General features: G+C 33.2%; 1 long non-coding RNA gene across 2 annotated transcripts; it reads right to left on the bottom strand.

Moving 5' to 3' along the window:
* Positions 1-32,785: 32,785 nt before the first annotated feature.
* On the bottom strand, positions 32,786-70,051 carry LOC125753662 (uncharacterized). Of its 2 annotated transcripts, none has more exons than XR_007405987.1 (3): positions 69,865-70,051; positions 59,439-59,635; positions 32,786-32,994 (listed from the first exon to the last, which is right to left on the bottom strand). It is a non-coding gene; the product is annotated as an uncharacterized LOC125753662 (long non-coding RNA). The 2 variants fall into 2 exon arrangements; XR_007405986.1 differs by lacking the exon at positions 32,786-32,994 and adding an exon at positions 36,009-36,186.
* Positions 70,052-72,089: the final 2,038 nt, after the last annotated feature.

Genomic DNA, 72,089 nt, shown 5'->3' with positions numbered 1-72,089 from the left:
AGAAGCTCACTTTTCATTAGTTTCTTTTTTACAGTTCTTATGGAAACAAACAAGAGCTAGTTAAATGAGAATAAGCAAAGACTATTTATTTAGAGTTGGCTATAGCACCGGAGTCAGTCACTATCACTGACATTTTGACAGAGACACAAAGGCAGTCAGGGTAGTGGGAAAATTTTATAGTGGAAAAAGAGTAAGGTTTCAAATATGACCTGATGAAGGTTGTTAGTCAGTTTCCTGGGCTGGTTATGTTTTTGTATATGGTCTATTTTTGTATATGGTCTGGCCATTGTCCACGGTCATGTTTAGTCTCTCATTCCTTTGTAACATTATGAAACACTTCATAGTTCTCACATTTGCTAGATATGTTAAAGGAAAAAAATAATATCTAGTACCTGTTCGATCTCCAAATGCTCTAGAGTAAAGATACGTAAAGTAGACTGAGACTACTACTACCTGGATATGGCAATGCTGGACTTCTTTGGGTTTACAGCATTTGCTCAAGTTCACTCTTACATGCATTAATCATATGTTCTACATACAGGTCTTTGATGTCTGTATGACAGCAATGGGCAATCTGCAATATTTTTTCCCACTTTTCTATTTTCACATAATATGCAAAGCAACAATATCAGAGGAAGAACTACTCCTACCTTGGGGCATTTTGCAAATTCTTGGTGGTGTTTTGATTTTACAAAGACTGTAGGTGGGAGGGAGGGCTAGTGAAAGGAGACACAGTTCTAATGTTGCACAATTTCCCTGGCTGCAACGAGCCAATAGAGGTATGTTCCTGGTGGTCTCTGTGCCTGGATTCATCTAAGACCCTTGCTGCCTTGGACTAGGACTCTCATGCTAGGAATAGCACATCTGAAGCCACAAAAGCCCCCATATGTATTCAGTGCATCAACCTGCCTGTGTCTGGGAATTTAGTTCATGTTGAATTGTGCACCAATATTTCATTCAAGTCTTTTAGCTTGGGGTTAATTTTGTTTGATGTTATAGGTGACAGCTAGCCTTTGGCTAAGTTCTAGAGACAGAAGAATGTGTATCTTTATAGACTCTGATGGTTTTTCTGGATTCTCTCAATATGAAATTGTGCCTGCCCTAGGCAAAACATTTGCTCCCTTTAGGATTTTTCATTAATACATTAAGCTCTATGCATATTTCCCGAACTGGCAAAATTTCAACAGTATCAATTTAGAACTATAGTCGCTACTTTGGTAAAATTTTTATTTGCAAAACAATTTTCATTTGGGACATACCTTCCAGCAAAAAGGGTAAGATCCATCTACAGATGAATGTCTTAACTGTTGCAAGAAAAGAGATCATTAGTTAAACATGAGACACCCCATCTTTGTTTCCATACTTTGGAATTAAAAAGTGATTTTTAAAAATCATACAACTTGATCATTATCAAAACACTAAGTTATTATTTAAAACATCTGTAACAGGGACACCTGGATGGCTCAGCTGCTAATTGTCTGCCTTTGGCTCAGGGTGTGATCCTGGAGTCCCAGGATCAAGTCCCACATCAGGCTCCCTGAAAGGAGCCTGCTTCTCTCTCTGCCTATGTCCCTGCCTCTCTCTCTCTCTCTCTCTCTCTGTCACTCATGAATAAATAAATAAAATCTTAAAAAAAAAATCTGTAACTCCTCTCATTTATGGGAATGTGTGTCCAAATTCATTTTCTTGACTCTAAAGATTCTCCTCTCAACTATGAGAGGAAAGATAATTGGTCTTTTATAATAATTTCATATTCATTTGAAGCTGATATTCTCTCACCTTGCTCCCTTTTTTATTCCTCTATTTCTTTTTTACCCTCTCAATAGACGATAAAGATTAATCAGAAAAAAACTAAACAAAAACTTCTGTCATTATGTGAGTATCTAGAGATATTTAGTCCAGATAAACATTCATAATGTCAAATTAAAAAAACATTATATTCAGGGGCTTACATTGTTTGTAGATAGGAAAAATACTACATATTTAATAGCTTTTTTTTTTTTTTTTGGTTATGAGGTAAAAAGGAAAAACCTTGGTAACAGGATAACAAAACAAAGAAGAATACAGTGTTCTTTTTAATTTTGGCATAGATTAAGGCCTTTATTTAATATTAGCTTACCATATAAAAGTAAAGTCATCACAATATTTTCGTGTGTGCAAGACCATTCACTGTAGATTATGAATTCTTACAATGCTACTAATAACAGGAATATAATGTGTTCACTAAAATTATATTTTCCCAGATCTTTAACTAACTTCAATCACTTAGACACATTATCTAGTTAATACAAATTTTTGTATACCTGGATGACTTCTTAGTAAGATATTGATATAAAACACTAGTCACTAAACATAATTTTAATTTACTACTTCAGTTTTATTTTATAATAGAATTAAACATAAAAAATATTTTTCAAATTATACATGTACGTATACATATATAATTTACATTTATTTATTTTATTACTTCAATTTGTTAAAATAATACATGAATAAATGAATACCATCGTAAAGAAAAAAACTTAAACTGTACTCTCTTTTCCTCTTATGTCTGGAGAGCAAATGAATTGGTTATTTGGTTAAAGATGATAATTAATATAAATGTTTGATTATATCAGGTACAATACTTAAGAGAAATGCCAAGATATTCACACATATGGACAACGGGTACAATTTTCTAGTCTGTTTCTTACAAAAGTTATTGCAGGTTTTCAAGATGGAAATTTTATTTTATTTTTTATGTTTTTAAAGATTTTTATTTATTTATTTGAGAGAGAGACAGAGGGAGAGAACGTGGGCTGGCGGAAGGGGCAGAGGGAGAGGGAGAAGTAGACTTCCCTGCTGAGTGAGGAGCCCTACATGGGGCTCGACCACAGGATCCTAAGATCATGACCTAACCTGAAGGCAGATGCTTAACCAACTAAGCAACCCAGGTACCTCAAGATGAGAATTTTATATCATTTTTCTAGAAACAGTGGTAAAGGAGAGCAAAGAACAAAATTACTAGAAATTAGCCTAGGATTCTCATATGTCTATCCATCTTCCAGAAGCATAGCAAGAAATAGTTGTCTAAAATGAAATTGGCTAATAAGCTCAAATTCATATTCCCTTCATGTTGTGAATGAAAAGATCTCTACTGATTTCAATGTGATTTAAAAAAAAAGAAGTGATTTTCTTCTTTGTGGAATACAAATTTTGTATAGTGAAAACCATCATCTTGAAGATTCAGACACAAGACATGTAGGGGAAAATTATTCATTATAGGAACCATAAGAACATTTTAGGAAACTAAAGGACATTTTAGGAAACTAAACACATATTAAATACTGTGTGACAAGATCTGGATTCTATAGATGGGTAAAGTAAAAAGAAATAACATAAAGAGAAAATAAACTTAGATAAAATTATCAAATGATAAAATGAAACATGACCAAAATATGGAGGAACTAGCAAAAAAAAAAAAAACCTAAATAAAAATAACAATAGGGATCCCTGGTGGCTAGCAGTTTAGCGCCTGTCTTTGGCCCAGGGCGCGAGCCTGGAGTCCGGGGATCAAATCCCACGTCGGGCTCCTGGCATGGAGCCTACTTCTCCCTCCTCCTGTGTCTCTGCCTCTCTCTCTCTATGTCTATCATGAATAAATAAATAAATAAATCTTAAAAAAAATAAAAAAATAAAAATAAATAAAATCAATTGGAAAGAAATTTTATTTTTTGTTTTTGACTTTGTAAACAATCTTTAAACTGGTAAGACCGTGGTGAATCAAACACTTGCACTTACTGGTAGTAGGTGAGTGAGTCTATTGATACTATCTTCCTGGAAAGGAATTTGGCGACATTACCAAAATATGCACATTTTAAGCATAGGAATTAATCGGGAGAGAGTAGTAAATACAGACATGCTTACTCAGTACTCTGGACGAATGTGATGGGTTTGTGAATGTTTAATTTTAAAAAATGCTGAGGTAAAAAAATGATAAAATAAAAAATACGGTAAAAGGCAAAACATATTTAACAATAAGATATTTATATGTTTTAGGTCTGAGAATTAAAAAAGGATGAAGCTGAAGTCTTTAAATATATTGATGATATGATAACATACCTACCCTAATATGTTATGTGTACATTTAAAAATATAATACTCTATGAATAGAAACAGGCCAATTTTGCAGTTAAAATCATATAATGATATGCACTCATGTAAATATTTAATTTTAAAAGCTATAAAAGATGTCAATGGATGATGTTATTATGGAGTATTTTAATTTGAGAGATTTCAATATTTTTCAATTATATTGCATTTACTCTTTAGTACTTTCCAAGTTTTCTGTGATGTTTATTTTATCTTCATTAAACATATCCTATTTTTATTGAAAATGCAATTTTTTTTCTTATCATACTTTTTCTTATTTGCAAGACATTTAGGAAATATGCCATATTATGTTGTTTTATATAAAACAAATAAGTAAAATAAAATTCAGAGGACAGTCTAATATCACTGGAATTTTGGCACACTGGTTTTAGTTTGAAGGGCTATTTTTCAAAAAAGGTAAAGGAGTATAAGGAACAAATAATAAAGCTCTACTACATTATAAGCAAAATGCCAAACTATGACTCAGCAAATCAGGATTCTAACTCTACTAGCTTTGCATTAGGGGTTAAAAATATTTTTGCTTTAACTTCATTCTGAAAAATATAATACTCATATTAGATATAATCTCATGCCCCGAACTTTATGAGATTTGTTAAAGTTTATAAAGCTCAATACTGAAATTTATGACCATGAAGATTAAATATTGGCTGTTTTAGAAGGATGGTTTATATTGCATGCACGTTTTCTTCTGGTTTTATTATCTTTCCCACTATGTAAACAGTCCAAAGTATTGTTTTCATTACATTTATATATTTATATTCTTATATATGCTTAATATTTAACCACGGAGTACATAATTATACCTGAAACATAAACAGTTATAAATTGGTCTAATTCTAAAATATTTAAAAAGAGTACAGGCTATTTCGTGTATCACGTATATTTCCCAAGAAATATAAAGCTGAAGTATATATTCCTATGTTATTCCTTGTATGTGTGAAGAATTTATAATTCTAAACTAAAAACTATTCCTTTCATTTTTAGGAACTATCAGAGAAAAATCATCCACAAACTTTAGTATAAAGGGGAAATCAATTACCAATGCCTGTTTAAATAGCTTACACATCTTCTTTAAAAAACTGGAATTGGGTGTCTTGATATTTGCATATGTAAGATTTCATTTAAATACTGATATGAAATTTTGAAGAAGAATGAGAACACTGAGCCAAAACAGGATCATATATATATATATATTTTTTATGATAGTCACAGAGAGAGAGAGAGAGAGGCAGAGACATAGGCAGAGGGAGAAGCAGGCTCCATGCACCGAGAGCCCGACGTGGGATTCGATCCTGGGTCTCCAAGACCACGCCCTGGGCCAAAGGCAGGCACTAAACCGCTGCGCCACCCAGGGATCCCAGGATCGTATTTCCTACAAGGTGAGCAATGAGTTGTCACCATACTTTAGAAATCACATACTCTGAAGAAAGAAAGAAAAAGAAAGGAAAGAAGAAAGAAAGAAAGAAAGAAAGAAAGAAAGAAAGAAAGAAAGAAAGAAAGAAGAAAGAAAGAAAGAAAGAAAGAAAGAAAGAAAGAAAGAAAGAAAGAAGAAAGAAAGAAAGAAAGAAAGAAAGAAAGAAAGAAAGAAAGAAGAAAGAAAAGAAAGAAAGAAAGAAGAAAGAAAGAAAGAAAGAAAGAAGAAGAAAGAAAGAAAGAAAGAAAGAAAGAAAGAAAGAAAGAAGAAAGAAAGAAAGAAAGAAAGAAAGAAAGAAAGAAAGAAAGAAAGAAAGAAAAAAAAATTATGTGGTCTCCTTTGACCACATTTCTAGCTGGTTTGCCTCATGGTTAATGGTTCCAAGCTGGCCTTTTCAGATAGGTAAATTTTGGACACCTTTTCTAAACTATTACTTAAACCATTTAAACTCCAGATACGTCAGGTCAAATTCCATGCTTACATAAAGTGTCATTTCACTTTTTTTTTTTTAAGGTTTTATTTATTTGAGAGAGAGAGCAGGAGCAGGGGTTGGGGAGGGGCAGAGGGACAAGCTGACTCCCCACTGAGCAAGGATCCAGAGCCATGGGCAGGGCATATCAGAGAACCCTGGGATCATGACCTAAGCCAAAGGGAAGATGCATAACCAACTGAGCCACCCAGGTGCTCCTGTCACTTCACCTTAAAAGATTATTGTGTCAATGTGATTTTTAGTGATTTAGATTATGCACACATTCATTTTAATTAACAGAAAGCATATATTTGTATTATAAATGTATATAATACCATATAGACAAGTTATTTTCTATTGCAAAATCTAACTCATTGAAACAAGTATTTTGAACTGAATTATGCTAAATGTCTGAAAAGCCATATTTCAAAAAAAGGACATATATATTACTAAATTATTGCAATTGAGTTCCTTTTAAGTAATTTTAACATTACTTAAGTTACAACATTACTTATTGTTGTGATTATAAATTGTTTCATATTCAATGAATTTTAATGTGCTAGTACAAATGCTTATTTCTTTTTTAAAGCAACTTAAAAGAATTAAGGTTTTTTTGTCATGTTACTCATTTTTACATGCTAATTTTTCTCTCAATTTTATGTCCACCATTATCAGTTTCTATTATATTCATACTTTGATGGAAATAAGTTTTATTTTTTCGCCTGCCTTATTATGTTTTTACTTAAAATCCGACTTAGTTTTTTATTTTATTTAACTCATTTAACTCATTTTCTCATTTATATTTTTCTGAATTACAATGACAAAATAACTCCTTACTTTACCCTAAATTATATGTCTTGTAACAAAATCTTTAGCAAATTTTTCTTTACATTTGATATCTTTTTAAATTAATACGCAGTTTAAGTTTTTAGCTTGAGGCTAAAACTAATGAATAGTAGCCACTAGTGAGAGCATTTCTCTTTGTAAAAGAAATTAATTATAAATAAATGTATCATTTAAATATGAGGATTGAAAAAACAACCATTAATTTTAAGTACCCCGTTCTAATTTTCCTATTTAGATCTAGAAGATGAAATACTATGTTTCAAAGAATATATATATGCATATATATACGCATATGTATAGTATATCAACATATGTAGTATGAATTTGTATGTATATTATACATTTATTTTATACATTTATTTTAAACATTTCTTTCCACTATGTTTCTGTTAATAATATTAATCCTATAGTTAATATGGTGATTGCATTATAACTAAGTTTCCAGGCTTTATTTCCTTAAACCTGTTACTTCCAGATCACGACTAAAGATTTCTGCTGCAACTTTATCCAGTCACATTGTACCCATTTAGCCAGTAAGAATAGGAATAAGAAGGGAAAAGCACACATCCTCATGGAGATCATTTCATGAGTTGAACACATCACATGACTTATGCCCAAAGGTCAGAAACTAGTGTCATGTCCACCCGAGCTGCAAACTAAATGAGTAACTCTGTTGTTGGTACTTCACTATGTAATATGTTCTTAAATTTTTCACTGCTATTTCAAGAATCCAGATTATTTTGTAACATCATATATCTTTTCCATTGTTTTGATTACTGCATGTATATATTAGAATAGCAAGACATCTCTAGACTAGTTCCCTGCATATTACATCCATTGTATTTTATAATGCTTTCTTGAACAAAACCTCAATAATGTAGCACCATTCCCAAGAGGAAAAGTTTTTCATATTGTATGGGGTATTATATGCCTTTTAGTATCATCTACAATCTTCATTGGCTTTTTCTATTACCTTAGAAGAAATTTTCACTTAATTATGTGTTAAAGATAATAGCCATGATGCCCAAAACATTTTAAGAAAGCAAGCTACTAGAAAAGTCTTTTTGAAATACAGTGAGAGCTAAAATATGACTCTGCAGTCTCTCATCCACAATAGTGTGCAATGTAAATGTTTTTCCTAATACCCAGAGGCAAATTAATCATAACAAGTTGTCAGGATATTAAATTTGGGATAAAATATTTGTAAGTCATTATAGCAAATATGCAAATAGTGACTGTGCACACAACAAATGATAGTATGAACAGTATTTTAGCTGGCTGAAGTAGTCAAAAGGATATAAAAGTAGAGTTAAGTGAATTTTTCCTTAAGAAAATATATACATTTTAAAAATATGTAGACAATCAATTAGAGCAAATGAATTTGAAAATCATAAAAGTGTTCTAAGCTAAGAGCAACTGTAAGAAAAATGACATAAATTTATGAGGAAGGAGCTATGATCAATACAGAAGAAGGTAGGAAAGGAAAAGAAGAAAATATATACAAGTAAATGGAAAAATACAAAACATATGTGAAATAATACCCAGTTTATATACTTTATTATTCATTAATTAAAATAATTGAAGGGATAAAAATTAAAGTAAGAGCATAGACAGATTTAGGATATTAGACTCTAGCTCTCCTACAAATTACAACTAAAAAACCTGAGTCCTAATAAAGTACAAAAAAACAAAACAAATGGCTAGGTACCTAGGTACTCAGGTAAGACCCAATGTTGTGTACTCTGGGATTTATATTTCCATTCTATAAATCCCATTTTGATGCAAATGCAATATGCAACCCAAATAATCAACCTACATAGAGGAAAAAAAAAAAAAAAAAAACAGAAGAAAACAAAGTAAATGCTCCAGAGAAGCCTGTTGCCTTTTAATCTTAGAACCAGGAAGAGGGCTTTTGCTGGACAGATATCTAACCCTTTGGTTGAACAATTTTATTAAAGTGTAATTTATATATTGTAAACTTCATCATCTTCAAGTCTACAAATCAATTATTTTTAGTTAAGTTCCCAAGTGGTGTAATGATAAATACAAATCAATTTCAGGACATTTCATTATTCCCATAAGATCCTGCATGCCCCTTTATATTTAATTCCTTGCTCCTGCCCTCAGCCCCAGATAACCAAGCTTTACTTTCTGCTTTTTACAAATTTACCTTTTCTGGTCATCTTATATATATAGAATCATAAAAAATGTAGTGTCTTGTGTCAGACCTCATTCTTTTAGGATGAGCTCTGAAATTTACCCATGTTATAGTGTATCAGTAGTTCACTCCTTTTTTATTGCTGAAGAGTACTCTATTACATGCCTGTACTACATATTATTTCTTTATTATTTTTTAACTCTCCATTCATCAGCTGATATAAACATAGAAGCTTTGACAATTTTGCAAATGTATAGAATGCAAATGTCCGAATAGTCTTAGATTAGTGCATAAGCCCAGTAGACCAGAATAGCACTGCAAAGATTTTTAAAATTAAATGGATATTCAAACCACAACCCACAAAGTGGGCCAATGGGCACTCTCTAAATATGTGTAGATTGATTTCCTTCTAAAATGCAAGATTTAAATAGGAACGTGAATCTCAAAACATAATATTAAAAATGTCTGGGATAAAATGCAATATTTCTTGACATCTCAAGAAGTAGGAAAATTTCAACTTAAATGAGAAAAGATATTCAATAAATATCAATACCCAGATGACACCACACTGAAATTGAAAGTATAGGAAAAAATTTTAAGTCACTTTTCACAATAACACTGCAACAAGTGATCATGAGCACTCTTGAAAAAAATACAGGAATATAAAGACTTATCAAAGAAATAGAAAATGTTGGGATGCCTGAGTGGCTCAGTGGTTGAGCATCTGCCTTCTGCTCAGGGCATGATCCTGAAGTTCCAGGATCAAGTCCCACATCAGGCTCCTTGCATGGAGCCTGCTTCTCCCTCTGCTTGTCTCTGTCTCTCATGAATAAATAAATAAAATATTAAAAAAAAAGAAATAGAAAATGTAAAGAAGTACGAAATGGAACAAATGGAAATTTTAAAACTCTAAAATACAATAAATACTTACAAGCTCAATAGCAGAATGGTGATGACAGAGAAGAGGCAGTTAACTGAAAATAACTGATGAAAGCTATCCAGTAACTACAGAAAGAAAACAAACTGGAAAAAATATAAATGGTCTCTTAGAGATCTGAGAATCAATAATAAAAGCTCCAATGTTCATTTCTTTGAAGTCCCTGAAGGTGAGGAGAGAGAATATGGATCTGGAAAAATATCTGAAGAAATACTGGCTGAAAACATCTGAAGTCACATAAAAGATATAAACTTCTATCTTAAAAAAATTTCTCAGCAAAACTCAAACAGAAAAATATTGAAGAAATCCAGTCCCATACACATCATAATCAAAATTTTAAAAAACAAAGTCAAAGACCTTGACAGGGCCAGAGATAAACAGCACTTTACACTTAAGGCTACAAGTCAAAAAACTGCAGGTTTCTCATTAAAAATTGTAGAGATCAAAAAAAGTGAAAAAAAAAAAGTGTTTAAGTGCTGAAATTAAAGTGTTGTCAACACAGAATTCTGTTTCCAGTAAAAATGAAGTTGAAATAATGGCAATCTCAGATGAAGGAACATGAAAAAAAAAATGTTACCAGCAGAACCACTCTGTAGAGAATTGCTAAAGGAAGTGCTTCAGAGATAACGCGAATGTTAACAGAAGGGAACAGGGAGTATCAGGAAAGAAAAAACAGCAGGAGAAAGAATTACAATCAGTGAAAAGGTAATGAACTATTTCTTTCTTGAGTTTTTAAATTATCTAAATTATTTAAATTATTATTTTTGAAAGCAAAAGTATGGCATTGTCTGATGGGCTTCCTAAAGTATGTAGAGGAAATATTTTTTTAAAGTATAATGTAAAAAAAGAAAGAAAAGCAAAATATATATATATATAAAATAAACCAACTTTGAGTGATATTTACACCAATGTTCATTTTATATAATTTATTTACTTGGAATTCATTAGATTGGATTTTTCTCTATTATATACAATATTAAAATGCTAAAAATAGAAATATGGGGAAAAAACTTATGTGATGGACCAAAATCTCAGAATAACTTATTCTGGCAAAGAAGAATGACATAAAAATAATCTAGGAGAAAATACTCTAAAAGATATATTGCATCCTATACAACTTTAGTAAACATCGGAGTGATATTTTAAAAAATAAGACAAATGTTAAGAAAACAAAACAAATAGAGATTCAGAGAAAAATAGGTATATTTGGAACAGAATATATCAGATTGCAACCTGGATTGGTTAATATTACATTAGGAAAGCCGATAACTATTTGGATGGAAATAAAACTTGATTTCTACCAAATAATTCTATTTACAATGTTACTCTTGGAGGATAAAAAGCTAAAGGTCATGCATAAAATTATAAAGTAAATATTACCAATACATATTTGTAATATATAGTACCAAAATATTTGTAAAAAAAATTTCATGAGAACAATATAGAAGGTGAAAAGAAAAAAAAAGTAAGTTTTATTTAATCAAAGATAAGACTTACTATTTAACAGGTGCCATCTTGATCGACTAAATAGATCGACCCTCATAAATCTATGAGGGTACTCTAATGGCCTGGACCTCTAAGTCATCAGTCTCTGATATACAGAGAGATTTCCAACAAATCATTTCAACTGACAAGTTATAGACAATTTAGTAATGGAGGTGTTAGTGTAGATGTGGTAATAAAGCAAGCTTTATATACTGTGGTGAGAAAAACAGCCTTTTAAGGCACAATATTGTTTTGTCTAATTAGCAGCAACCAGTGTCTTATCACTGTGATATGGAAGGGGAAAAGTTGCTGATGCTATCAGCCACTCCTAATATTTTACAACCTCCTATCATTGGCCTACTTCTGGGATTGAACAAGCCCTGCTCTTGTAGTAGGAAATTGGAGAGAAAATTCTAATTTTTAGAAGAAATTTTTTATGCAAAATAACCCTGCTGTATGCCTCTTGCTTTGCTGCTGTGGTAGATATCCGAAAACATGGATGGTATACGAAGTGAATTACATTGTGAGAATGTGGTATTTAAATTTTTTTTTCTCATTTTTGTTTCTCTCTCTCATAGTTTATCAGGACTTGTGATTTTAATGTGACTGACAATACATTGTGAGTACCTTTAAGAAGAGCTGTCAAATAGGATTCTAGACATAGGAGTATGGGTAATCCTGATAAATGCAGAGGGTTTTATGCTATGTGAAATAAGTCAGACAGAGAAAGATAAATGCCATATGCTTTCACTTATATGTAGAATTTTTTAAGGATTTTATTTATTTATTCATGAGAGAAGAGGGGGAGGCAAAGACAGTAAGAAAGATTTCTTAGTAAGCTGTTTGATCTTAAAGGTGAATTGCAGGAGTACTTAAAAAATAACAGGTTATATTTTACTTTTTGAGTGCTCTGAAAATGAAGATTCTTTTTAGAAACCACTTAACAGACATTTTTTAATTAGTTGAACACATCTCTGCAGTGGAACAGTGAAAATGTTTTGATTTCAAGTGACAAAATTCTTTGAATTAAAAGAAAACTGAATCTTTGGGAAATGTTGCAAAATAAAATCTGAAATGCTTCCACTGATGCTTTGGTTTGAAAGTGATGAAGGGTATTAGAAAGTCTTAAGTTTCATTAAAAATCATCTAGAAGAAAGGAGAACAGAGCAGCATTTTCCCAGACTTTTAACACTTGCTTATGAATGGGTTAGGACCTATCTCAGAATCTTCTACTAAACCTGAGAACTTGACATCAGAGAAGAGGAAGAATTTCACAAAATGAAGACTGACTGTGTGATGAAAATGAAGGTAACTGATCTGTCCTAATCAAGCTCCAGATTATATAAAAAAGCAGTGAGCATTTTGATGCAATTTCAAGCTTCTTCACTGTGTGAGGAAATGTCCTTACTTAAAAAGAATCAAGAGCAAAAACCGAAATAGTCTCAACTTAGTTAATATGAAATCACTGTTACTTATTTTCATAGTTAACCAGTTAGGTATTTGTGCAGCAAAAATATTAATAATAATAACTAAAATAAAATAAAATAAAATAAAATAAAGGGGTAAATTCATTTCTTATTTTTTAGAGTTTACTTTTATGTGTATAAAGCTATAAAAAGATCAAGAAACTAACAGCCGTGTAAACTAAAATTGTAACTCATAGCCCTTTATTTGGACTTAATCATGTCACTTAGCAGAAATATTTTATATCAGAGTTGTATAAAATTATTTCTTAAACTATATTTTATTCATATTTTAAATTTTTATTCATACTTGAAAGGATGATTGTATTAGTATATTCCCTTTTCCACACTGTCATAAATTTTCATGTTATAAATAATTAAAATCGATTTACATTCACTAAAATAATCCTACTAAGTTTATCTTTAGAAAATTAAATCCTATTTGGATTATAGCAGCTTTTATCAGAAAATGTTTGCCTGGTCTTTGAAAATATGAAAACGAGGGGCACCTGAGTGGATCAGTGGTTGAGCGTCCACCTTCAGCTCAGGGCGTCATCTCGGAGTCCTGGGATCAAGTCCCGCATCGGGATCCCTGTGGGGACCCTGTTTCTACCTCTGCCTATGTCTCTGCCTCTCTCCCTCTCTGTATCTCTCATCAATAAATAAAATCTTTTAAAAATTATGAAAAGGAAGAGATGAGATTAATTTCATGAACAATTAGCTCTGCCACCTGGTTTTTGTTGTTGTTTTGTTTGCTTTAGTTAATAACTTCTGGTTAAAAGTCATTTTTATTTAAATAAGAAAAACCAAAACTCTTTCATACATGATATTTCACATACCATACAGCTAATTGAACTCTTAGAATTTTGTACAGTAGAAATTTGTAATGAGGAATTTAGGTCATTGAAGTAAATTAAGAAAATCAAATGAGGGCTTTTAAAAAGCAGAAATTACCTATGCCTAAAATATTGATTTGATTAGAATTACTATCCTTCATGGGAAGAACTCACACAAAGAGGAAGTAAGCTGGCCCAAAATAAGCAAATATACAGAAAAATGTCTTTTTCCACAAAAGATAATTAACAATTTATTTCAATTTATTTTAGATTGTGGTAGAGAATTTATTGAACAAGTAAATATACCTTAACATGCAGTTATTAAAATTTTATTTAGGAATTCTCTGAAACCTGAACATGAATTCAAATCAAGTATGAAATGTTTGAGGAATGACTCTAAGTCCCTCAGAGTTATGTGAGGAGGACTTTCCCCTCACAAACTATATAGGTAACAAAAATAATATTGAGCTTAAGATGACAAAAATTGTACATAGTGCGTGACCTCATATATAGAAAGCTCAACAACGAGACGCTATTAGTCTTTTAGGGTGAGAGTTGTGATTTATTTTTTTATTATTTATTTACTTACTTACTTGACTTACTTATTTACTCTTGAAAGGAGAAGTGACTGAAAAGGGTATGTGAGTCATCTCCTAAGATTTAGAGTGTTCTATGTCTTCATCTTGTATACATGAATCAAAAACAAACACACCAAAACCAAACATACCTTTTGCAAGAACACATTCCAATAAAAGTATATTTGTTCAACATATAAAAATGGTTATCTTTCTGATGAAGTCATAGAAGTTGTATGAAGATAAAAGGGAATAAACTTAGTGAGAACTCTTATCATTGATTTTACTATATATATCTCTGATTACTTGGTCTAAAATTCCTGGGGCACTTGGGCGGCTCAGTTGGTTAAGCCTGACTCTAGATTCTGGCTCAGGTCATAATCTCATAGTCATGAGATTGAGCCCCGCACAGGGCTCTGAGCTCAGTGGGGAGTCTGCTTCTTTCTCTCCTTCTTCCATTCCCCCTGCTCACACTTGTGTGCCTGCTCTCTTTCTAAAAATGAATAAATAAGTCTTTAAAAATCAAATCAAATCAAATCAAATCCTGCAGGAAGTTAGAACCATTACTTTATTCTGCAATGTGCAGAATGGCTATTGATTTACCTATTGTTAATTAATTCTAAAGTATCTATACTGTGTGTATATGGCTATATATAAAAATGGAGAAGCCACATAGAAACATGAATTCTACTATGTATGAAGGAATTATTGTCTGCAAAAATATCCTCCTTAAAGCTGTCAGCTATCAACCCCAGCTTTGGCAGTCAACGTGCAGTATATTACGCAGAGGCAGCTCCCAAACTGAGTTCAAAAAATCCCTAGGAATAATTTATAAGCAAACACTCTTTTATGACTCCTTCAGATATCAGATCCTCACACAACAGAAAATAGATATAAACAAATAATTTATTTTGTCCCATGCTCCTGCACAGAAATATAAAATTACAGATGCCAGTGTTAGAAGAAACTTGTAAAGGTCAGCTCATCATTTGACACAGATTTTAGGAAGTGGTCATTCATATAATCAAGCAAAAGTTTCATGAAACCGGAAAAAATAGATCTAGATAGTTTATCTGACTTCCAAGGATAGTTTTAAGGGTAAATCTAGGACCCAGATACCCTTATCCTGACCATATTCTTTATACTATCTATAGCTGCCTCTATTACCATGATTTTAGGAAAATCTACTTTCAAACTAGGAAAATTGATAGCTTAGATTCAGTTTGAGACAATAATGAAAAACATTATCTATAGTTTATACTCTAAAGATTTTAATATTTAAAGATGTGGTCTTGTATCTAAATGAATTTCCCAAGGTACATTTTAAAAACCATGTCTAATTATTTAATTGTTTATTGCCATGAAAATAGCTTTCAGAATCTCCTTCTTTTTGGAGCTTTAAGCATTCTTTAATGATTTTTATTTCCTCTCCCTTTACTGCATCTCAGAGGTCTGAGTACTTAAATACTTTCTCTAAGTTCAACAGCATCTGTTTGAACTTAGAGAAACAAAAACATCTGTTTTTGCTATTCAAAATTTTTGGTGGTTCCTTCTTCAAACCTTCAAATTATGACTTTCCACTGACTACTAACTTCCTGTCTATTGATATACAGAATATTTTCAATGTCTGTCTCTAACCAAATCTGTATCTACATAACTATATAAAGTTTTCTATAGCTATCTCCACCAAATCTGTAGCTCCATAACTATATAAGCTTTCTATAGCTACCTCAACCTTAATTAACTTTCTACTCTCTCTCTCAACTTTCATTCACAATTAAAAAAAAATCTCAAAAGGAAACTTTGGCTCGCTTGTCCAATATTTCAGTAAACTTTACATCCCCACATGTAGAAAAATGCAACATCCGTCCTGGGATTCATAGAGTTCAAAATCGTATAAGAAAAAGTAATTGAGAAATAAATGGAGTGTGTTACATGGAATAAAATGTTTGCACCTAATGCTATTCATCAAGGATGTTAAATAATGGCATACACACCTAAACAAAACAAGGATTCCAAATGATGGCCTCAAATATTGTACCTTGAATCTCTACAGTCTGGAAAACACTTTACACAATTTGCATCTAGCATTCATCACTGTTTTCTCTCAATTCTCTTGACCACGAGCTTTTTGCTTTATTTTTAAATAGCACTTGACTCTCTACTCTTGGAATATGATAAAATAATTCTCATTTTTATTGCAGTCCTCCTCTATCACAATGATGACATTGCCCTCCATTCATAGACCAATTTAGGTAATTTCCTAATTGATTTCATTAACCTCACCTTCTTGCCCTCCCTGCACTCTCTGCATATTAAAATGTATGATGTTCTCCATAGTCTGGCCACTCTCAATGTTCAAACTAGCACTATAGCATATACATCAAAATGTGGGTCTGGTAATCCATCCAGGGAACCAAAAAAAAAAAAAAAAGGCATGGAATAAGTGCCCAAAATAAATTATACTTGACCAGATTCATTAATAAAACATTTGATGGGGATCCCTGGGTGGCACAGCGGTTTGGCGCCTGCCTTTGGCCCAGGGCGCGATCCTGGAGACCCGGAATCGAATCCCACGTCGGGCTCCCGGTGCATGGAGCCTGCTTCTGCCTCTGCCTGTGTCTCTGCCTCTCTCTCTCTCTCTCTGTGTGACTATCATAAATAAATAAAAATTAAAAAAAATAAAATAAAACATTTGATAATGTAGTTTAAGTATGAGAGAATATTCCAAAGAGAGAGCAACATATGTTCTATAACTTTCTATTAATTTTTAAATTTATAAATCTAATAATATGATACAAAAAGTGGAGAAGATTATGTTTCTCGTTCTCATACTAGACTCTTAGGACATATTTTCCATTTCAGAGGTAGGATAACATGAATTCTTCCCGAGACATATGACATGTTTCATCTACCTATTATTTTATATACAATTTTATATACAGGCATTAAAATATACTTTAAATATATTTTATAAATTTTATATATGTCTTGACATTGTAGCTAAACTATGGTAGCACAATATTGCTATCTCAGCTACCGTTTTATGTGGCCTTGCGGCCTGCGAGGGCCTTGAACTGACTGTAGCCTCTCCTATGAATTCATGCCCTAGACAATTCATGCCCACAGAGTCACAAACAAATACAAGTTCCTGATATGACTTCCCCGGAAGCTCTTGTGAACAGCAGTATCCTCTACATCCCAGGTCTTCTCTTTGTGTTCCCACTGCCGAGATTTGATCAATCTGGACTTAGCCTCCTAAAGCTCTCCTCCTATAGGCCCTAATAAAGGCACGTGCCCCAGGTCCTGACTCTCTTAACATTCCACAGTGATCCCCCAAGGCGTGCTGTGTACCCTCAGGAATTGTGAATAATAAACCTCTCTAGTTTGCAGTCTTTAGTTCACTGTCCAGCACCCCAGGGCTCTACCTTGTAAGTGTTCATTTAACAAAGTTGCAACATACATAAATGCGTATATATAATCAAGAATGTCTTTTAGTTAAAATGTCTTCTTAGATAAGGTTTGGTTTTACCAGATCAAACACACACACACACACACAAACACGTAAATGTATATACACACACATAAATATAAGTCTGCATATATAAATACACAAATATATGTGTATATATACAAAAATATATATGTATCTACACACATATATACACAAACATATATGTGTATATATACACACACATATATATATAATATGTATTTTTATAAATTTGTGTGGACATTACACAACTGGCCACAATAGAGAAGTATTAGCTTCAAATGTACCATATTGTATGAGAACTTGTACCATCAATGTATGAGGATGGGATTTTCCTCATAAATTCTTACCAAATTTTTTTTGTGTTTTTTTTTTTTTTTTTTTTTAAGATTTTATTTATTTATTCATGACAGTCACACAGAGAGAGAGAGGCAGAGACATAGGCAGAGGGAGAAGCAGGCTCCATGCAGGGAGCCCGACGTGGGATTCGATCCCGGGTCTCCAGGATCACGCCCTGGGCCAAAGGCAGGCGCCAAACCGCTGCGCCACCCAGGGATCCCTTTTTTGTGGTTTTTAAAAATGGTATTTCCAAGTAGTTTTGCTTTGCATTTCTCTTACCAGGACTGCCATTGAGTCTTTTTCAATGCATATTTCAGAGTAATTCTCATTTGCTTTTCTCAGTTTATACTGTCCACTCATTACTGCATTTTTTTAAAGTGATTTTTATGAACTCCTTTGAAATTAAGAAAATTAATCTTGTATGTGATATCAGTGAGTTTCAACTTCCTGAACCAACTGGTCATCTGTCTTTTGATATTTTTAAAAATATAATAAAATGGGTGACTTCTGTGTCATTATAGAATTCTCCCAGTATTTCTCTTCTTTTTTTTTTATTTTTATTTTTTTTTAATGATAGTCACACACACACACAGAGAGAGAGAGAGAGAGAGAGAGAGGCAGAGACATAGGCAGAGGGAGAAGCAGGCTCCATGCACCTGGGAGCCTGACGTGGGATTCGATCCCGGGTCTCCAGGATCGCGCCCTGGGCCAAAGGCAGGCACTAAACCACTGCGCCACCCAGGGATCCCCAGTATTTCTCTTCTAAACATGAATAACTTTATTCCTATGTATTCAATGTGTAATTAAAGTAATTTACTATTATATGAGACATAAAGATCCAACTGCTTTTTTTTCAGTAGCCATTCAGTATTTATAATTCCATTTATTACATTTTCTTTCATGGTCTTTGAAATATTCTCTCTGAAATACAATGACACATTTCCACTTTCTGGAAAGACATTTTTTACCCTACTTCTAACAACTAAATTTCTTCATTTCTTACCCTTTTTGGGGCTTTGTGTCAATATTTTTCTTTTTTGAAAATGAGTTATTGCTATCGGTAGGGTAAACAAATATTTCAAATTATAGTTAAAACATTTAATAAGCTATATGCCTGACATGTATGTATTTTTTTTTTTATTTTAAGACAAATTCCTCTGTTATCACACTGGACAAGGATGATCTATTCACCCAGGCCGATTGTCATGACTTCCATATGTCCCTATAAAGGGAACATACTTTGCTAGCAAAGAAAGTAACAATCCTTCCCCTATATCTGATTGTTTTAGCTTAGATATTTCATATATTCTGTAAAATAGACTTATAATCTACTGAATTTAACTTTCTTCTTTTATTTTCATTTTATTTATTTATTTATTTATTTATTTATTTATTTATTCCCATAATGTGCTCATCCCATCAAGTGCCCTCCCTCGGTACCCATCACCCAGTCATCCCAACCCCCTGCCCACCTCCCTTTCCACTACCCCTTGTTTGTTTCCCAGAGTTAGGAGTCTCTCATGTTCTGTCACCCTCACTGATATTTTCCACTCATTTTCTCTACTTTCCTCTTTATTCCCTATCACTATTTTTTTATATTCCCCAAATGAATGAGACATATAATGTTTGTCCTTCTCTGATTTACTTACTTCACTCAGCATAATACCCTCCAGTTCCATTCACACTGAAGCAAATCGTGGGTATTTGTTGTTTCTAATGGTTGAGTAATATTCCATTGTATACATAGACCATATCTTCTTTATCCGTTCATCTTTCGATGGACACCGAGACTCCTTCCACAGTTTGGCTATTGTGGACATTGCTGCTATAAACATTGGGGTGCAGGCGTCCTGCCATTTTGCTGCATTTGTATCTTTGGGGTAAATCCCCAGCAGTGCAATTGCTGAATCATAGGGCAGTTCTATTTTTAACTCTTTGAGGAACCTCCACACAGTTTTCCAGAATGGCTGTACCAGTTCACATTCCCACCAACAGTGCAAGAGGGTTCCCCTTTCTCCACATCCTCTCCAACATTTGTTGTTTCCTGTCTGATTGTCACCATTCTCACTGGTGTGAGGTGGTATCTCACTGTGGTTTTGATTTGTATTTCCCTGATGGCAAGTGTGTGGAGCATTTTCTCATGTGCTTGTTGGCCATGTCTATGTCTTCCTCTGAAATTTCTGTTCATGTCTTCTGCCCATTTCATGATTGGATTGTTTGTTTCTTTGCTGTTGAGTTTAATAAGTTCTTTATAGATCTTGGATACTAGGCCTTTATCTGATAGGTCGTTTGCCAATATCTTCTCCCATTCTGTAGGTTGTCTTTTAGTTTTGTTGATTGTTTCTTTTGCTGTGCAGAAGCTTTTTATCTTGATGAAGTCCCAATAATTCATTTTTGCTTTTGTTTCCCTTGCCTTCATAGATATATCTTGCAAGAAGTTGCTGTGGCCAACTTAAAAAAGGGTGTTGCCTATATTCTCCTCTAGGATTTTGATGGATTCTTGTCTCACATTTAGATCTTTATGATTATCCATTTTGAGTTTATCTTCGTGTAGTAAGAGAATGGTCTAGTTTCATTCTTCTGCATGTGGATGTCCAATTTTCCCAGCACCATTTATTGAAGAGACTGTCTTTTTTTCCAGTGTATTCTTTTCTGCTTTGTTGAATATTAGTTGACGATAGAGTTGAGGGCCATTTCTGGATTCTCTAACTGTTCCATTGATCTATGTGTCTGTTTTTGTGCCAGTACCACACTGTCTTGATGATCACAGCTTTGTAGTACAACCTGAAATCTGGCATTGTGATGCCCCCAGATATGGTTTTCTTTTTCAATATTCCCCTGGCTATTTGGGGTCTTTTCTGATTCCACCCAAATCTTAAGATGATTTGTTCCAACTCTCTGAAGAAAGTCCATGGTATTTTGATAGGGATTGCATTGAATGTGTAAATTCCCCTGGGTAACACTGACATTTTCACAATATTAATTCTTCCAAGCCATGAGCATGGAATATATTTCCATCTCTTTGTGTCTTCCTCAATTTCTTTCAGAAGTGTTCTGTAGTTTTTAGGGTATAGATCCTTTACCTCTTTGGTTAGGTTTATTCCTAGGTATCTTACGCTTTTGGGTGCAATTGTAAATGGGATTGACTCCTTAATTTCTCTTTGTTCAGTCTCAGTGTTAGTGTATAGAAATGTTACTGATTTCTGGGCATTGATTTTGTATCCTTCCACACTGCCAAATTGCTGTAAGAGTTCTAGCAGTCTTGGGGTGGAGGCTTTTGGGTTTTCTACGTACAGCATCATGTCATCTGCAAAGAGGGAGACTTTGACTTCTTATTTGCCAATTGAAAACTTTTTATTTCTTTTTGTTGTCTGACTGCTGAGGCTAGGACTTCTAGTACTATGTTGAAGAGCAGTGGTGAGAATGGACATCCCTGTCTTGTTCCTGATCTTAGGGGAAAGGCTCCCAGTGTTCCTCATTGAGAATGATATTTGCTGTGGGCTTTTCATAGATGGCTTTTAAGATGCTGAGGAATGTTCCCTCTATCCCTACACTCTGAAAAGTTTTGCTCAGGAATGGATGCTGTATTTTGTCAAATGCTTTCTCTGCATCTATTGAGAGGATAATGTTTCTTGTTTTTTCTCTTGTTGATATGATCTATCACATTGATTGCTTTACAAGTGATGAACCAGGCTTGTATCCTGGGGATAAATCCCACTTGCTCATGATGAATAATTTTCTTAATGTACTGTTGGGTCCTATTGGCTAGTATCTTGTTGAGAATTTTTGCATCTGTGTTCATCAGGGAATTGGCCTATGATTCCCCGTTTTGGTGGAGTCTTTGTCTGGTTTTGGAATTAAGGTGATGCTGGCCTCATAGAACAAGTTTGGAAGTATTCCATCCCTTTCTATCTTTCAGAACAGCTTTAGTAGATTAGGTATTGTTTCTTCTTTAAACGTTTGATAGAATTCCCCAGGGAAGCCATCTGTGCCTGGACTTTTGTGTCTTGGGAGGTTTTTGATGACTGCTTCAATTTCCTTCCTGGTTATCAGCCTGCTCAGGTTTTCTATTTCTTCCTGTTCCAGTTTTGGTAGTTTTTGGTTTTCCAGAAATGCATCCATTTCTTCCAGATTGCCTAATTTATTGGCATATAGCTGCTCATAATATGTTTTTTAAATCGTTTGTATTTCCTTGGTATTGGTGGTGATCTCTCCTTTTCCATTCGTGATTTTATTAATTAGAGTCTTTTCTCTTTTGTTTTTAATAAGGGTGGCTAGGTTTATCTATCTTATTAATTCTTTCAAAGAAGAATGTTGATCTGTTCTACAGTTCTTTTGGTCTCGATTTCATTGAGTTTTGCTCAGATCTTTATTAACTCTCTTCTACTGGGTGTAGGTTTTATTTGCTGTTCTTTCTCCAGTTCCTTTAGGTGCAAGGTTAGCTTGTGTATTTGAGTTTTTTCCTAGTTTTTTGAGGGATGCCTATATTGTGATGTGTTTCCCTCTCAGGACTGCTTTTGCTGTATCCTAAATATTTTGAACTGTTGTATCTTCATTCTCATTAGTTTCTATGAATCTTTTTAAGTCTTCTCTAATTTCCTGGTTGACCCTTTCATCCTTTAGCAGGATGGTATTCAACCTCCATGTGTTTGAATTTCTTCCAAATTTCTTCTTGTGATTTAGTTCTAGTTTCAAAGCATTATGGTCTAAAAATATGCAGGGGATGATCTCAATCTTTTGGTATCAGTTAAGACCTGATTTGTGACCCAGTATGTGGTCTATTCTGGAGAAAGTTCCATGTGTACTTGAGGATAATATGTATTCAGTTGCATTTGGATGTAAAGTTCTGTAAACATCTCTGAAATCCATCTGTTCCAGTGTATCATTTAAAGCTCTTGTTTCTTTGGAGATGTTGTGTTAGAATATCTGTCATTTGAAGAAAGTGCTGTGTTGAAATCTCCCAGTATTAGTGTATTATTACCTAAATATGTCTTAACTTTGGTTATTAATTGATTGATATACTTGGCAGCTCCCACATTAGGGACATAAATATTCATGATCGTTAGGTCCTCTTGTTGGATAGATTCTTTAAGTATGATATAGTGTTCCTTTTCATCTCTTACTACAGTCTTTGAAATAAACTTTAATTTATCTGATATGAGGATTGCTACCTCTGCTTTCTTTTGAGGACCATTTGAATGGTAAATGGTTCTCCAATCTTTTATTTTCATACTGCAGATGTCCTTAGGTATAAAATGAGTCTCTTGTAGACAGCAAATAGATGGGTTTTGCTTTTTTATCCAGTCTGAAACCCTGCGTCTTTTGATGGGATCATTAAGCCCATTCACGTTCAGAGGTACTATTGAAAGACGTGGATTTAGTGTCATCATAATATCTATTCAGTCCCTGATTTCATGGATTACTTCTTTGGGCTTCCTCTTTGTTTTACAGAGTTCCCCGTAATATATCTTGCAGACCTGGTTTGGAGGTCACATATTCTTTCAGTTTCTGCCTATCTTGCTTTTTTTATTTTATTTTTTTAATTTTTAATTTTTTAATTTTTAATTTTTTTTTTTTTAGTTTCTGCCTATCTTGGAAGCTCTTTATGTCTCCTTCTATTCTGAATGAGAGCCTTGTTGGATAAAGTATTCTTGGCTACAGGTTCTTCTCATTTAGGACCTTGAATATATCCTGCCAGCCCTTTCTGGCCTGCCAGGTCTCTGTGGACAGGTCTGCTATTAATCTAATATTTTCCCCCATATAAGTTAGGGCTCTCTTGTCTCTGCTGCTTTAAGGATTTTCTCTTTATCTTTGGAATTTGCAAGTTTCACTATTAAATGTTGAGGTGTTGAACGGTTTTTATTGATTTTAGGGGGGACCTCTCTATTTTCTGGATTTGAAGGCCTATCTCCCTCCCCCAGTTAGGGAAGTTCTCAGCTATGATTTGTTCAAATACACTTTTTGGTCCTCTGTACCTTCGACACCCTCTGGAACCCCAATTAAACATAGATTTTTCTTTCTTGAGGCTGTCACTTATTTCCCTTAACCTTTCCTCATGACCTTTTAATTGTTTTTTCTCTTTTTTCCTCGGCTTCCTTCCTTGCCATCAACTTGTCTTCTATGTCACTCACTTGTTCTTCTACCTCATTAACCCTCATCGTTAGGACCTCCAGTTTGGAGAGCATCTCATTTAATTGATTTTTAATTTCTGCCAGATTACATCTAAATTCTGCAAACATGAAGTCTCTTGAATCTTTTTTTTTTTTTTTTTCCCAGAGCCACCAGTAAATTGTGCTTCTGAATTGGCTTTCTGACACTGAATTGAAATCCATATTCTGTAACTCTGTGGCAGAGAATACTGTTTCTGATTTTTTTGTGGTGAGTTCTTCTTTCTAGTCATTTTGTCAACGCAGAGTGGCTAAAAACGAGTTGTACTGGAAAATGGAAGAAAAAAAAGAGAAAAAAGAAACAAACAAACAACAACAACAACAAGGAGGGGTATCCTCTGGTTCTTTGTAATGTAAATCCCTTGACTTCCCCTGGCGCTTTCCAGCAGCACTCTGTTAAGAACGTGCTCTTTCCCTGTCCTTCCAGCTGTTCTGGGGGAGGGGCCTGCTGTGCTGATTCTGCCCCGCCCCCTGCCAGGTGCAGGGAGCTATTTATCTTGTGAGGTCCCTGTTCCCTGGCGCCTAGCTCCATCCCAGGCACAAGGTGACACAGGGAGGAACAATCACACTGGCAACGGCCAGCTCTCCAGCCCTGGCATCAGCTCCCCCAGTAACTACCGCAGCTCCCAGTCTGCACTGGCCTGGATGCTCTGGGGCGGGGGGCGCTGATCTGCATGGTTTGGAGGTGCCTGGCGGCAGGAGTGTTCTTGCTCTCCTGTGCCCTCCCTGTCTCCGCCTGTCCGGGGGGTGGGGAGGCACACGATCCTGGGCTGTGTCCCTTGGCGTCCTGAAATCTGGGGCCTGAGCTGCTGGAATCGTGCTCCCGGGCCACCAACTTTTTTTCTTTTAAAAGGAGTGAAGAAAGTAAATAAATTACATCTATTGATCATTTATTTTGTGAAAATAGTTCTCGAGTCATCCCACATAATTTCCTTTAATACTTGTCTTATGATTTATATATATCCTATGATTTCAGTAAATTGCTAAACATTTGGAGGCTGGAGAGCATATGTCCACTTTTTTGTTGCCAAGCACTCTTTTCTGAGGAATTCATGTTCCATGTAACTGAGACAGGACTAATAATTTCAATTTCTCCCCTCTAGGACACAGGCGGTGCTAATGGCCATAACCTGGCCAATTATGTTGTCTCAGCCTCTGAAAAAATAAATATTCTCAGAAGTTGCATATAACCATGTAATTTTTCCAGCCTTTTAGATCACAACTCTTAAGGAAGATGCTCTATTTTCTTTTTAAAAATTAATTAATTTATTATTGATGTATAGTTGCCATACAATGTTATAGAACTTTCAGGTGTACAACATAGTAATTTGATAATTCTGTGCATTACTTAATGCTCACCATGATAAATTAAATAAAATCTTACTGCACTGTCATTGACTATATTCTCTATGCCATACTGTTTATCTCTGTGATTTAGTTTATAATTGCAAGTTTGTACCTCTTAATCCCCTTCACCTATTTCACCCATCTCCCTGTACCTACCTCCCCTCTTGCAACCATTTGTTCTCTGTATTAAGAAAACTGGGATTTGTTGTTTGTTTTGTTTTTTAGATTCCACATATAAATGAAATCATATGGCATTTATCTTTCTCTGTCCCGTTCAGTAGGTTGCAAACTCTATTTTCAAAGTGTTTTCTCAGTTGACAAGATATAAATATTGAGTTGTCAGACTCAGCAATACTTAATCTATTAACAGAAGGCTTCCAATGTAGTAGAGAGAGTGAAAAATGCCTTACTGATCTCAGTATTTGAATCCATAGATTGAGCGATGCCGATAGCTAACATTTTTCTGAACAGTTCAATTATGTAAGCAAATATACTCCTTCCCTTTATACCTTAATTTAATTTAGAGAAACTTTTGTACCTTATATCTCTAAATGTTTTAACTAAAACAGATTTATAGCTAGAAGTAGGACATTATATATATAATAATTAAAACAAATTGGATTATGGCCATGTAGTATGAAAGTAATTTATAAATATATACATTTTAATTTATCTTGTATATTTTCACCATGTTGTAACTAAAGTTCAAGCATTCATGAACCTGATAATGCCAGGATATTAGATTTTGCTGTTACTTCTTATGACTCTCTGTAAGATTCTACAAACTACAAAAACAAATTTAAAAAATTCTTACAGCATCACTACTAACAATATTAACTTTAGTGTAAACTGGAAAATAGAAAGCACATAGGCAAGAAGTTACAACCTACAAAGAAGACACTCTTTCACTTTTTTACCTATAAAATCATGGGCCATGAATTTATACAATTGTCTTCTCTGTGAGATTACACAATTTATAATTGTATACGCAAAACTAATATGAAAGAGAATTGGTCCTCGTGAAATTGCAGAATCAGCAGTGTAGGAACCATGAACTGTGAAAGCCAAATACCCCTGAAATTTGGGGATAATTCTTCTGTGAAATCCATGCCTAAAGTGAGTTACTCACACACTGGGGCAAGTGAGAAATTGGCTCTGTCTCATTCACTAACCCTTTATTTTAGAAGCAGTGAAAAAATGGGATTATTAATTAAATAATTAAGTAACTGCATAGCTGAGAGTCAGATTTGTTTTAAGGAATTTATAAATATCAGGGCATAGTACATACTTGGAGAGCATGTATACATTGGTAACTAATGCAGAAGATTTTAGAAATCAAATATTGGCAGCTTACTGAAATTTTCAGGTAATTTATTACTAAAGATAACCCAAGTTTACAAACCTACCATATGCAACTTTTTTCAAAATATTTTTATACTGTGGTAAAATATATATAGCATAGAATTTGCCATTTTAACTATTTTAAGAGTATTCATCAGTTGCGTTACCTTATTACATTCTTGTGTGAACCACCACTGCCTGTTCTAAAACGTTTTCATTATTTCTATAAACTTGTTATTATTAAGCCAAATTCCCCGCTGCCCCCCTTTTAAAAATGTCAGGAATATGTTAGTAAGTATAATTAAAAAAAACTTGAATCATTAAAAAATTTAAAAAGTAAAAATAAAAATCTTAGTAATACAATACATCAATATGTAAGAGAATAACATATCATTATCAATGGGTTCATCCCAGAAATAATAGGTTGATTTAACATTCCAAAACAAAAAAATCAATATATCCTACATACCAAAAAGTAAAGTTATACAATGATCTCAATAGATGAAAAGAACATATTTGACAGAATCGAACACTTAAAAAAGAACTCTCACCAAACTAGGAATAGAAAGTAACTTTATAAGCTGATAAAAGATATCTACAGAAAATGTATTCTACATACTTAATAATAGAAAATTAAACACAGTGTTCTTAAGACTGGGAACAAGGCAAGACTTCCCACATAAACACCTCTATTCAAAAATACACTGAAGATCCAGTACAAGAATATAATACAATGAAAAAAAAAAGCCATATAGATTCACATATTATAAGAACAATGTAAAGATATTTTAATTTACAGATGGTATAATAGTGAGTCTACAAATTTTAAGTCATCTGTTGTATGAAAAGACTACTAGAAGGAATACATGTCTTTATCCAGGTCACAAAATATACAACTGATATCAGTGATATTCCTATATGCAAGTAATGAACAACTAGTGAATGAAATAGAAACCTCAACTTATAATAGTGTCCAAACATGTGAAATTCTTAGGAATATATTTAAGAAAATATCATCAGTAGGGAAAAAATTAAAAATGCAGTATTTTGATAAGAGAAATTTAAATATATCTACATATAGAGTTATGTTCATAATCAAAACTCTCCATATTTAGAAGATATACTCTCCCCCAATTAGTTCACAGATGCAATATAATCTCTACCCAAATCAAAATTGGCTGCTTATTTGTAGAAATTGGCAAACTTATTGTAAAATATATATGGTAATGCAAACAATGTCAAATATCCAAACTAATTTTATAAAAAATATTTTTTTGTGTTCATACATTGCCTGATTCCAGGACTTACTATAAATTTATGGCAACTGCTACAGTGTGGTAATGGTGCAAAGATAAACATTAAAAGAGTACAAAGAAAAAAATAGCCCACAAATTCAGATATATACCTTAATACACACACACACACACACTCACATATATGTGTGTATATATAAACACAGATATATATATATATATCTGAATTTGTGGGCTATGTATATATATACATATATTTAACTGATTTTCTTTTTTAAAAATATTTTATTTTAACTGATTTTCTTTTTTAAAAATATTTTATTTATTTATTTGAGAGACAGAGAGACAGAGAGAGAGCATGAGTGGGGAGGTGGGTCAGAAGTAGAGGGAGAAGCAGACTCCCTGCCGAGCATGGAGCCTGATGTGCGACTTGATCCCAAGATCCTGGGATCACGACCTGAGTCAAAGGCAGAACACTTAACTGACCGATCCAAGTGTCCCTATAGTTAACTGATTTTTGACAAAGATGCCAAGTTAATAACATGGGAAAAAGGAGCAGTCTTTTTTTTTTTTTAATTTAAATTCTAGTTAGTTAACATATAGTGTAATATTACTTTCAAGTATAGAATTTAGTGATTCAACATTTACATACAATACTTGGTACTAATCACAAGCACCCCCTAACCCCCATCACCTATTTAATCCATCCCCCACCCACCTACCCTGTGGTAGGTAGCCATCAGGTGGTTCTCTATAGTTAAGAGTCTCTTTCTTGGTTCACCCTCTCTCTCTTTTTCTCCTTTTGCTCATTTGTTTGGTTCCTTAAATTCCACCTATGAGTGAATTCATATGGTATTTTTCTTACTCTGACTTATTTTGCTTAACATAATACCTCTGGCTCCACCCATGTCATTACAAAAGGAAAGATTTCACTCTTTTTTTTTATTGCTGAGTAACATCTCATTATAATATATATATATATATACATATATACATATATGCATATATGTATATATGCATTTCTTTATCCATTCATCAGTTGATGGACATTTGAGCTCTTTCTGTAATTTGGCTGTTGTTGATAATGCTGCTATAAACATTGGGGTGCATGTTTCACTCTGAATTGGCATTTAAAAATATTAATTATATTTATTTATTTATTTATTTATTTGGGAGGAGCAAAGGGAAAGGGAGAGAGAATCCGAAGCAAACCCCACTATGAGTGCAGATCCAGACATGGGGCTTGATCTCGGGACCATAAGATCATCATTTGAGCCAAAACCAAGAGTAAAACGCTTAGCCACTGAACAACCAAGGTGCCTCTGATTTAGTATTTTTGTATCCTTTGGCTAAACACCAAGTAGCACAATTATTGGATCATAAGGTAGCTCTGTTTCTAAGTTTTTGAGAGACCTCCATACCTTTTTCTAGAATGGCTACACATATTTGTATTCCCACCGATAGTGTAAGAGGGTTCCTTTTATCGCCCCTACATTCTCACCAACACCTGTTGTTTCCTGTGTTGTTAACCTTAGCCATTCTGACAAGTGAGAGGTGATATCATTGTTTTGATTTGTATTTCCCTGATGATGATGATGATGTTGAGGATCTTTTCATGCACCTGTTAGCTATCTGTATGTCTCCTTTGGAAAACTGTCTATTCATGTGTTCTGCCCATTTTTAAACTAGATTATTTGGCTTAGGTGTTGAGTTTGTTAAGTTCTTTATATATTTTGAATGCTAATTATTTATCAGATGTGTCATTTGCAAAATCTTTTCTTACTCTATAGATTGCCTTAACTTTGTTGATTGTTTCCTTTGTTGTGCAGGAGGTTTTTATTTTGATGAATTCCTAATACTTTATTTTTGCTTTTGTTTCCCTTACCTGAGGAGACATATCGATTAAGAAGTTACTTTGGTCAATGTCAAAGAAGTTACTGCCTGTGTTTTCCTCTAGGAGTTTGATGGTTTCCTGTCTTGCATTTAGGTCTTTAATCCATTTAGAATCTATTTTTATGTATGGTATAAGAAAGTGGTCCAGTTTCTTCTTTTGCATATTGTTACCCAGTTTTTCCAATACCATTTGTTGAAGAGACTGCCTTTCAGAGAATACAAAGAAATAAAAGGCATCCAAATTGGCAAGGAAGAAACTTTCATTATGTGCATATGACATGATACTCTATATAGGGAACCCAAAAGATTCCACCAAAAATTGCTAGAACTGATAAGTAAATTCAGTTAAGTCACAGGATACAAAATCAGTGCATAGAAATCTGCCGCATTTCTAGCATCAATAATGAAGCAGCAGCAGAAGAAAGCAAGGAATTGATCCCATTTATAACTGCACCAAAAACAATAAGATACCAGGAATAAACCTAACTAAAGAGATAAAAGATTTGCCCTCTAAACACTAAAAAAACCCTGATGAAAGAAATTAAAGATGCGACAAAGAAATGGAAAAAACCCCATGCTCATGGATTGGAAAAACAAATATTGTTAAAATGTCTACTACCCAGAGCATGAATGAAATATTTATAAATATACCACCAGCATTTTTGACAGAGCTAGAACAAACAATCCTAAAACTTGTATGGAACCACAAAGACCCTAAATGGCCAAATCAATCAAGAAAAAGAAGAGCAAAGATGAGGCACCGTAATTCCAGACTTCAAGTTCTATTATAAAGCTATAGTGTTCAAGACAGTGTGGTACTGGCACAAAACCATACACATAGATTAATGGATCATAATAGAAAACCCAGAAATGAAACCACAACTATATGGCCAATTAATCTTGGACAAAGCAGGAAAGAACATCCAATGGAAAAAGGAACAGTCTTTTTAACAACTAATCCTGAGCCAACTGAATATCCATATGGAGGATGATTCACCTTAATACTCATCTCACTATACATAAATATTAACTCTATGTGCATGCTAACTTTAAATGTAAATTTTGTAACTATGAAACTTACAGAAGAAAACAAGAGGAAATCTTGGCTGCTCTGGGGTAGGCAAAGATTTCCTATATAGAGGACAAAAATTATGAACCATAAAAAATAAGGTGATAAATTGCACTCCAACACATTAAAAAATGGTTATTCTTTTAAGACACCACTGAGAGAATGAACACGTAAGCTACAGACTGGAAGGATATTTATTTATTTATAACAAATTATTTGTATCCATAATATGTAAGAACTTAGTAAGACAGAATCCAACAAAAAATAGCAATAGCTTTGAACAAACTTTTGAAGGAAAATACATGCATGCTAACATACGGACATGAAGTTTCTCTCATCGTTAGTCATCAGTGAATTTCAAATTAAAATCACAATGAGATTCCATTGTGTATCCATTAGAATGGCTAAAAAATGAAAAGACCGGCAATTCTTGGTGTTGAGCAACTAGAGCACTCATATATCTGCTGCTTTAGGGAAATACAATGGGAAAACCATGTAGGAAAAAGAGTTGGACTGTTTCTTTTTAACTGAAACATGAATTTCCATTTGACTTGGGAATTTCACTCCTTGGTTTCTATCCAAATGTGATGAAAACACATGTCCCCATCAATACATGTACATGAATATCCACAGAAGTTTTACCTATGATAGCCCCATGTTGGAAACAACAGAAATGTACATCAATAGTTGAGTGAACAGAAATATTTGGTTGATATCTGCAATATAGGAGATAAACTATAGACTAAAAAGGTAAGATCTTCTAATGCACACTATAACACTGATGAATCTCGAAAGCACAGGCTGTATGATAAAAACTAAATACCACAAAATGCATACTGTATGCTCTCATTGTTATGACATTCTAGAAATGTGAATGGATCTCTAGTGACTGAAAGCAGATCCTATATGGCTGGTTTCTAGGGTTGGAAAGAATTGGCTGCAAAGAGCCTTGAGGGAAGTTTTTGGAATCGTTAAAATATTCAAATCTTTATTGGGTGGGCAATTATACTAAGGTTTATATCTGTTAATTTTATTAAATTCTACACCAATAATAAATACATTTGATTTTATGTGAATTGTTTTAAGTTAACCTTCAAAGTTCTGAATTTTTGTCTGAATTCTATGATATTATTTCAGAGTTTTGTTTGTCAAGGGACAGAGATATTGTGAATACTTTTATTTTGGTTTATGAATGTGCTAAAATACTTAAGACTGCAGCTCAAATTTGTCCTAATGCATTCAGGCTCATTACACCTGGCTTTGGTGTCCACTGGATCCCAGTTGCGTGTTCTTATTAGAAGAACCTGGGAAATAGTGGAATAAAGCAGTGAATTATCTAAAAATCAGGTAAGAAAATTTCATTTTTAGTCTACATTCTGCTATAGTGGGTTTATTTGAACAGTTTAAATTATTGGTCTAATTCTACTTACCTAATAACAAAAGACTTCAAGGTACACTACCACATTACTCCTATTACACTTTCAAATGATTTGAGTTTATATTATTTCAATAAAAAAATATAAGAGAGAATCAACGGTTTTTCATTCATGATATATATTTTTAAAATTTCATCAAGGTTCAGTCAATATTGAGGCATCTGCTTGTGGTGATAAGACAGGAACATACTTTGCTATTTGGACTCCACACGGCAGAAAGCAGAAGTCACAGGATGAAGTGTAATCAAAATTACTTTCTACATTTTTTTCTCCGAGTTGAATGCAGCTTAATCAATAGTCTTGAAGCTTCAGATTATATATCTATCAAACAGAAAATCTGTCTCAGGTAACTAGATCCTCTAATCAAATATTGGCAGATGAGATCCTACGTGTGATAGAAAGATTTAAAATCCACAGTGGCATTATTTGATGAGAATCATAGTGCACTTACTCAAGTCAAGGTGAAACATATATAGTATATACTTAGTTGTTGAATTAATACTATTACTTGAAACATAACTACAAGTTATCATTACTGTTCTCATTAACACATATCTAAAAGCAAAGGTCAAACCTTTTCCTATTTGCATAACTAAGATATTTAATATATAGCAGTAAGATTATCTAAATCCAAAATACATTATAAGAGTAGAAATGTTCAGATGTGAAAGTAATATTGAATCAGTTTTAATATATGAACATTACTATTAAAATATTTATAAATCTTATTATCTTATTCCAGGTCTTGTGAAATCACTCCCTGAAACCCTAAATTACTTTACAAATTAAGTAGTATAAAATTAGGTAGCTAAATGTATGCTATCTAATAGTAGAGATTTCAGAGAAAGAAGAGAACTTAATTCATTTAGAAATATTTAGTGTGCTAATATGCTATTTATAGTGTTGTATGGCAATCTGGACATTTTTAGTGTGTCCCTGAGTTTGTGAATTAATGAATGGATATTAGAGGGTGTAGTAACCACTATGCTTAGGGTTCAGAATAGGAAAGTGATTTTTATACCCAAGGATATAATCTATGTAGGATTTGAGTATAGTCATTTCCCTATAAACTATTGCCTGTGGACTGCCATGAAAGAGCAGAATCACGTTGCATTCATTGTTTAACAATGAAAAATTAATAAATTATATAAATGTGTAATACATTGCAGGAAGTGATGCTTAATAAAATGTCAGTCTATTAGACATGCTTAACAGCATGACAATAAGCCAGAACCCTTGGAAGAAGGCCTAGTTTACATATTACAGTTTTGTAATATGTAAGACATCCAAATCACATTGTGACCTACCATTTTATTGTTGGAATTGTCTGCTAATACCAATACCATTTACTAATATCAAACCCATAGCACTTCAATAAGTTTGACATTTCTTTCTCCTTTTCCATAACCTAGTTCTTCAAAACTGAGAGAAGTTTGAGGAAAGTTTGTTATAGGATTGCAACAGATGGGTTATAGAAGTAAGTCTTCAACAATGGTTCTTCACTGAGATTAAGACTCCTTGATTAGTGCCACCCTAAAGCATCACATTTTATGGCTCCAGAAATGCCAAAATGAAAATACTAAAAATGAAACTCAGGACTTTTTTGCCTAGCTAACGATAACAATACACCTAATTAATAGGAAGAATAGAGGGCTAATTTATTTGTGAAATGTCAGTAAGAATAGAAATATAAGGAGATATCATTTCAGTAGTTGTGGAGTCTAAGAAAAAAAACAGTACTGACTTAACTTTGTGGTACTGATAATTGCTCAAGAAAGAGAACTGACTGTTGTAACTAGATTATTTTAAATGTTTCTAATTTTTAAAACTCTGATTACCATGAGAGGCAAGGCCTTCTATGGCACTCTGTTATAATTTGTGCATGACTCTAGGTCCCTGTATTCTATGAGATGCAAGCCTTAAGTAACGAGAAATGGTCCTTTTTTTTTTTTTTGAAACAGACCTTTCCTAACAGCATTTATCTTAGCCACGAATTAACTCAGGAAATAAAAATTAGCAAGAACTAAGTCCACTCAGAGGAATATCTTTACTATTTATTAGTTTACTATTTATTAGTCATAATTCAAATGAGGATGGAAATGTTCTATGCAGCCCATAGAAACATACTTTTATAACGTATCCCATTTTTAATAGAGAATAGAGAACTTGGCAAATCTTATCCAGCAATTGACTTAAAGGACTTATGTCTATACTTTTTTTTTTAAAAGATTTTATATATTTATTTGAGAGAGAGAGAGAACATGAGGTGGTGGTGGTGGTGGGGTGTTGTGAGGCAGAGAGAGAGGGAGAAGTAGACTCTCCACTGAGCAGAGAGCCTGGTGCAGGACTGGATCCCAGGATCTTGGGATCATGACCTGAGCTGAAGGTAAATGCTTAACTGACTGAGCCATCCAGCAACTCCAGGACTTATATCTATTCTATGCCATCTTTCTCATCTCACTATCTGCTGTAAGATGATAAAAACAATATATTGAAAGCTTACATAATAATACTGAAAAATAACTAATAGTAAATTAAACATATAATATGTTACAGATACTCTGCTACAATCCTTGTGTAATTGTCACAGAATGTCTTCAGAGCTATCCTACAAGTATCATTATTACTCTCATTTTACAGATGTCAGTGTGCTTATGGTTTGCTTAGGGTCAGACAATTGGAAAGCAGCAGAGCTAGGATTGAGTCCAGTCAAGTGGATTCCATATACAGAGACTGCTACCCTGTGGTTGACTCAGAGTTCTATTACGTATAATGCTAAACTTTCTTAAACGCAGAAGCAGCAGCTATGGATTATTTGCCAGGTAAAATACTGTGTGACATTGATGTGTTTCGCATAGCAGTAATCATACTACCAGGGTCACAAAATATTTAATCCTGAAAATTATTAGTATGTTGATTTTTTTTATAAAACAAAAGACAACAGAATTTATCAACACATGTTGTTACAATAATCCTCAATCATCCATTCCTAAGGAGATTCATATAATGTGAAGCATGCTGTCAAATAATACTTTTACATTTTTCCGAATTAAAAATATGTCAGTTATCCTGATATATAACCAAGAAGCCAAAGATGGGGTCCATGTAATATGACTGATAAGATCTAATTTCCTTTTTGTTTGATATAACCTCATTTCTACCTTTGAGTATAAAAGTGAAATTTTCTTAAGTATGATATTATTTAAAGTCAATAAAATCATGTTTACATTGTGTAAATCATTCATTTTCTACTAGGAAATGTATTAAATAAAATGCTATTTTAATGAAGTGGAGAGTCCAATCAGAGATATGAATACTGCAATTTAATAATTTTAAGTATCATATTTTAAAATGGCTCAAACTTCTGTGCACATACTATTATATACTATAAAAGTAAATATGAGTAAATTTTGTGATCTGTATATAAGCATCCAACTCTTGATCTTAGTTCACGTTCTAACACCACAGTCATGAATTCAAGTCCTGGGTTGGGCTCCACACCCAGCGTGAAGCCTACATTAAAAAAGAAAAAGAAAAAAGAAAAAAGAGAGAGAGAGAGAGAGAGAGAGAGAATTATCTTTAAAAATTCTTGAATTGGTTTCATTTAAATTTTAAGAAAATAGTTTTCAACATTAATAAATATTTCTTGAATAAATTATTTAATTATAACAAAATAGATTTCTAGTTCAAATATGATTTGTTCTTATTTTTAACACTGTCTCCTGAATATGTTCTTTCTTTTTTGGTAAGATTTTATTTATTTATGAAAGACAGAGAGGCAGTGACACAGACAGAGGGAGAAGCAGGCTCCTCTCAGGGAGCCTGATGTGGGACTTGATCCCCAGAACGGGATCACACCCTGAGCTGAAGGCAGATGCTCAACTACTGAGCCACCTAGGCATCCCTCTCCTAATTATTTTCTAAGTGGTGGAGATGTTGTGGTGATAAGAAAACTTTTTTCATGAGTTTTAGCTTTTATGTATTTAATCTTTTCAATCTGCAGAAAAATATTGAATTTGGTAAAGATTTTTCCTAAAAGATTTGCTTCCCCTAATCTTCAGTGCAAAAATAATTTTTATATACACCTAAAAAATCCATTCTACTGAAAATTAAAACTTTTAAATTTGATGAACCAGTAGTATATTTACATGTGGGAATTTTAATTGGATTAATAAAATGATAAAAGAGTAACCTTTTTAAAAAAAATTTCAATGCCAGTAGAGTTATCATACATTGTTATATTATTTTCAGGTGTCAATGTAGTGATTCTACAAATTTATACATTATTTAGTGTTCCATCGTGGTAAGTGTACTCTTAATAGCCTTCACCTATTTACCCATCCTCTGACCCACCTCCCCTCTGGTAATCATCAGTTTGTTCTCTAGGGTTGAGTCCATTTTTGGCTTGTCTCTGTTTATCTTCGTTCATTTGCTTTGTTTCTTAAATCCACATATAAGTGAAATATATGGTGTTTTTGTCTTTCTCTGACTTATTTCATTTATCATTATTCTACCTGGATCCATCCACCCATGTTGTTGCAAATGGCAAGATTTCATTCTTTTTTATGACTATTCATATGTATATATTTCATTGTGTGTGTGTGTGTGTATATATATATATATATATATATATATATATATACTCAGACCCCTATATTAACCGATTTTTCAAATACTTCCTCATATTCCTTATCACTATAACGATTCTAGTCACCACAAATAACATATTCCAGCTATTCATTGGCTGAGAAGGGGTAGGCATCATATCCTTCCTACTTATTGGGTGATGATATGGCCGAACTGATGCAAACACAGCCGCCCTACAAGCAATTCTCTACAACCGCATTGGAGATGTAGGATATATCATAGCTATAGCATGATTTCTATTAAACCTAAATACATGAGACCTTCAAAAAATCTTCATAACAACTAGCAACAACCTCAACCTACTGCTACTTTGCTTACTACTAGCAGCTACTGGTAAATCTGCCCAGTTTGGCCTATACCTATGACTCCTCTCAGCCATAGAAGGTATATATATATATATATATATATATATATATATATATATATCACTTATTCTTTATCCATTCACTTATTCTTTATCCATTCATCTATCAATGGACATCTGGGCTGTTTCTATATATTGGGTATTGTAAATACTGCTGCAATAAGCATAAGGGTGCATATATCTTTTCAAATTTGTGTTTTCATACTCTTTGGATAAACATTCAGTAGTGGAACTATTGGATCATATAGTAATTCTATTTTTATTTTGGGGGGAACCTCCATACTGTTTTCCACAGTGGCTGCATCAGTTTGGATTTGCATTCCCACTAACAGTGCACAAGGGCTCCTTTTTTCTCCACATAGTCACTAACACTTGTCATTTCTTGTCTTTCTTATTTTACCCACCCTGATAGATGTTAGGCAATAGCTCATTTTTGTTTTTTATTTGCAGTTACCTGATGATTCGTGACGTTGAACAACTTTCATGTGTCTGTTGGCCATATGAATATTTTCCTTGGAGAAATATCTGTTTTGTTTTCTCCCTATTTTTAATTTTTTGGGTGTTGAATTGTATAGATTTTTTACATATTTTAAAAACTAGCCCTTTATTGGATTTGTCATTTGGAAATATCTTCTCCCATTCTGAAGGTTGTGTTTTAGTTTTTAATTTTTTTTTCCATTGTGGTACAGAAGCTTTTTATTTTGATCTAGACCCAAGAGTTTATTTTTGCTTTTGTTTCCCTTGGCTGAGGAGACATGTATAGAAAAATGCTGCTTTGGTCAATGTCAGAGAAATTACTGCCTGTACCTTCTTCAAGGATTTTTATGGTTTTAGGTCTCACATTTACATATTTAATACATTTTGAGTTTATTTTTGTCTATAATGTAAAAAAAGTGACCCAGGTTCATTCTTTCACATGTAGCTGTCCAGTTTTTCCAATCCCATTTGTTGAAGAGACTATCTCCCATTGCATATTCTTGCCACCTTTGTCAAAGATTAATTGACCATATAATTGTGGATTTAATCAAGGTCTTTATTCTGTTCCATTGATCTATGTGTCTTTTTTTGTCCAGTACCATACCGTTTTGATCACTAAAACTTTGTATAATATATCTTGAGGTCCAGAATTGTGATGCTTCCAGATTTGCTTTTCTTTATTAAGGTTGCTTTGGCTATTCGGGGTCTTGGATGATTCCATATACATTTTAGGATTGTTTGTTCGTGCTCTGTGAAAAGTGCTGGTGTTATTTTGATAGAGATTACATTAAATCTGTAGATTGCTTTGGGTAGCATGGACATTTTAACATTATTTGTTCTTCCAATACACAAGATAGAATATTTTTCCATTTGTTTGTATATTCTTCAGTTTCTTTGTTTTAAATATTTTATTTACTTATTCACGAGAGACACAGAGAAATAGGCAGAGACATAGGCAGAGGAAGAAGCAGGCTCCACACAGGAAGCCCGATGTGGGACTCGATCCTAGGACAGAAAAGATGGAGAAAGGCATCCATTTGCAAGAAAAATAGGAGGAAAGAATACTGAAAGAAATAAGGGATAAGTAAGAAATCCAAATTAGACAGAACAAAAATAATAGGGCCAGAACGATATGCTGGGGATAGTATATGCTAATTCCCATATGTGAACATGCCTTGCTTGTGAGACTAAGTAATGATGGAATTTACTAAGAAAAATTATAACCCTTTAAGAATCTTAAACAAGTACAAGGAAATATTTACTATATCACTAGATGGATGGATGGATAGATGGAAGGAAGGAGGAAGGTAGAGAGAGAGAAGGAGGTGAGGGAGAAATACACAGGTAATATGTATATATATCTTCATGTAATTTCCAAAGCAACTTTTCATTTAAGTAGTAATTTTATCATTTTACAGAGAAGAGAATTGAAGTTCAATAAAGATTTAACTGGTATTTGAACCCAGATCTTTCTGACTTAGTACTTATTTTTCAAAATTCAAAATGAGAATAGGAATAAACAATTCCTGTAATGTTTAGTAACTCAATTTGACATGAATTTATAATGTTTTAGAACCTCAAGCCTGATTGGAGGAAATCACTTAGAAAACTACTGCTGTATGACTTTATCTAGACTTAAATTATTATAGTAGCAATGGGAAACCAAAAGAAAGTGACAGTAATACAGGTAACTTCATATTCTTTCTTGCCTAGAAATTTACAAATTACGTGATAATCTAAGTGCTGTGTTCATAGATCAATTAAACAAATGAAAAATATACAAATCATGTTTTCACACTGAAGTTTTATTTCATTGAAATATTGTTAATATGGATGAGAGCTACATATTTACCAAAAAAATGGCAATTAAGGGTTCAATCACAGCATTTGATGAAAGCCCATATCATTTATGCATTAACTCTCATTCTAAGTAGTAAGATTCTATAAATGGATCTACTGGTAGTCTGATAATCTGCATTAGTTTTTATGGGTTTGTTATTTTTGTTAGTATAAAGAAATACTTAAAATATGTATCATACCCAGATGAAAGGAAATTATTTTGATTTATTGGCATCAGACTTCAAGTGGAGTTATTTATTCAAACCTGGAAACAGTATTTTAAAATACTAGAATTACTCAGAGAACACAATAAGAATGAAAAGTTGTTTGAAAATTAAGAATGATAACAAAAAGAATGGAAAGAAGCAAGTTTGTTAAAACAAACTGATGAAAGAAATGGCAAAAACAGAATAGGTGCAATTGATCTAGTCATTTAACAGGAAAAAAAAGTGCTGTTGGAATCAATATGCAAATAAGAAAAGTACGTTAATATTTGTTAAGAGTATTTTAATGAATATTGGAACACATTCAAGTATTAGAAACCACAAAAATTTGGAAATATGAGTCTATTTATATTTCATTTGAGTGAGGTAACTGTTTCTCTCTGCAATTTCCAGGGTGAACTATGTCAAAAGAACATGTCCTATGATAGGCAAGTCTGTTCAAGGGGCAAAGAAATGAAGTGCCGGAGATGATGGAGTTAAATCATGCTCCTGGTACATCTTAAAGATCTCCTTGTCTTGCTGTAAAATTAGAGCTTCACGAGTTCTACTTGCCATATATCCATTGTCTGTAATGTCAGCATGTAGCTAAGATGTTCATGAGAGATCTGACAGAGTGTATGAAATGTCCCTACATAATTATTTTTATTCACTGTCAGCCCTGAAATTCAAAGAATGCTATAAATTTGCCAGTACTAACAATTCAACACAGAAAGATGAATTCAGACATTTGATGTGCCTTATTAAAATCACATTTTATAAAACCAGTTGTGGGAAATAAATGATATTAATTTGCCAGCAGTTTAAAAAAAGTTTAGGGACTATATGCAGAGTGATCCCAAGATTATTCATTTTTCTAAGAACATCCTATCTATCAACAAGTTTTATCTTCTTTAGTTTCAAATACCATGCTAAATCTGACCACTTGCACTTCCTCCAGTACCTTAACATAGACTACTATGGTCTTTAACCTACACTTTTTGGGTAGACCTCAAAAGGGTCTCCCTACTTCTATCTTGCCTCATATTGTTCTATTCTCTGCATTAAAGCCAAAAGGATCCTTTTAAAAGCTATTGACCTTAAATAAAATAGTGTTTAAAAACAGCACAAATTCCTTCCGGCCAAAGACTCTGTCTTTGTATCTCTGCTCTGTCCCCATTCCCCATAGCAGTGCCTGGTATGCAGTAGTCCTTCCATATATATCTTCTGTTGCTCATTAAATAGTGTGGTATTTTCCTTGTGTTGTGCCTACAGCTCTGTTTAGTGAGGCCTAAATTAATGCTTTTGTGAAAAAAAAAGCAGCATATGACTGGATGGACTATAAGCAAAATTCTATACCTTTTATAAGGAGTCCAAAGGCCTTATGAAAAAAATGCATCACTTTATTCCTAAATTTCAAGGCTACTTGAAACTTTTGAGAGTTGACCCGGAGAGAAGAAAATAGGAAATTTAACAAGCCCTCTGAGATAAAACTCTAAGGAAATTAGAAAAGAAGCAGTGGTCTGATCCCTGTTCTAGAATGAGTACTAGAAAGGGAAATATTCTAGTTCTGAGTCTGTGCATGGAACAGCAAATCAAAGATCCTCCGGCCAATCAACTTTCATGGTGTAGAGTTTGTGTTGTCTGGGAACACATACTTGTACAAAATCAAAGTGCTATAATACAGAGGGCACAAGACAAGACTGGCAAGATTCAGTTTTGGCTCTAGGCAGCCTATAAGGAATAGAAGATTTGTGTTAGCCACTCAATTTCAGCATGATAGGTAATGATTCTGTATTCCAGTTCTAAAACTGAGTGTAGTAGCAAGTTTCTAGCTTTCTCAACATGAACAATACACCTATTTCTGGTAGATCAACCCTTTTACAGTAGCATTGATAAAACCTCACGATGAAATCTACAGACTCAAATGGAATAATGAGTTCTTTGGCTTAAGTACCAACATAAGTACCTGAGAATTTGACCATTTGTTCTAGGGGTGCCTGTTGGCTCAGTTGCTTAAGCATCTGCCTTTGGCTCAGGTCATGATACCAGGGTCCTAGAATTAAACCCTGTTTCAGGCTCTGCTCCTTCCTTTCTCTCTGTATCTCCCCATACCCTCGCTCTCTCATGCACACTTTCTCTCTCAAATAAATACATAAGTAAATAAATAAGTAAATAAATAGATAGATAAATAAATAAATAAATACAATCTTAAAAAATACTAGTTTTAGAAGTATCAGTTTGTAACTTGAAATATTTTTTGTGTTTGCAGTTGCATGCAACATAGGCAATACAGATCATATCAGTGATGATATAGATGCCTTCAAACAGATTCTTGCTTTTTTTTTGACCTAGTAGGCTGCCAAATCACAGCATTAATGTATTTACACTGTAAAACATCAAGGTTTAATATATGTAATTTAATCATTATTTACACATCTATTCTTAACATCTGTCAATTTTTTTTTAATGTTTGACCTACACAATGGATAACATGAATTACTTAAATTTGCCTCAGTATAGTGCTATGGTATATCACCTGGAAAAAAAACAATGAGGGATTTCTGGTTCCCAATTCACCATGTAAGGAGCTTAAAAGTTCCCACGTTGTGCAAACAATTAAAAAGTTGAACAGACTGAAAAATCAACAACTGTCCTTTGATCCATTAGAGTAGTGAGGTCACAGGAAAGAAATACTGCCCCCAAACTGGAGACACAGACAAGCAGATACAGAGAATCAAAACATACTGGAGGAGATATCCATGCACAGAAACCAGTAAAGAGGTAGGAACACCTCAGCTATAATTGATGAATTATTGAAGACTCAGTGTGGACAAACCTAAGAGAGAGCAACTCTAAGAGGATTCAGTCATAGAAGGGCCTTACACTTTTGGTAATTTTTACCTCCAGGATTTCTACAAGGTCCTCATAGTAAATATCAGAGAAAAGTTTCCTAAGGCTCTTGGTTAGGTAAGGAAAAATGAACCACTTCAAAATACACCAGAGCATTCTGTTCTCAACAAGACCTGCCCTCAGAGAAACATTTTACCAGAGCCTAACCTGCTAGGGATATGTCACAGCCTAACTGACCAGGGAAAATGGAAATACTTAACTCCAGCTTCTACAGTTCTCCACCTGGGACGAGGAAAACATACAAATTCAGCCTTCCCCAGTCATCCTCTTTGATCTGAGGGCTAGGGGCATATAATATGCACCAGTGAAGTTCACAATCTAGAGGCATACATTCACTAAAAGACTGAGTTCTAATCATAATACTATAGAACCCTATCTCTACTTCCCATATCTTACCACTACATTACTAACAGCATATTTAACAGAGTTATTTCTACCCAATACATCATGTCCATCTTTCAGTATAAAAATTGCAACACATACTAACCAAAGCAATCTATATATTAAATGCAATCCTAATCAAAATACCAATAGCATTTTTCACAGAACTAGAACAACTAATCCTAAAATATATATGAAACCACAAACGACCTAGAGTGGCCAAAGCAATCTTGAGAAAGAACAAAGCTGGAAGTATCACAATCCCAGATTTCAAGGTTTCAAGTAATCTTGAGAGAGAACAAAGCTGGAGGTATCACAATCCAAGATTTGAAAGTCAAAGTAATCAAAAACAGTATGGTACTGGCACAAAAAAACAGACACGAAGATCAATGGAACAAGATCAAGGACCCAGAAATAGCCTCACAAGAGATGGTCAATTAACCTATGACAAATGGTGTAAGAATATATAATGGGGAAAAGATAGTCTTTGAAAGAATTTACAATGAGGAAAAGAGTCTTGTCAATAAATGGTGTTGGAAAAATTGGGTATCTACATGCAAAAGAAGAAACTGGACCACTTTCTTACATCATACACAAAAACAAACTCAAAATGGATTAAAGACCTACATGTGAGACCTGAAATTTCATAACTCCTAAAAGAAAACATAGGCAGTTATCCCCTGGACATCTGTCTTTGAAATATATTTATGAATATGTCTCCTCAGGTAAGGGAAACAAAAGCAAAAATAAATTATTGGGACTAACTATGCCAAAATAAAAAGTTTTTGTTTTCTTTCATTTTGTTTTGTTTTGCACAGCAAAGGAAATCAACAAAACAAAAAGGCAATCTACTGAATGCAAGAAGATACTTGCAAATGATATAGCTGATAAGGGGTTAATATACAAAATATATAAAGAACTTATACAACTCAACACCAAAAAACAAAAAACAAAACAAAAAAAAAAAACAATCTGATGAAAAACTGGGCAAAGGAACCAAATAGATATTTTTCCAAAAGAAATATACAGATGGTTAAGAGACACAAGAAAAGATGCTCAACATCACTACATCACTAGCTACCAGGTAAATTCAAATCAAACCACAATGAGATAACACCTCACACCTGTTAGAATGGCTAGTATCAAAAAGTTAAGGAATAACAAGTGTCAACAAGGATGCAGAGAAAAAGGAGTACTTAGGCACTGTTGGTAGGAATGTAAATTGGTGCCATCACTATGCAAAGCAATGTGGAAGTTTCTTAATCATTTAAAAATAGAAATACCATATGATCCAGTAATTCCACTACTTGGTATTTACCCAAAGAAAATGAAAACACTAATTTGAAAAGATGTGGACACTGTAATGTTTGCTGCAGCATTATTTACAATAACCAAGATAAGGAAGGAACCCATCTACCCATCAAAAGATGAATGGATAAAGAAGATGTAGTTTGTATATACATGGAATATTACTTAGCTATAAAAAGGAATTAGATCTTGCCATTTTTGACACCACGAATGACCCTACAGTGTATTAAGCTAAGTGAAATAAGTCAGAGAAAGACAAATACCACATGACTTCACTTATATGTGGAATATAAAAACAAAACAAAACAAATGAACAAACAAAAACCTAAGCTGACTCTTAAATATAGAGAACAAATTGATAATTACCAGAAGGGAGGTGAGTGGGGCAAATGGGCAAAATAGGAGAAGGGCATTAAAAAAGTATAAACTTCCAGTTATAAAGAAATAAATCACAGAGATGAAAAGTACAACATAGAGAATACATTCAAAACACTGTAATAATATTGAATCGTGACAGATGGTAACTACACATATCATCATGAACACTATAATATATACAATTGTTGAATTACTAAGATATACACTTGAAACTACTATAACATGTATGTCAATTAAAAAAAAAAGCTGCTGAGATGCCTGGGTGGCATAGTTGGCTAAGTGTCTCACTCTTGATTTCAGCCCAAATCTCCATCTCAGGTTTGTGAATTCAAGCCTTGTATACTTAAGTTTTTTTTTTATTATTATTTAATAAAAGAACTCTTCCAATCCAATAATAAAAAAAGAACCCAATTAAAAAAAAACACTCAAAAACCTGCTGACACAATATATAGCATATGGAAAAAGTGGCACATCAACACTACAGCTGTTTCTGAAGGGGCTCTATTCAGTGACATAATCACAAAAGAAAAGGTGAGACATAGCAGAAGATTACAAACTAGACAATGCATTTCTACATCAATTTCATTAATTCAACTGAGCAGTTGCCTCAGGAGCCATTCTCACAGGAGCCAAATCCCATCAAACCTGTATGGGAGGTCTGAAATTCCTTCCTCCAGCCCAAGCATCTCCACCTGGACATTTGCAGATTCTAAGAAATGGGCTAATTTCCTATCTTCACTAGAGCTGGAGATCAAGCAGACAAATATCTTTTTTTTTTCTTTTTTTTTCAAATCTTTGTATTAAACTGCATTCTGTCTCTCCTCCATCAGCAAGGTAGCCACATGTTGACAATCCCTTGGAGCTCCCCTTCTTCCAAAAGCAATGGTAGACCGTGGGGATAGGCTCTACCTATATATTCACCATGTGTGCACACTAGGGCCCAGAGCAGGATCAGAAATCAGCCATAGCCTGAAGGGGGAAGGAGTGGGTTTCTCCTGAAGTTAACTCTTGAGATGGTTAGAAAATGCCTTGAGTTTTATATACATTGAAAGAGGACATCAACTACCTCTGGTTTTACCTCAGTCTACTTTCTAATTGATTAAGTTCTATTCAGCTCGTCTTTTCACTCAGGCAAAATACCCAGCAAAGTATCTGTGATGGGAACTGAAACTACCCCTCTCAGGCAAAAGGGATTACCCTTAGTAAGACCCTGCATGACCGACACCAGAACAATGATCTACCTGACCTTTACTGCCCACTTGTACACACTAACCAACTTTGTCCCATGTTTTCCTTACATAAACCTGAAAGTTTAGAGACAGTCTTTGAGAAATTAGTCCTCTGTCTTCCTGGATTGTCCTCACTGGAATGAATTCCTTTCTTATTTCACTACCACTCATCTCTGTGTCTTTGGGTTTTGTCCGTGGGGAGTGGCCAAACCTAGCCTGTTCCGGACTCTTAGAGCCAGGTGCTTTTGCACGCTTGTGCCCTGTTTATAATATCAATGCCGAAAAATTCTAGCCCATCTAAGAACAGATTATTCTTTTTTAGCCTGGCTATTGCCAGCCCTCCACACTGGACTGAATATTTGTGTCCCTTCCACGATTCATATATGGAAGCACTATTGTGATGATATTTATAGGTAGAGTAATTGGGAGATAATTAGTCACAAAAGTGGAACCCCACAAAGGGATTAGAGTTATAAAAAGAGGAAGAGAGCTAGTCCTCTTTTTGCTTTCTCTTACTTGAGGACACAGGCAGAAGGCCAAAGTCTCCACACCAGAAGTAGTTCCTCCTCAGAATCCAACCATACTAGTACCCTGATCTCAGACTTCCCAGCCTCCGCACTGTGAGAAATTAATGTTTATTGTTCAACAACAACAACAACAAAAAAAGGAAAGCCACAGAATGGGAATTTATATTTTCAAAAGATATAACTGATTAAGAAATGCAATGCAAAATATACGAAGAATTCTTAAAACTCAACAATAAGAAAATGGACAACCTGATTGGAAAATGTGTTAAGAATATGAATCAACATTTCTCTTAAGATATACAGAAGGTAGAAAGCATATAAAAATATGTTAAATGTCATATGTCATTAGCAGATTAAACAATGAAATATAGCTGCAAACCTATTAGGATGTATAAGATTCAAAACACTGAAGACACCAAATGCAGTGAAGATGTGGAGTTATTGGAACTCATTCATTGCGGGTGGGAGTGCAAAATGATATAGGTACTTTGTAGACAACTTGTTTCTTATAAAACTAAATATGCTTTTATCTTAAGATATAGCAATCACACTCCCAAAGGAGTTGAAAATTTAATGTCCACACAAAAACCTTCACATGGAAATTTATAGTAGCTTTACTTATAATGCCCAAATTTAGAAGCAATCATCAAGATGTTCTTCAGTAGGTAAATAGATAAACTGTGGTATATCAAGACTATCAAATATTATTTAGCATCTAAAAGAAATAAGCTATCAATAAATGGAAAGACATGGAGAAAGCTAAAATGTATATTACTAAGTGAAAGAAACCAGTCTAAAAAGGCTTCATATTGTATGATTTGAACTTATGACATTCTGGAAAAGGCAAAACTATGAAGAAAGAACAGTGGTTGCCATGAATTAGTGTGGAGAAAAGAATGAATAATTAGAACATAAAGGATTTTTATGACAGTGAAATTCTTCAGTATAATGTTACTATTATAGAATGTACATCCCTACACATTTATGAAAACCTACAGAACAAGCCAAAAGTAAATCCTAACATAACTATGAACTTTGTGCAATATTGATGTGTCAATGCAGGTTCATTAATTATAGCATATATACCACTCTGATGTGGGATGTTGATATTCCAAGAGATTGTATGTATGAAAATGGGCTGAAGATATGGAAACTATGTTTTCTACTCAATTCTGCTATAAACCTAAATCTGCCCTAAAAATGGAATTTATTTTAAAAATTTGTAATTGTAACAGTGGGGTAGTATTAGTCAATTCATGATATTTTAATGGTAAATAAAATAATCATGTAACATACATAATGCAGTGACTAGCACATAATAATCTCTCAAAAAATGTGTGCCATTTATTTATAATGAATGTGTTGTGTTTTTTTCCTGTATACGCAATATTTGGGGATTTTCAGGGATTGAACATGCTGTTTAACCAAAAACAACAACCTTAAAAGAAAAGGAGGAATAATCTTTAGATGATTATTTTCAATTGAAATATTGAATTTATTCTAATTGCTTAAATATGTTTAGAAAAATATCAGTCAATGAATAGTTCCAAACTCATCAATTCATAGTTACAAAAGACTGTTTCTTTACTTGATATGGTTGTCTTTCATTCCTTTTTTTCTTTTCTCTGCTCAGCTAAATTTTTTAAATCCAATACCCAAACAATTTATATCTGTGTTTTTTAATCACTTGAAATATATCCAGTGCATTAATTAAAGTTAGTTTTGAAGAAACAGGCACGGTACAGTGTGGCCAGACAGTGCTTGGATTTAATAGGTTATTTGATGTAATAAGAATAAGAAAAAAGACAATTGATGTTCCATTCTCTTTGTCATTTGCTAAAAAGGGCTATAATGTTAAATAAAGATACAAACTTCTAAATGACTAAAATATAAAGCTCAAGAAGTCAAATAAGCTCAATGTCCAGAAATTTACCTTTATATTATATTTCACTGTAACAGGAGTTCTATACTCAAAAAATAAATGAAACCTTTAATTGTTGGAAAAAAGTTAATGTCTAATATCTATGTATCTGTGCCACATACAGCTAGTAAATGGGTATACAGAGACATATGTTTGAAAATAGGAATGGACACATTTGAATTTATGTTATAAATCTTTGTCTCAAAATAATTGAATACATTGTCAGATTAATCTTCACACTAGAAATAACAACTAGTGTCAATTTGACAGTTGAGAATGATACAGAAAAACTACAGTATGCTTCAAAATTAACTCTTGAAGGTAGAGTTAATCTTGTCTAAGGATGACACAGTTTTCTATCCAATTGGACCTTAATTATTTTGGTTATTATTAAGTAAATAGTTATGTTAAAAAAGAGATTTACCTTGTTTTCTAAGTTATATATTTCTATGTACATTCATCAATACCACATTTCCAGTGGAAAAAAAATAGGGAGATAATTTTGTAATACAAATAATGACTATTTCTTAGCACTCAATTTGTGCTAAGAACTGTGCATAACTTTTAGGCTTATTAACATAAATTCTTTTTTTTAAATAATAAATTTATTTTTTATTGGTGTTCAATTTGCCAACATACAGAATAACACCCAGTGCTCATCCCATCAAGTGCCCCCGCCAGTGCCCATCACCCAATCACCCCTACCCCCCCCTCCTCCCCTCCCACCACCCCTAGTTCGTTTCCCAGAGTTAGGAGTCTTTATGTTCTGTCTCCCTCTCTGATATTTCCTACCCATTTCTCCTCCCTTCCCTTCTATTCCCTTTCACTATTATTTATATTCCCCAAATGAATGAGAACATATAATGTTTGTCCTTCTTTGATTGACTCATTTAATTCTATTTTAATCGTGACAGTAACCCTAAGAGAAAGATACTAGTAGCATTTCTGAGTGACAACAGAGACTTAGAGATGTAATTTTCGTAAGGTCAAAGTACTAGTAAGGACTACAGGGAGAGGCTCAGCTTCTAATCTTTTTCGCTTTAGAACTTTTACTCTTAGCCACTATACTACACATTTTATAATCAAATATGTTTTTCATATCCATCAAGTGACCATAAGAGTTCTCAGACATCCGCAGCACAGGGATAGGCACTAGAAGTCACCCAATATTTTAATTTTCATTGCATATCAGACAGTGTTTATCTTATTCAAAAATATTTGAGCAGCTAAAACATATTTTTTTTTATAGAGGAGAATCCATCCAATTCAAATTATATTTTAGAGCCTCAGTAAATATGAAGCGGTAGTAGATCTGCTTAAGTAAATTCCAAGGCTTTCTTAAATTTTCAAAATAAATATTGAATAAATTAGAATAAATAAAAATGGTTTGCTCTACTGACAGAATATTAATAAAGCATTTTTAAGGCATTTAAAAATATATTGCTTATGGTAGTTCAAACCTAAAAAGAAACGGAGATATTGTATGAAATTTTTTGGTTGAAAACAAGTTCATCTTTTATTTTTATTTATTTTTTTTAAGTTCATCTTTTAATAGGCATCTTTCTATACCAAAACTAAAAGCACCCCTGTGTTATTTCTAGCTTATATTCAGTCCTAAAAGTAATCGCAGACCTTTATAATAATAACAAAAGATTAACATTGAGAAAAACAATAGAAATAACTAAATCCCTTATTTTTGTTTGTTACACTATTCTTTTTTTAAAGATATATTTATTTACCTGAGAAAGAGAGAGCATAAGGAGGGGCAGGGGAAGAGAACCTTCAAATAGACTCCTTGTTGAGTGTAGAGCTCCATGCAGGGCTCAATCTCATGACCAAGACTCATGAGATCATGACCAGAGCTCAAACCAAGAGTCAGATGCTTAACCGACTAAGCCACCCAACCACCCCACTTTGGTATATTATTCTTTGTCATTAGAAAATATAATGGCATAACAGTGCTAAACACACAGAATTCTTAACATTTGACTGTTTTTTAAAATAAAGATTTTATTTATTTATTTGAGAGAGAGACAGAGACAGAGTATGAGTAAGAGGGAGGAGGAGAGGGAGAGGGAGAAGCAGACTCCTGTTGAGTAAGGAGCCTGACATAGCATTCTATCCCATGACCCTGAGATCATACCTGAGCCAAAGGCAGACACTCAACCGACTGAATCACCAAAACACCCCTTGACTATTCTCTATATATAGTCCTTGTAAAAATATGCATTCTCATTAATACCTAAGTAAATCTTAGCAGTATATTTAATATTCTCCTGGAAAACTCACTGTTCAGCTCAAGTAATTTAATGCTATCAAATACAAATGATTCTTTGAAATGCAGTTGAGGTAAGGAAAGAAAAACCAACTGAAATTTTGAGAATTAAAATGATCATAAAGTAAAATGTCTGCTTACTTGAAGTACCATAGAGCCTAAAAGTCTCCCTTTATCTTGAAGAAAACATTCTATTTATGTACTAAAACTGAAACTCCTTCACTCTTCATGAAGAGTTTATAAAAAAGTTTATATTTATTTGCTTTGTAATAATCATCTATAAACTGTACAAAAGCCTTTCCATTAAGTTTTATAGTGCGAATTTCAATAAATATCTAAAAACATTTAACAGCTTCTGTTATATCTTTTGTGAGATATTCCCCAATTGCAAATTAGGTGGTTAGTGGTTTGAAAGAGTTAATGTGTCTCTAACACCTCTCTTATTATCTGGGAATAATTGTAGGCATCAGGCTCATTAAGCAATACATTGACCCTCCTTTACTAATACAATAAATTCACATGTATTTTTTTTATTTATTTGACATTTATTTTATTTCCATTTCATTCTTTTTAAATTGGCTAGATTTGGTTCAGCAATATCAGGTTACATTTTATATACACATATAAATTTGATCAAAGCTCTTTTTTAATATCTTTGTTGAATGACATAATTTATATGAATATGTTTTTCTCCATGTCACGAATGGTCTCACCAAATGCTAAATACAAATAAATCATATTTACAGCAATCCTCCAAAGGTCAAGATTATAACTGTGTTCTATCAAGATGCTCAATCATTTTATCCTGATCCTCTAACTGTAATTATACCCTGTTGGAATTGATGAAAAGATTGATGGAGTTCTTGTACATCAGTAGAGACCGGTAAGTATTAATGCTATATGCTTTGGTGTTTACTGCTTGTATTATCATATTTAATTAATATTAGTCACTATATTTCTCTCCTGTTGTGTGTATGTTGTTATTAACCTCTATCAGATCATTTTGTGTTGCCAACAGGAAAGACTCTTCTACTCTTCATGAAGGAGTTTCCCTAGTAAAGTTATATAAATCTTTTCTATATATCATAGCTCATAGGAATTAAAAAACAGGACTAGCTTTGGGGATGATCAACACAGAATCTTTTATGTCTGTATTGTCTCCAAAATACAGGCTTTGCTGCTCAGCTTGATGTAATTCCTGTGGTTCTTTCTCTGTTTTTACCATTTATAGATTTTGAGTCTACATGATGGCTTTATGTGTATCTGAACCATCACTGTGCCATGGGATCAAATTCTTGTTAACAAAAATATCCTGCCCTACAGTAATTAAGTAATATGTGGTGCAATTCTTTGCAGAAATCTTGAATGTTCCATTTCTTGAAAATTCTAGGCATTACTGGGTTCAGTGTGGCCATCTATAGGAACAGCCTCTAACTAGGCCTAAAATTGTCTATATCAAAACACAAAACTTTTAAGATTATAGTATTTTCAAGAAAGTTAACACCTACCTCTTCTTGGCTGTTGTCAAATGTTTTATGCAAAGAAATGTTAACTATTTGTTATCTTCTTTATAAACCTACACATAATTCCTTTTTATCACCATATTCTAAAAGTCAAATTATAATCAATTGAACTTTATTTACATTAAAAGAGTTAAAAGGTCACCAAATCCTAAAATATTTCAAAGATATAGATGTCACAAAGAATAAGTAGAAAAAATAAGTTGTAGACTCCTTGCTTCCAAAAACAAAAGGATAATTATTTCAGACCATATATCCTCTTGAAAAATACTATAAAAACTTGAGATTTTATATATATTAACAAACTTCTTCTTAAAACCATCCAAGAGCCCAACTAAAGGCATTTTCAGGCTAAAACTAAAGGGAAAACATAATTCAAAGAAGAAAAAAGCCTAGTACATGCTTTTTCTCTGAGTGTGTTGTCAGTAAGAAGAAATTTAATTTTTGTTTTTAATGATTCCATAACTCAGGATGAATGAAGGATTCTGAAAGGAAACTCTTCCCTATAAGAAGGGCTACATCTTCAAATTGAGAATTGAAGAATTGGAAATGTACCAATTCTGGAGAGCCACCACCCTTTTCATTACCTGAGTCATCCAGAGAATCTAAAGCTTCAAAAGAGCTTTGTCATTGTTCTAAAACAGAATTATACTCAGGAAACTATCCCTGGTAAACTGATATATACTCAGAAACTCTCTGGAATAATATACCATAATTAATATCTATACATTTTTATTAAAATATTTTAGGGAGATGCCTGCATGGCTAAGTGGTTGAGTGTCAGGTCATGACCCCAGGGTTCTGGGATTTAGTTTCACATCAGGCTCCTGACAGGGAGCTTGCTTCTTGCCTATGTCTCTGCCTCTCTCTCTGTGTCTTTCATGGATAAATAAATAAAATCTTAAAATATATATATTTTAGGAAATCACATGGCAAAATACAAAAAGTTATGCTGAGACTCTCTTCTTCATGAGCAAGACTACCAGAAATGATGGGCTGCAGGGTGTGGGTTGGGGGAACTCACATAGTTCTACAGTTGTTGAATATCAAATACAAACTATAAAGTGCATATATTTACCATGTTTTAAGAAAGATGAGCTGGAAAGGTTATTACAAAAAGTCACAGAGTTAATTAGAAAAAGAATGATTGAATGTTTTATGAATGAAAATTCAATAGTCAACATTAAAAATTCAGTGGATAGGTATAATAGCAGGTAAGAACTAGCTGAAAATAGAATTTGTAAACCCAAAGGTCAGTTAACATAATGTACAGCAGCCTATCAAAAATTATCAGCCATGAAAAGAAGCAGATCAATGTCGTTCATAATGAAGAGAAAACTCATTCAATAAAAATAGAGCCAAGACAACAGAGATGATGGAATTAGCAAACAAGAATGTTAAATGTTAGCATGAATTTGCATTACATGTTCAAGATGTTAGAGGAAAGCATAAACAGATGAAAGGAAAAATAATAATTTTTAGAAAAGACCAAAATGGTACCTGTAGAATTGAGAATACTGTATTGGGTAAAGTAAATCTTAGACTGCAAAGTAAGAGCGAGTAAAAAAACTAGCAATAGAAACTTTAAAATGCAGCACAGAAAGGAATAAAGATTGAAAACATGAAAAGGTGTGGCTATATAATCTAGTGTTAAATATGTATAATCAGAGCCCTGGGATAAAAACTGGTAATAGGAGGGTAAAGAATGCAATGAAAACTATAAACAAAGCTCAAAAAAGCACAATAAATGTAAGCAGAACATTTTAAGAAAATTACAACAAAGCATGTAATCACCAGATTGTTGAAACCAGTGAGCAAAAAATATCTTAAATCAGCCAAAGAACTAAGACATGTAACAGAAGAACATAGATAAGAAGTGCAGCAGTCCTCTCATTAGAACCTACATAAGCCAGAAAATAGTGGAGACATAAATCGTTGAAGGCTTTGTATAATGCCTTCATAAGAGTATGACATTTTCTTATAAATTTATATATATACATGTATTATTTGACCAGCATTTAAACTGGATATTTATTTGGAAGGAAAAAATTATGAAGTTCCAACTAGTATAAAATAAAAATTTAGAATGATAAAGACCAATTAAAATTTAGCTTTGTTTAAAAAATCCAACGGCCTATAATTCTGGAATCAAGGGATAAAAAGTTCACTATTTTCTTAAGAGAGTTGTATTGACAAAGGGAAATTCCCTGAGACCAAAGGCTAACAAATCTTCTTAGAACCAGGTAAGGCATATTTTCAAGTAACTATTTTGTTTGTGGACCAAAAGAACATGGCAACTGGAAGAAATTTCCAAAGGCTAGGCTTACAAAGAATAATAAATAGGCATGGCGATCCATCTAAGGGAATAAAATTAGAGCCTAATCAAAGCATACTATCCATTAGTGGGACAGAGGACCTTAAAAATTCTGCACTTTGGATTATAGAACAGCTTTTGTACAGTGATTTCTGTGGGTCTCTTCTATTAACCCTAACAAATAGACATATTAATTTCTTTCCTTGCCCAGTGATAATATGTTGGCATATTTTGAGAACAAAACATTATTTTTACTGTTCAGAGGAATAACATCAAGATATGATGAAAAGACACAATGAATTAATAATTCCTTATGTAGATATTACTTTATGTAGAAATCCTGGAATTTGAGACCATATTGAGACTGAATTGGATTTTTGAACTTTACCTTTGGAAAACGAATGTGATTGATTTTGCCTACAGGAGGGACAGAGGCCCAAATATTTGGTGACCACAGGACTGACTAGTGTCATATATTGAATATTTCTGCCTCTTTAGTAGTTCACTAGTGCCATATATTGAATATTTCTGCATTAACATTGATCTCTCTCTAATAAGATTTTCATACCCTCTACCCTTCTGAAATGACATTCTTAAAGATTCAGTCTTGCCAAATTAAGTGCTCAATTCTGGTTTCTCATTTTATTGAAACTAAAAAAGCAAAAATTTACAGTTATTCACTTTCTCCTTCCTGAATTACTGTATGTTCTTTGTTTCAATGACACCATCTCTCATTTTATCTGTTTACTTTATAGCTCCTGCTACTCAATCTTTTTGCAGTTTTCTCCTTCTCTTATAACTTCTAAATATGAGAATACCCAAGAACATATATATCACAGCACAGTTTTTTACAGGAATATTTTTAGAAATCAATTTAAGTGTCCACCAATAAAGCTCTAGTTAAATATATTATGGTATATCTATATAATGTAATACTCTAAATTGTATGAAATAAAGGATACTTTAAAAATTTTTTACTATCCCAACCACTGTTGAAGTGTATAATTCAGTAGATGTTAAGGACATCCACATTGCCCTTAGATCCACGGATCACTAGCATTTTTTCATCTTGTAAAATGGAAAGTCTATACCAAATTAATAACTCCCCACTCTCCCCTCCCATAAGCCCTTGGTAAACACCTTTCTCCTTACTATCCCTAAGAATTTGCCTACATTAGATATTTCGTATAAGTGGAATCAGGCAGTGTTTGCTTTAACGTTTGTTTCACTTAGCATACTGTTCTGAAGGTTCATTCACATTTTAGCATGTGACACTATTTCCTCCCTTTTTAAGGCTTAATAATATTCCATATATAATGGAATACCACATTTGTATATCCATTCATTTGTTGATGGATTTGGGGTTGATTTTACCTCTTGGCTATTGAGGACAGTACTGGTTTGAGCATAGATGTGGTGAGTATTTTTCCATTGTACATATTTACTGTATAATTTTTATCCCTTCATCTGCCAATGGGCATTTGGATTGCTTACACCTATTGACTATTGTGAATAATGCTTCTGTGAATGTGAGTGAGTAGATATTTCTTAAAGACCATGCTTTTAGTTATTTCAGATGTATATACAGAAGTGGGATTGTTGGATCATTTGGTAACCATTTTTAATTTTTGAGGAACCACCATACTGTTTTCTGTAGTGGTTTCATTCTACACTCCCACTAATAGTGTCCAAGGGTTCCAATTACTCCAAATCTCAACCAACACTTCCTATTTTATTTCTTTGTTTTGTTTTGTCTTATATATATATATATTTTTTGGTAGCCATCCTACAGAGTGTGAGGTGATATCTTACCTGCATTTTGTGATTTTGACCTGCATTTCTCGGATGATTAGTGATGTTAAGCATCTTCTCATATGTTTATTGACCATTTATATATTCTCTTTGGAGGAATGTTTATTCAAGTTTTTGCACAATGTTAAAAGAGATTATTTTATTTTTCATTGAGTTATAAGAGTTGTTTATATATTCTATAAGTTAACCACTTATAAGACATGTTATCATAAGCATATTGTCTCCCATTCTGTGGTTTCCCTTTCCCACTCTGTTGATTATGTCCCTTGGTGTATAAAAGTTTCCTTTTATTCAAGTTTCTCTCTTGGTGTAGAGAAAGTTCCATATATCCCACTGTCCCCACACAAGCCTAAACTCCCCCACTATTGACATCCTGAACTGCAGTGGTTCCTTTGTTATGATCAGTGAACCTACAGTGACATATCATAATCACCCAAAGTTCATAGTTTGTATTAAGGTTATTCTTGGAGTTGTACATTATATAGGTTTTGACAAATGTATGTATCTAGCCTTGTAGTCTAATACTGGATAGTGTCAATGACATAAACGTCCTCTGTTCTCTATTTATCCTAGTTCCTTTACTCATCCTAGTCCCTGGCAACCACTGATCTTTTTTTTTTTTCTTTTCCAGTCGCCATAGTTTTATCTTTTCTAGAATGTCAAATAGTTGGAATTATATAGTATGTAGCCCGTTTAGATTAGCTTATTTTCCTTAGTAATATGCATTTAAGTTCCTTCATGTCTTTTCATGGCTTGATAATTTATTCATTTTTAGTACTGAATAAGGCTTCATGGTGTACCACAGGTTATTTGCCTACAAAAGACATGTTTTTGCTTCCAAGTTCTGAGAATTATAAATAAAGTTGCTGTATATATCTACCTGCAGGTTTTTGTGGAGGCACAGATTTCAACTCCTTTGGATAAATACCACGGAGCATAATTGCTTGATTGTATGGTATGTTTAATTTTCTAAAAACTGCTAAACTATATTCCATAGAGGCTATACCATTTTGCATTTCCACTAGCAATGAATGAGAGTTCCTATTGTTCCACATCCTCACTAGCATTTGGTGTTGTTAGTATTTTAGACATTCTAAAAGGCATGTAAAGGTATCCCATTGTTGTTTTAATTTTCACTCCCCTAATAACATACAGTATTTTACATTTTTCATGTGATTATTTGTCATCTAAATATCTTCTTTGTTGAGGTGTTTGTTCGGGACTTTTAACTATTCTCTCATCATTGGGTTTGAAGAGTTCTTTTATATGTTGAATAACAACCCATTATTATACATGTTTGACAGATATTTTTTCCTAGTCTGTGGCTTGTCCCCTCACCCTCTTTACATTCTGTTTCACAGCCCAGATAACTTTTAATTTTTTAGACTTTATTTTTGAGAGAGAAAGAGAGAGAGAGAGAGAGAGAGAGCACAAGCAGCTTTTGGGAGAGGCAGAGAGAGAGGGAGAAGTAGACTCCCTGCTGAGCAGAGAACTCAATGTGGGGCTGGATCCCAGGACTCTGAGGTCATGATCTGAGCTGCAGGCAGACATTTAACTGGCTGAGCCACCCAGGCATCCCTAGATGGTTTTAGTTTTAATGATGTTTAGTTTACCAATTATTTCATTCACAAATTGTGCCTTTGGTGTTGTTTCTAAAAAGTCATCATAGCCAATGTCATCCATGTTTTATAGAAGTTTTATAGTTTAGTATTTTAACATAGGTCTTTGATCTATTTTGATTTTTTTTTTTTGAAAAGTGTAAGGTCTTGTTTTGATTCACTTTTTTGCAAGTTTTTTTTCCAACACCACTTGTTGAGAAGACTATCTTTGCTCCATTTTATTTCCTTATTCCTTTGTCAGAGATCATTTGAATGTATTCACATGGGTCTATTCTGGGTACTCTGTCTTTTTCCATTGATCTATTTGTTACTTTGCTAAAACTACACTGTCTTGATTACCATAGATTTACAGTAAGTCAAAGTTGGTTAGTGTTAGTATTCCAACTTTGTTCTTTCCTTTCAATATTGTGCTTGGCTATTGGAGTCTTTGGCTTCTTCATTTAATGTTAGAGTCACTTTACCAATACCTACAAGATAACTTGCTGGGAACTTGCTTGTGATTGCCTCGAATCTGAAGATTATTTTGGGAAGGACTGACATCTTGACAATATTTAGGCTCCATATCGATAAGCATGGACTATGTCTCCATTTATTTAGTTCTTTGACTTCTTATGTCAGAGTTTTATAGTTTTACTCATATAAATCTTATACATGTTGTTAGATTTATACCTATTTCATTGTGGTGGCAATAAAATAAATGGTAATATATTAATAATTTACTTTCAGAGGAGGAAGATAAGTGACTGGTAAACACAGAGACATAAAGACTTAGTTTGAAGGTATACTTTTTGTATCATGTTAATGTTTTACCATATAAATAAATATTTTAAATGGTAAGGTAGATGCAAAAATGTTTCCCTTCCTCATGAGTTATTTTATTTTCCTCTATTTTTGATTTTTTTGGAGGGGCAAAGATTATCTTGCCCCTTCCCATCCCAATTTTCAATGTGTTTGATACGTAAGAGATTTATAATTTTGACAGCAAGGGATAAGTCACATTAATTCTAATAATGAATGAATATAAACTCAGACATTTTTTACCTGAAGCAGTTTAGATGCATTTTATTAAACTTAGTTATTTTGGGGATCCCTGGGTGGCACAGCGGTTTGGCGCCTGCCTTTGGCTCAGGGCGCGATCCTGGAGACCCGGGATCGAATCCCACGTCGGGCTCCCGGTGCATGGAGCCTGCTTCTCCCTCTGCCTGTGTCTCTGCCTCTCTCTCTCTCTCTCTCTGTGACTATCATAAATAAATAAAAAAAAAATTAAAAAAAAATAAACTTAGTTATTTTTGACCAGAATTATTTTTATGAGCTCATTCATTAACTCTTGCAAATAAAAGAATATCAGCTCAGTGAATTGTTAATGAAAATGATTCTATTTAGTTAGAAATATGGCTACAAATAGAAAATGCATCTAGAATCTTTAATAGGTAATACATTTTTATAGAGACAGAGACAAATGAGAATATATTGCCCAATTTTGAATTTTAATGCCAAACTACAAATCACATCAAATAGCTACAATTAGATAGATGGATTTGATTGTTATCCAGTGAGTTGGGCAACTCAATGATAGTAATTAAATAATATACTAGGAGAGGAAATGCATCTTATTTGACCCTCCTATCCTCTCTTATTAGTAAGCCTTTCTAACACTGCTTCCAAGGCACGGAATCAAATTAATATTTCAAAATATAACTTCCTACTACAAGGTCCCCATGCCTTCTAAGGTAATACACTTAAGTGTATGTTCCAAGATGTTAAATCCTTTGTAACCTCTACTAAAATGCTCCAGAGCTCAAAATTGATGTCAAATGTTAATCAAAATCTTTTGGCAAGTATAGAATTTTAATGGAATTGCTTGGTTCTTGAATTAAAGAGATTTTTAGTCCCTGAAGTATAGGGCAAAACCTTGGCATATTAGAGATCCATTCTCTGGCATTCATTTAAAAGGGCAATCAGGAACATAAAATGAATGCTATTCATACAAGCTAGTGGCATTAAGTACATTGGTTTGAACATTAACCTTATCATTTCATGAATCTAATTGATTTGTCTCTTTTAGCCTTTGACAAAAAAAGAGAGAAAGAGAGAGAGAGAGAGAGAGAGATTTTTATCACTATTACTCATTTATCTTTCTTTCAAAACACATTTTAACCCATTGTAATGGCTAGTTCTCTCTGAGACTTTCAGAACTCCAGAAAAAGAGCTTCCTTAATTTTAATCTTTTGCCTCTCATTTCCAGATTTAAGTAGAAGTAAAAGTATTTTTATCTATTAAGAAAGGCAAAATAATTTATATCTGAAAAGATCTTTCTCTGAAATTTGAAATCATTAAAAAGTGGCTATTCTACTTCTCAGAAAGTCTTTGAATATGCATATCTTCAAACACTAAGTTATATTATTATTCTTTTAAAGAAAGAAACACATCTTTTGTAATTTACAAAAAAGAAAAAAATTAAAAGTATTTGTATTATTAAAGAATGAGTATTTTGTGTATTTCAAGAAATATACCAATGCCTTTTATAATTTATATTTAAGGAAAATTTTTATTTTTATTTGATAAGCAACTGTCCACTATTTTGCTAATTGTGGCCCTACAAATGAGAGATCATGAATTTCTATACAGGACTCACTAGAATGTAGTAGGTAAAGTTGATTGCAGGGCCATGAAGCAAATTTGGCATTGTCAGTCATATTTTCAGAAATTATTTGTATGCTAAATATGTTTATATACATTTACTTTCTTCAGTCTGCCTTATTTACTGCTGTATATATAGTTAATTATTTAAGAGCAACAAACAAAACATTACAGTATAAGAAAGTTGAAATTACACATATTTACTGCATCCTTCTAGCCACAGTGTAACCTAAGTACTATGTCATAAAATTTTGTGATAGGCACGTTTGAAACTGTATTGAGGTCTTTCAAGTATAGGAAGTACTTTGCCTCATGCAATTTATAAGTCACTTTGCATATTTATGTTTATATTAAATTCATTTATATTTAAATTGGTTCTTAATTTCATGATCACACCTTTACAAAAACACTAGAAATATTTCCTGGAAACAAAAGAAGTGTAGGTAGAAAGAATAGTATACTGTACATCTTTCAATTCTAATATTTACTGAAGTTACCTTTTGTTTTTTTGTGATTATAACTAACTTTAATGTGACTATAACTAACTTCAACGTGATTATAGAAAGTTAACTTTACAAACCATAATCAGGATATTAAAAAGACAGTATTCTTTCAAGGCACTGTCTTTGTTAAGTTTTGTTATCAGGCATATGCTACTTTAAAAAAATGATTTGGAAGTATAACTGTTAAGTAATTCATTAAAACTTATCTGTAAAACAGCATAATTCATGAAGTGTAATCTGGGCTTTAGAAAAAATAGACTTTGGTTTCCTACTTACTAATGAAAGTGAGTAAGCTATTAAAGTTTTAATTATAAGTTATCTCACGTGGATAATCTATATTAAGTAGATAATAATATACCTCTCACCCTAAAATTTGAGACTACTGTGATATAAGTGAAATCTCTGATAACTATGTGGATAGGGCATTAGTAATTCCTAAAATAATCCTTGACCATTGCCATGGTGTGTAAATTTCTGCATTTAAACCATCATAAAATTAAAAAAAATAAACCATCATAATTATTTTTAACATTTAAATTTTGTAATGAAATTCTTTATCTTATTAATTATAAATAATTTCATTCTGAATAAGATTAAATTTAGAATTCTCTTAGAAGGTAGGGCCTTTCTGAGTATAGAGTTACAATGTGTTTTAAAATGCCTATAAACTATTAATAGACATTTTGCTTGTAACTATAGATCTATTTTAAAACTATTTTACCTATATTCTGATTAAAAATATAATAAGCAAGATGAAAGCTTCATTAAATATGATTGTACAGCATAGTAGTAAGTGTAAAGACTATATAACCACTACTCTGGTCTAGTGAGTCCCTTCTTATTAAGAAACCCCTATTGGCAGGTGGTGCAGCAGTTTAGCGCCGCCTGCAGCCCGCGGTGTGATCCTGGAGACCCGGGAATGAATCCCACATCCGGCTCCCTGCACGGAGCCTGCTTCTCCCCCTGCCTGTGTCTCTGCCTCTCTCTCTCTGTGTGTGTCTCTATGAATGAATAAATAAATAAAATTTTTAAAAAAGAGAAAGAAACCCTTATCCTCCTTCCAAGGTATAACTTCTTTCATCATCACTTATACATTTCCCCCTTATATTCATAATACTGTCTAAATTATTTTATTGGTTTTTTATACATTCATTTTTAATCATTTTTAATCCTTCCAGCCTTTTATTATTTATTTTTATTTGACTTTTTTAAATTAATTTTGTATTTAAATTCAATTAGCTAACATATAGTATATCATTAGTTTCAGTTGTAGTGTTCAATAACTCATCAGTTCCATATATTATTTCTTTTAAGCAATATTTTTCTTCAATGCATATTTCATCTTTTAAAAAATTATCTCATTTAAAACAATTTAGCTCATCTATATGAATTATTTACTTCTATTTGAGAGTTTATTTTGGTATTACTTTGTAGACTTCTTGGGATGAACACTTGATCATTAGATTTAGCTTTTCTTCTACAATATAAGCACTTCATGCTATAAATTTTCTATTAAATACTATTAGGATGCTAGAAATGATTCTATGTAGCATTTTCATTATTATCCAATTCAAAACAGTTTCTAATTTCTCCTTTGAATAATGATTTTTTATTTATAAATTATCAGCATATTTGAAATATCCAAATACATTATTAGGAATAATTTGAGGTTAGTAATTTATTGATTTCTAATATAAATTCATTTGGCCAGAAAGCAACTTATATTTCAGTGATTTGAAATTTATTGAGATGTTCTTAAAACTGTATAGCTCAGTATATATCGAATTTCATAAATATTTTGTTTAGACTTCAAAAAAAAGAATGTGTGCCCCATGCTTATTGAGTATAGTGTTCTACATGTCATGTTTGTTCATGTTTAGGCCATGTTTCTTAAGCTCATTTAAATCATCTATATATCTGAGATAGAGATAGGTATAAGTATAGATATTTTTTTTTTCTATTTGTTCTGTTAGAGGTATGTAAAGCTCCCCACTCTGTGGATTTGGAATTGTCAATTATTTTCTTGTAATTTTCCAAATTTTCCGTGTGTGTGTGTGTGTGTGTGTGTGTAGAGAAAGAGTACTTTCGTGATGCAGAAATTTCCAGTGACTGTTATCTGTCCAAATAGTAGGGCCTTTTATGTGCCTGTAATGAAGATAGATAGATACATAGATACATAAATATATAATACATTGACTTCAATTACTACTTTTTGACTTGACATGTATTTTGATTGATATTAATGTAAATAATCACACATATTTTTAATTACTTTTTATTGACAATATTTTGGCTTTTACAAATGTTTTCATTTGCATCTTGCTTAGTACACTTACAGCCTGTATTTATAATTAGGCTTTTTGTATCACCTAGGCTGATAATTTTTTTAGCACATTTAAATTTTAATATAATACTAATAGATTTATAGATTAAATATATTTTTGCATATGTATAAAAATACAAAAACTATAGAGCAGTTTAAATCTCATTTTATTCCTGACTACTATTCATAAATTATAATCACATTAGGTTTTAAGAATGTAATATTATATAGTTATGTTTATCTCACTTCATTAATTTTATGTCAGGATAAGCAGTGATTCTCAACTGGGGTGACTTTATCCCCTAGGAGCCATGCAGATATATCTGGAGACTTTTTTTTTATTTAACAATGGGTTGGGGGAGTTCTACTGATACTCAGTGATTACAGGCCAGGGAGACTGCCAATGATAGCCTAGCATAGGACAGCTCTCCACAATAAAGAATCATCTAATTCAAATATAAATAATTGTGAAATTGAGATAACCTAAGCAAAGTTATACTAAGGTTAAATAAAAAGCCACACAATTGAATGTCTACTTAGCACTCATACCACATGTTCCTAAACTAGATTAATCTTTTCTCAGGCTTCCAGACCGAGGAAGTAGCCATAGCCATACGCTGAAGATTTGAATGTTAATGAGAAAGGTTAGAAGCACAAACAAGAATTGTTCTTTGTAAACAAGCCTTTAACAAACCTTTTAAATTATTATGAAGGAGAATTGAGAAATAAAGCAGAGTCTGGAGGAAAATTTGAGGTCAAGAAAGGTTTTTATTTGCTGTGGTTTTACCTTTTGTTTATTTTTTAAAGTTTTTATTGTGAAATAACTAGAACCACAATCAGTGGTAGGGAATAATATTGAGAAATCCTATGTATCCTTTAGCCAGTCTCCTCCAATGAGAATATCATGTAGAATTATACTTCAATATATAACACGACATAGCCAAAATAAAAGATATCTTCATGTCCATAAGGATTCCTTATGTTGCCCATTGATAGTCACTCCATTTTCCTCCAGTCCCTCTCCTTATTAACACCTAGCAAGCAATAATGTATTCTCCATTTCTGTATCTTTGTCATTTCAAGAATGTTACATAAATGGAATCGTACAGCATGCAGTCTTCTGGGGATTAGATTTTTCATCAAAATAATTTCCTAGAGAATCATCTGTGTTGTGTCTATCAATAGCCTGTTTCTTTTATTGATGAATAGCATTCTGTGGTATGGATATACCACAGCTTGCTTAACCATTTATCTGTTGAAGGACATCTTGACTGTTTCCAGGTGGGGCTATTACAATAATGATGCTATGGATATTCTTCTCTAAGTTTTTAGATGGAAATACATTTCTCTGGGATAAATGCCCAAGAGTGAAATGGCTAGTCTATATGGTAATTATGTGGCTAGTTTTATAAGAAACTGCCAAAATAGTTTCCAGATATTTAGGCCATTTTACATTTGCTCCACGCCACCCAATAATGTGTAGGTGATCCAGTTTCTCCATATCCTCACCAATATTTGGTATTGTCACTATTTTGTATTTTAATCATTCTGATGGGTGAACAGTAATATCTTTTGGTTTTATTTGCATTTTCCTGATGAGTAATGATGTTGAACATCTTTTCATGTGCTTATTTACCACCTGTATATCTTCTTCAATAAAGTGTCTGTACAGGTCTTTTGCCCACTTTCTAATTGAATTATTTTTGTACTTTTTATGTTTAAAATCTCTTTGTATATTCTCCATCCTAGTTTTGTCTGATAGGTGTTTTGCAACTATTTTCTCCTAGCCTGTAACTTATCCTGTCTTCCTCTTAACAATGTATCTTTTTATTGTTTTTGTTTTTGGCAGTAAATTATGCAATATTATCAGCTGAGAATAAAAACAAATTTTAGAAGCTTAAGATGAGAAGATATGAGATGATCTTTTATAGGAGTTTAAAGCGTGCAGAAAATTATTTTAGGATTGTCATGACCATACTGAAAGTCTGTGGACACAGACATGAAATGCAATAATCTAATATGACTTGTGCTTAAACCTTCCAATGATAAAGAAAACATAGAAAATTGAATTAACTGGGGTTGTGACTTTACCAAAAAGTTGGTGGGAGAATGAGGAAATTGTATTGATGGAATATAGGAAGCATTGATTGTACTAATGGATCATAGATTATTATCTCAGAAATGAAGGATAAAATCCAATCAAAAGGTTTTAAGATCAGTGAATTAATGATAATACTGGGAATCAAAGAACTGCTACCACTGAGGAACTAGGGAGTTCCTAGGAAGACAAAATCTAAAAGGGCAGTATAGAAAAAGGAGAGAAAGAATGCCCCAGGGTTCCCTCATTTAGTAAGTAAAAGTGATTATTAACAATTTTACTGTAAATACAATTCAGAGAATATCAATTCTGGAGTCCCATAACATTGAGATTGAGTCCCAGTGCTGTCACTTTATACAAAGTTTATGTAAGCAACAAAAACTCTATAGTGTCAGATACTTTATTTATAATGTAGAGATAATGATATCATCTCTCATATATATATCCTTGGAAATACTCAGTGAGATATTTCATATAAAGAATTTAGCACAATAAACAATCAATATATGTCCAGATAATATCATTAAGATTTTAAAAGTTCAGTCTCTGTTTATCATGTTGAGTAATCAGTACATAAGTTTCCAAATTTAAACTGTTAGAATGCAAGCACCTTAGACATGGGAGATATATCACACAGAGCATAATCATAATATATTTTAAGTGTTCATTTATAATGTTACCAAATTTCTATACACATTAAAAATTTCTGTGCTTTGAGTCTACATTCTAAAACTTTTAACTTTTCTTCCTGGATTTTGATAACAAAATGTGAGGTTCTGTAGAGATTTTTTTTGAAGGTGGAATAGGAGCTCTCCATACATACGGAAAATTCCATTGGTCTTTTATATAGGAGAGATATTGGGCCAAAAACTGCATACTTACTTCATTAGACTGAGAATTCAGGTTTGGGAAAAGAAAGAAATTTACCCTTTTAGGTTAACAGAATTCCTATCCACATGGCACAAATAGAAGATTAGTTTACTATGCTTTATTATTAACATTCTTTTTCAAATGTGTCAGAGGAAATGCTTCATCCTGAAACAAGCAAATAGTTACCTTACTTTCAGCCAAATAGCATTTCCCAGGGCAGCTTAGTTACAGATAGCATATGATTATTTTGTTTCTGATTGGCTAGAGAAAATAATGCTGCAATTACTAATGTGCTTACATTTTTAGCTGTTGCCAGGTAATGCTCTGTTGGAGGCTCACTCTGCAGTAGTTAACCACTGAAATTAATAGAGCAGCAACATATGCTGCTGTGAAGAGCTGTAGTATTTTCTGTATAAGCTCATTTTCCCTCAAATATTTATTTATGTATTTGTTACTTGTCAAAATATCATATAAAAGTGAAATGGTAGAGAGAATGTGAAGTTATGAAAACAGGTTATGATTGATACATCTTTCTCACCATCCCTAGAAAAAAAGATCAAGAGACAAAAGCCTTTCATGTTAATCTCTTATTGAGGTGGGAAAAAGGAGGTTCCCAGGGAAGAAGAAGTGAGAGAAAAAATGAGGTGAAGAAAAACTGAAGAAAAGAAACTAAAGTAGATGCATTACCAAGTTTGTTACAACTACATAATAATGTTATTAGTTGCTACCTCTTACTGGTACATATTCAGACAGGACTTTTAAAACCACTGAATCTCAGAACATTTAATTGGAATAGATGTGAAAGACGTGCAAAATATTTTTGCCTCTCTTACTTCCATTTCCCAGAGAAAACTTACAGAAGTAAGTTTATCCAATACCATACCAACTCTCCTATATTCTGGAGTTGTGTCATCTAGCATCTTGAGTCAAGCCCCAGAGAAGTCAAAGCTTCTGGGGGTTGCTTTTAGCTAGTGTGTGTGCTTGCCAGTCTCTCTCTGTAATAGTAGGCACACATGGAGGTTTTATTTTTTTATTTTTTCTTAAATATTTTTATTTATTTATTCATAAGATACACACAGAGAGAAAAGCAGAGACACAGGCAGAGGGAGAAGCAGGTTCCATGCAGGGAGCCCGATGTGGGACTCTATCCTGGACCCTAGGATCATGACCTGAGCCAAAGGCAGACGTTCAACTGCTGATCCACCCAGGTGTCCCCACATGGAGGTTTTAGAGGCAACGTCAGTGGCAGGTATGTGAGCACAGGCTTACAAACTCTCACTAGGACCAGCAGAACCAATTGCCAAAATCTTGGAGGGGCGGTAGTTAAGACTGTGACGATCTGTGATGACACATGAGCTGAATCCAGTCTACTCCTTGTATCATTTTGATTCACTCAGCCCTCTCTCATGACGTACTGATCTCAATAATGGGCCCTCATTTCTTTGTAAAGAGAGGAAGAGATGGAAAGTTGCCAGATCTTAAAAAAAAAAAAAAAAAAAAAAAAAAAAATTGATTCAACTGCTGATCCCAGGATTACAACTGGTTTTCATTTACTGCTTCCACCAACTTTTTAGATTTTTCTGCATCGCCATCCAGAACTTTGGCTAGGCTAATTGGTGGCTAGAATAATGATCCAAATCTAAAAGCCTGACTAAGGTAAGGAAGTGAAGTTCAGTACATTAGAGAAACATGCTTTGTCTCTGATGAGAAGAACTGCAAAGCTATAAAGCAAAGGGAATGGATCTAGGTAGAGAGCTGAAGCCAATAATTCAATCTACCACAATGAGATATCAGCTTTGGTTCTTGTTGTTGGTGGTGGTGTTATGGGTGATGGTGAATCTGGGATAAACTTCATTAAATGCCTTTTTCCATCTGCTCTTCCTTCTTCCCTCCCTTGCTTCCCATTTTCCTTCACTGCTGCTTCTCTGAAATTGCATCCAATAAAACTTTAGCAGGAAAATTTTTGCTTTGGACTCTGTCTTCTGGGGATTACGGACTAGGATGGTAGATATGCAATTAAAAACAGACCTTAGAATGGGATTTGGGAATGGGGTTATATGCACCATGAGGGCAACAGGTATCCCATTATGACTGATAAGGAAGGTGCAGTAGGCAGTGATAGCACAGTGAATAACAGTTTCATTTGTGTTAAACATATATAAAATGAAGTAGAAGGTAACCATACTGGGATATCAAGTACTTGCTACATTTAAAAGCAATGATCACAAAATGTATTGTTACTCTTCCTGATGATATTTCAAACCCATTAGTAGAAAAAGTATTTATTTGTCTGTACTCCATCCCGTTTCCCAGATCACACTTTGAAATTCTGTTTTCATGGAACTTCAACCTACACTAAAGGTTGTGCTACCCAGGGCCTCAGAGCAAATTCTGGCAAAGTCAGGTCCTTTCTCTATCCAGTCCTCAAGGTGCAGGAGTGGGCTTTACAGCTATGAGGATACTGTGAGTTTTCACTCCAAGCCTCTTTGTCTTGGAAGTGAGAAAACTAGCCAAGGCCAAGAAAGAGTAGTTTACTCTGAGATAATATGGGATAATATATAAACCATGAATGCAGTGGAAAAGGTTAGTCCATGAAAGACTGAATGAAGCTGAGTTTTTTTTTTCAAATATGCTGTCTTTTATAGAATAGCTTCTTTCTCCAAATTTATATAACAAACCCTGAAAAATTGAAATCATTTTTAGTTAAACCTGATATTTACCTTATCTATCTATTATATGTATACAACTGATTTGAGTATATTTAAGTTAATGAAAACATGAACAATTTACCTAACCTTAAGTATAAATCCGAAGGTTCAATTTCAAGGGAATAATATAGTTTAATTTGTAATTACAAAGAAGTACTCAAAATATACAGGCACACACCAACATCACCCCCCCCCCAATACAAACAGAATTGGAAGGGCAAATATATAATAGATATGAATAGAATTTGAATTTGGACATACATACATAGACAAAAATCTCTGATGCTCTGCTTCCTAGTTACAGGAAAATGGACAAAGGACTTACCTTGTCTAAGTCTCAGGGTCATGATTGTACAATAAGAATGCTATGCTTCTCACAAGAATGATGTCACAGTGTCTTCTCTTGGGTACATTCCATTATGTAATGGAGAAAAGAAGATGAGAAAGTCCTCAAGAATCCATCCCACATTTTAATGGAAGGGTCAGAAAACTGATTACATCAAAATGCTCTGATATCTGACTGCTCAGGACATTACTAGATAAAAATAAGATAAGCCTTTTGGATAGGAAATTAAGTTCTGCAGTAAATTAACATATTAAAATAAAGCATTGGGTAATAAAAGTACTACCTCAGTAATATCAAAGCAATTACCACACTAGAGACATGTTCCTTAGGATACTACATCATACACACATATTCCTCAACATTTTGAACAATATATAAACACGTCCACACCTGACAAGCACAATTCTGACCCCTTTTTAAAAAGTATATTTAGAAGCACCTGGGTGGTTCAGTGGTTGAGAGTCTGCCTTCCGCTCAGGTCATGATCCCAGAGTCCTGGGATCGAGACCCACATCAGACTCCCCACAGGGAACCTGCTTCTCCCTCTGCCTATGTCTCTACCTCTGTGTGTGTGTGTGTGTGTGTGTGTGTGTGTGTGTCTTTCATGAATAAATAAATTCTTTAAAACTAAATAAAAAGTATATTTAATTTAATCCAGTCATCATATGAGACTGAGCAAGTAGGACTTAAGCTAATTCCTTTAATCATTGTTACAATATTTATCAATTGGTAACTAAACTATGCTTCATTCACCAAATTACTACATATCAGTCAATTGTATACAGCACAATTAGATCGTATTTTCTTGAAGAACAACCTTTGCTAATATGTTAATTTGTGTCTCAGTTTTTCACTTATTGGTTTGTCACTTAGTAATGACTCTCTTTTGTTTTCAAGTTATAAAAAGCAAAAGATCATTGGTGAAGGACATAAGTGATAAATACATTTGTAATATATTTCTTACATGGTTAAACAATTTTAAAAAATGTGCTCACAAACAAAGAAGCACAAATACTATGTGTTCTCACTCATATGTATAATCTAAAACAACAGCACAGCAAAACCTGAATCCACGGATACAGAAGACAGACTGGTGGTTGCCAAAGACAGGAGGTGGGGGTGAGTGAAATATGTGAAGTCAAAAGGTACAAACTTCCAGTTATAAAATAAGTCCTGAAGAAGTAATTCACAGCATGGGGACTACAGTTAATAATACTGTATTATATATTTGGAATTTGCTCAGAGAATAGATCTTAAAATTTCTCATCACAAGAAATAAATGTCTATATGTGGTGATGGATATTAAATAGACTTAATGTGGTGATTGTTTCACAATATACATACATTGACTCATTATGTTCTATAAATGAAACTACTGTTATATGTCAATTCTATTTCATTTTTTAAAAGTGTTCAATTTGGGACTTTTTGGGTATTTTAGCTTTTTATTAGTTTAAAAGACTTAGAAGATAGATAATTCCATGTTCCTGGTCAAACTACCAGTTATCTTGATAGTTTTCATTTTTATATTATTAATTTCATTTGGGAGATGAATGTACTTAGGTGTTTATAGGTGTGTGTGTAGAAGTATGTGGAGATGTCTTCCTTTGGAACATGAATATTAATGTCTTCATCCACTTTTTGGGCAAGTGGTTTCCCTATCTCAGGTCTTTGCATAGAAGCCTGCATTCAAGGTGGGTCACTTGTATACATTTTTTATTATTTCTTGGCCTTATTTCCCTTGTAAATAAAATTGAAAGATACTGTTTTGCTTAAGACAATTTTGAGGTCAATTGAGAAAAAAAAAATGTCACAAAGTAAAAGCTGATTTGCTACATCCTTTTTTTTTTTTTTGGACAATCTGCAATAACTTTTTTCCATTTTCTCCATTTAATCATCTTTATTAGAATGCCTAGTCTCAACATAAAGAGAATGCAACCAAGAAACATAAAAATCAACATTATACTGTCTTATAATGTTTATTAATAATAAATACATTGAAATTTTTCTAAAACCACCAATGGTTATGCTAGAAACAAACACATCCAAAAAAGTGAATGAAATTACATCATCAATGTCTTTTACCTTTGATGTGGTGACAATGATAGGTACAGAAGGAATATAATTTCTTTGGCAGCATGGTTGACATGACTTATGATGTAGCAAAACGAGTGGACAACTGTTCTCTAGCTGTCAGTTTTTGG

Source organism: Canis lupus, chromosome 25 (assembly GCF_003254725.2).
Source record: "Canis lupus dingo isolate Sandy chromosome 25, ASM325472v2, whole genome shotgun sequence".
Classification (NCBI taxonomy): domain Eukaryota; kingdom Metazoa; phylum Chordata; class Mammalia; order Carnivora; family Canidae; genus Canis; species Canis lupus.
The sequence above is the reverse complement of the archived record's forward strand: the minus strand, read 5'-3'. Positions and strand labels throughout refer to the sequence as shown.